This window comes from Lathyrus oleraceus, chromosome 6 (assembly GCF_024323335.1).
Source record: "Lathyrus oleraceus cultivar Zhongwan6 chromosome 6, CAAS_Psat_ZW6_1.0, whole genome shotgun sequence".
Lineage (NCBI taxonomy): Eukaryota > Viridiplantae > Streptophyta > Magnoliopsida > Fabales > Fabaceae > Lathyrus > Lathyrus oleraceus.
Genome location: NC_066584.1, coordinates 100,951,101 through 101,023,189, shown reverse-complemented (window position 1 = coordinate 101,023,189; position 72,089 = coordinate 100,951,101). Strand labels below are relative to the sequence as shown.

Here is a 72,089-nt window from a genome sequence, read left to right as displayed (position 1 = left end):
TTGAAGCTTGTATGATGAAGTAATTTTGAGGAGCAAAACTTTCCATTTTGGGCAGTTGAAATTACAGGTCACCTGCCATTTTAGGAAACTTTCTATCTGACCTCCAATTCTTCAATCTTGATCTTTGATATGTCAAATGAGACTTGTATGGACATGAATGAAGCCTTTCAAACCATCTCCCACCTTCCAATCCATAAAATCAGGCACAGTTGACCACAGTTGACTTTTTATGGTTTCAGCTGAAATTCAGCTTGACTGATGACTTCTGAGCATCCAATCTTTGGCCAAACCACTTCACAATGATCCTTAGACCATATGAACTTGATAAATCAACCCTAGGGCTTTGTCCCAATGGCAATGGCACATGCTTGCTTGTTTGACCTGATCTCCTGACCAGTTTGACCTAATTTGTCAGCTGAACTTGCACTTGGGCAAAAGGCAATGCAATGTTATGCAATGGACTATGTTATGCTAATGACCTAATCATGAAAATGTATGTACACAAGGAGGGTGCAAATTTGAGGTGCTACACCTACTAACGGAAATCTAGATAAGGATGAGCATGGTAAGTGTGTAGATGTCAAAAAGTTCAGAGGTATGATCGGATCTCTCTTATATCTTTCTGCTTCTAGACCTGACATCATGTTTAGTGTTTGTATGTGTGCACGCTATCAATCAAATCCTAAGGAATCGCACCTAAAAGCGGTGAAGCGCATATTTAGATATCTTCACGGAACACCTAAATATGGGTTTTGGTATTCCAAAGGAAGTGATTGTAGTTTAGTAGGGTACTCCGATTCTGATTTTGCTGGCTGCAAATCAGATAGGAAAAGCACAAGTGGTACATGTCACCTGTTTTCAAATTCCTTGGTAAGTTGGCATAGCAAAAAGCAAGTTTTTGTGGCTTTGTCAACTGCAGAGGCAGAATACGTTGCAGCCGGTAGTTGTTGCGCTCAGATTTTATGGCTGAAGCAGCAACTACAAGACTTCAACATTCAACTCAAATGTATTCCTATAAAATGTGACAACACTAGTGCCATAAACCTTACTAAAAACCCTGTTTTACACTCACGCACTAAACACATAGAGATTAGACATCACTTTCTTCGCGACCATGTTGAAAAAGAAGACGTTGTATTTGAGCACGTTGACTCCAAAAATCAGCTTGCTGATATTTTCACTAAACCTTTGGCAACGGAACCTTTCTTCAACATTCGTCGTGAATTAGGGATCTTAGATCTTTCTCATTTGATGTCTTAAGCATGTTGCCTCTTAATTATATTATGCCTCACCTTGGTTAATAAGATTCGTTTTAGATGACACTTATCCATCACAAGATTACAACAACAGAGGTAATATCAATCCTTTCTACAATTCTCTTACGGCTAAGTGGTTGTGTATGTTAGAATAGATGTTCTTACTCTTGTTGATATAAATTTGATTGCATATATTGTTTGCCTATATTGCTTGCACATTAAAAATCTGACTTATGCATCTTTCTTGGGCATAACCATCATGACATAGTGCATAATGCATATCCATACTGCATCAAATTCATTAAAATCTGGTTTAGCATCAGTATGCATCGACACAAAACATGTATGCATCGATCCCTATATTCTGGATTTCAATTTATTTTAACAAACTGGTTCAGGATGCATCGATGCATCCATCGCATGTATCGATACACAAGCCTGTTATAAACAAATGTGAATGATAGGCATCGATCCAGGGCCATTTGCATCGACACATACTGATGCTATTTGCTTTAAATACACTTTTTCTCTCTCATGCATCGACACATCAGCCAACCCTATCACTTCCTATCTCAAGACTTCATATCATCTGTCCTCAAAACCCCAAAACCAGTGGCTAACCCTAATCCTCCTCATCTTCACTCTCTCTAAAACCCTAAATCTCACATCACCATGCCTCCACGCACTATTCCAGCCAGAGCAAAAGGAAAAGGAAAGGGAAAGGAAACAGCCGGTACTTCTCAGCCACCACCAGATGTTCCTTCAAATGCCTTAAACTTACTTCATCCTGCTATTGCTGCTGAATTTGAGGAATCCTTCAAGACAAGGTTAGTCATGAAACCCCATGTCTTTGATAAAACAGATGCTATTCACCTGCACCTAAATGAGGTGGTTGAACTACTACATGCACAAAGACTCGGGTCATTTCTGTCTACGAAGGATGACTACCATGAGGATTTCATCCGGGCCTTTTATGCTGGCTTACAAACCGGTAGAGGCTATATGTTCCGGTGCTCTATCGGTGTCAGAACATATACCTTTGAAGCCTCTGATAGGGAACCAGTGTTTCAAATTCCGCTTCCGTCAATGAATGTCAAGTCCTGGCATGACCTGAATTTTGATCCTGAATTTGACATGAAGGACTTTACTCCATCTATCCTGAAGATAGACAGACCGCTGAGTGAGGATGAACACGTCACGTCAGGTATGATCAAGCAAACTCCGCGTATTCTTCACTGGATTATCACACACATTCTGCGTCCAACAAACAGTGAACATTCTCGGTTGGATAGGCCAAGCATACATCTTCTCTACGTTCTGCAAAATAAGGTTCTCTTAAATTGGGCAAACTACTTTGTAAAACGTCTATTTTTTGTGCGAGACAGCTCCAAGAATGTGGCTCTAGGGTATGCTTCTCAAATTATGAAAATTCTTAAGTTTTGGAAAGTTGCAATTCCTATTGTCCCTCTCCTATCTCCATCTGCTGCTCAAGAGTTTGACTCTTCCACTCTATCGCATATGGGATATCGGTGGGACAAGGACCGCAAATGTTTCTACTTCTTTGAAAGAAAATCCAAAACCAGAACCTACAACTTTGACGTGCCTTCGGAACGAATCCATGTTGCTGAAGAACAGCCTGATGAAGAAATGCAGGATGCGCCTGAAACAGATGTGCCTCAAGCTGAGGCCAATGCTGGTTGGGGCGATTGGGTGCCACGAAGGTGGTCTCCTACCAACTACGTACCTGAACCTACAGCCCCTCCATTCTCAGGTGGTACTTCATCCTCAATACCTACTGCGGACATCACTCATATGCTTCAACAGATGGAAATTGCTAACAAAGAACGCCATGAAGAAGCACGGTATTGGAATGTACAACAATCTGAGTGGCACAAGGAGCATCGTGACTGACACGATGAGCATACACGGATGTATCAGAATCAACACGCTTGGCACCAAGACTTGGTTAAATGGCATCAAGTTTTCTACAACGAAATGTCTGGCTTTATGGACGACTGCCGTGAAAATCCTGGTATTATGGACAGCTTTAGAAGCATTGAAGTTCAGAACCGATTTAGGCAATACTCCTTCATGGGCCAAAATCCAGACACAATGCCTCCTCCTCCGCCTCCACCAAGCTACAGAGATCCTACCAGAGATGATGAAGAGTCCTGTGGTGGCAACAATCCAAATTAACCCACCATCATTTCATATCACTACATTTCATCTCATATTGCTCAAGTTTATATTTTTGTTGCACAATATATGGTTTAGCTTTTGTAATTCTTAAACTCGTTTGAATACTTAAATGCTTTTCACTTTCTGTTTATCTCTATGGTTATTGCCCTTATTCATCATTCTTTGTGAATGATTCTTTACTTTGTGAATGATAGTCTTTTCATCAATATTTTTGCCATGCTACCTTGATAAACCTGTTTCTTCCTCTTTTTGATGTTGACAAAGGGGGAGAAAATGCAGATATGCACAAACTCAGGGGGAGTATCACACATCTTGCCAAGAATTTGCCATCATCAAAAAGGGGGAGTTTGTGAGAAAATTCTTTACTTTGAATTAATTTTGAATGATAGCAAATTGTGTGATCATCATCCAAATGTTAGCTGTGCATTACATTACATGATACATTTGTGTTTTTATTGTGGTTTTATCCCATTCTATTGTTGCATAACTGTACATAAAGACCTACATTGATACATCTCTTAAAATAACACATAAAGTCCATTTTGTATCAGTATGCATCAACACATAAGCCTATGCATCGATACATACAGCATGTGGTATATCATAAAACTCTTTTTGTTCAGTATGCATCGATGCATACGATCCCTGCATCAACACATGAAAGGCAAAAGGCTCTATGGATCGATCCATACGATCCCTGCATCGATACATGACCAATTGAAACAGCCTGTGTATTAATGCATACGCTTTAGGCATCGATACATGTTAGTAGAAAGGTCATATGCATCAATACATACGAAATATGCATCGATACATGATTAATCCATTTCACCATAAACTCACTTATCTTACAGTATGCATCGATGCATACTCTCATGTATCAATACATAAAGTTGTTTTGTGCTCTAACAGTTTCTGGTTTTTTGCTGCATATATAAGACATGTTATGACAGCAGTTGTAAAAACGAATTCTTTGAGGGAAAAACAATTGAACACAAGATCAAAAGCAGTGTTGTAGCAATTGTTTAAGAGCAAATAGAAACCTGAAAGAGACTTCATCTTCTTCATCTTCTCAATCACTTTTCTTCAAGAACATCAACAAATAACCATTCTTGTTCTATGAATTAAAGGATTATCGAGATAACGTTCAGTGGTACGATCAAGGATCTAGCTGTGGTTTTCAGTGGAACGATCAAGGATCTAGCTGAGTGGAAGATTGAAGGGGGTTTCGAAGAAAAACCTACTGGTTTATCCTTCAAGAACTGGAGTGTTCTTGAGGGTTTGTGAGTCATGTTTGCAGAACAGATTCAGCCGCAGCGTTGCGTTTGGAGATCGGGGGATTTCGCAAGCAGGTCGTGGAACCGGTGAATTGTTTGCATTTTCGTGCAGGAAATTCTTGATCTTGCTCAGATCAAGTGAAGGTTCATACAAGAAGAAGTTCTTGGAAGTTAGAATTCTGTCTTTGTATCATAACCTTGTATCAACGAATTCGGCAATAATTGATAATCAAAGTTCTCAATTTCATTTGAAATTGAGAGGGAGACGTACCCACACGCGAGGACGACGTGGGGAACTTCCTTACCAAATCTCTGCGTATCGTATTCTTACCTTACTCCTCTTTACGTTTAAAACAGTTTTCGCAATTTCAGTTAGTGTGTAGTGATTGTTCTTTTTGCAAGAAAGCAGGGGCAAGAAAACTTTTTAATTAAACCCTACTGCTGTTCATCATTGATCACATACACACCAACTGTTTGACAAAATTGTTAGCTAGGTTTTATTCATTGGAAATAGACTTTAATGATAAGTGCATTCAATTAGCTAAAATTCTGGTGTGGATTATTTATGTCATTCTTATTCAAATCCAGCATTAAACCCGTGTGTCCGGTTTTCTAGTAGCGGTTCAGAATAGACGGAAGTCGATTCGGGACTGAATTTTTCCGCCAACTTTAAAAACTCTGATAAAACTTTAAATCCGTTAAATTTCAAAGAGGTGATCTATTCACCCCCCCTCTCGATCACTAGCCACACCGTCTAACAAATAGATCCCAAATTAAAAAATTATTTGAAACTTTGATTTAGAAAATTTTATGGCGCGGAAGCAAGTTTAAAATATTTCCCATATCCAAAAACGTCTAACCGAACCTTCTATTGAAAAACTCGGATATGCGTATGAGTATCAATTATATGATAATAATTCACAAGTTGGTTTATCAATACTTCAAGCACTAAATTGATTACTCTACTATAGTAACTATCTATCTACAATGTCAACAACACACTAAAGACTAATTGATACAATTTATCAAATACTTTGCGTGCAATCAACAAAGTTTGGATATTTGTATAGTGTTTGTAGTTTTTAAAAGCCAATCACTATCAAATGGTAAGTGATTACTACAACAACATAATTTAACAAATAATTCAAAAGTTATTATCCAAACAATGTTAATCAAGAGATCAAAGTAATTAACAATTTGTGAACCAAAAAATAAACGAGATAGAGAGAGCAGGAGTACGCAAAGATTTGTTTAGGCATATCCCTAATCGACTTCGCTATGGGTACGTCTGCCCTCAATTCGAATTCGAATTGAGATATTAATATAATAAATCTTACTTTGCAAATGTATGAATACAAGAGATGAGAAATCAAATCCCATAAATCCTAAGTTTGTTCTTAACTCCAGCACCTCCAAAAACCTTGATCAAAGATTGATCAAGTCACCAACAATGCCGCTTCAACTCACCCGTTGTTGCTACTTACTTGCACGGCATCCTTGTCTCAAGGCTTTCACCCAGATGAATTAATCCCAAACGCACACTTGTTGAACTCAAGTTTTGTTAATGTGATCCACCATTTCACGCTATTCCCTTGCCGATACACCTAGTCTCAAGGTTTTTACTTGATTGGATCCGAATTGCATAATCTTGTCAAAAACCTTTAAACCTTAAAGATCTTGAAGGAAAACCCAAATTGATGTTCTGATTTGAATCCCTCAAAGATCGCAACCCAATATTCTTGATACAACAAACATAATTGGACGTTATCAATCCTAATCTAGATGACACCCAATCAAAAAATGATTATGTGTAGTTTTATTGTGTGTATGCATAGATTGAATTGAATATGATGAGATGATTTGAAATCCAAATAAACAAACCCTTGATCCAACGTCAAGTGACATTTTCATAATCAAATACAAAAAACAATAAGACTACGACTAGTATTGTGCGCCACGAGCCTTAAGTGGCGGAGAATGAGTAAGAATGAAGCTTTCTTACCTTTACTCTGATTATTTTGGACGCAAGACGCTTGGCTTGTTGTCTATAATTTTCACCTACATCCATAGACTTTAGTGCAATCTAATCACAAACTCTTTTCATAAACCCTTATTCAAGGTAAAAATGATACAACCCATTAAACCTTATTTTTATGCCTTAGGGCACCACTTCGAAAACCCTTTTCTCAAAGGTAAAATCAACCAACACACAAACATTTTCTACTATGAACTACGGAGCTCTGATTCCTCATCACCCGATGAGTGATACGTAGGCACAAGGGCCACAATCCTTGGCGAACACAATAACAAAAAACTCCATAGTCCTAACATTTTTACACTCTTTAGAAAATAAAACAAGAACAAACGAGATAAATACCCACATACGTACACAACCCAAATGGTTCCCATGGAGTACCATAGACGTGAGGGGTTCTAATACCTTCCCCTTGCGTAACCGACTTTCGAACCCAAGCCTCAATTGCGAGATTGATTCTTTATCCTCGCACTACCCATGTGCACCTTTTCTCCTTCGAGGGTTTTATCGACTATTTCCCCCACCTCTCCCATAGAGGTAATCCAAATAAAATTCGGTGGTGATTCTTCTATTTTTCCTTCTCTCATCTCTTTCGATCGAGGAGGAATCCTTTAGTTCAGTCCCCGGTTTCATTATCGCGTAACCCCGGTAGCGACACCTAGAAAAAGAGGAACAAATCTCGCTAAGTCATAAACCCGATAGGGCTACTTAGGCAAAAATTAGGGCGTCTCGGTGGATTGAAAACTCAAAAGAGCAATCTAGAGAAAAATTAGGGACTTGTATAAAAACAAAACCCAAAAGACTTAACTTAAAGTCTTGTTTGACGGTTTGATCGAAGTGCTACCCAAAAGACTCAATGCCTCACCTGGGAGACTTGAAGTCTCTTTAGACAGGCTGAACAATATACTTTTGCCTGAGGGACCGAGAGTCCCAACTAGCAGGCTTACCTAACGCTCTGCCTGAGTGACTTAGAGTTTCCTCAAACTGGATACAACCTAAAGTCTCACCCAAGGGATGCGAATAAAGTTTGGCCCAAGAGACTGAACTTAAAGTCTTGTCTGAGGGTTTGGTCGAGGTATCGCCCGACGCAGTAAATGTCCGAAATAGTAAAGTGTTTCAATTAAGGAAACATAAAGACAATAAAGAAAAAATATACACAGACTCACATGTTACTCACAAATTGTTTCTCACTTTGACTTGGATACTCCAGTTCTATAGAAAAAGTATATGAATTTTGCGACCTTAGCTACAATGTGTGAATCTACTATATATAGTAAACTAAAGATAACCGTCTCTGACAACTTATTCCTAGAAAATAGACATGTCTCCAAGAACATGAAACTTAGTCTTCTAACGCACTACCACATTGTCAACACTTGCAAACTGCTAAAAACCATCATCACACATTCGTAACTGCTCTTAGCGACTAATAACTGAGTGCTCGTCGAAGGTGATTGCTGAAAGCGCTAAGACACCTTCCAAGTCTTTGTTTTCCAAAATCTTCTAAGTCTTTGCAGTCCGTCAAACACTTCGACTTCGACATGGTGTCAGGAGATCAATTAAATTTGTTCCTAAGATTCATCCAAACCATATTTTAAGATCTTCTCTTGAGATTCTTCCAAACCATGTTTCAAGATGCTAGTCGAAACATTCCAGTCGATGTATTCGTTCATATCGACTTGTGTCAATCAATTCTAACACTTAACATTTTCCTAATGCAACATTCAATTGACTATTTCCCAAATATAAATTCCATGCTAATAGGGACATAACTGAAGTAGGGCCTAAAAGACTTAACTTAAAGTCTTGTTTGAGGGTTTGATCTAAGTCTTGCCCAATAGGCTCAGTATCTCGCCTTAGAGACTTGAAGTTTCTTCAGACAAGCTCAACAATATACTTTTGCTTGAGGGACTAAGATTCCCATTTAACAGGCTTACCTAATGCCCCATCTGAGTGACTTAGAGTTTCCTCGGGCGGGATCTAGCCTAAAGTATTGCCCAAGGGACGCGGCCGAAGTCTCTTCCAAGAAACTTAACTTAAAGTCTTATCTGAGGGTTTGATCGAAGTCTCGTCCGAGAGGTCCAACGCCTAGCTTTAGAGACTTGGGAGTCTCTTCAAATAGGCTTAACAATATACATTCGCTTGAGGGACTTAAAGTCCCATCTAACAAGCTCATATAAACGCCTCACCTGAGGAGCATGACATCACCTCAGACAAGGTCCAACATAAACTCTCGCCCGAGGGATGCGATTGAAGTCGAACCAAAGAAACTTAACTTGTAAGTCTTGTCTGAGGGATTTGACCTAAGTCTCATTTGAGAGACTTAACGCCTCACATAAGGGACTCAAATATCCTCAGATAGATACCTCTGATGCTCTATCATTTAAAGCATCTTTCCCTTTTATCAAAGTCATTGTGCTTGAGAGACTGTGTAATGATATATTCGTAAAAGACCTACAAAGGACGGGGGAATTACCAACTACGCGAGAGGGACGACTCTCATCTCTCGCACGCCATTAGGGACCACCTCGCCCTGAGTGCTCCCTACTCGCCCAGTCAGAGAGAAGTTGAGGACAACAGACTAATCCATGTATCCATAAGAAATAGGGATTCAACGATTCACCACCGAGGCACTAACTAAATGGGTGGTTATCATTCCCAAGGAAATCCTAAATCCAAGTGCCTCTATAAATACCTCGACCTTAACAAGTGAGAGGACAAAGCCACAAAGCTTCTCACCTCATGTGAGTTTGCTCTTTTATCACCGTAAATACCATCAAACAAGGCATCTTACCTCCCTTGACGAACACTAAACCACAAAAAATATCAAGGTCTCTAATCATCCATATTAACTTAAGGGTACCACACAACTCCATAATTATATATTTTTTTAAATGTACTAATGCATAATAATTTTTGGTATATTATTTTTAATGTTTAGATGACTTAACTTTTTTTTTTCTGTAAGTTGTATATACACCTGATAATTTTTTTAAAAAAATAACCACTATTTTCAAATTAAATACTAAAATAAACACATTATCAAATTATTTATCAAATTAATCACTTTTCAAACAAAAATATTATACGACAAGAGCATGTGCCACTACCTATGGCGCATGCATGCAAAAGGCTAATATTACATGCATGCGTCATCCTCATGACGTCACTATTTTTTTTTACAAATATTGCATGCATGCGTCACTCCTCCTGACGCATGCTCAATAGCCTTTTACATACATGTGTCACTCCTCATTACGTCTCCCTTTAATAAATAATTAAAAATAATAATAAAACAAAGCATATGCCACTGACATTAACATATATTTTTATTGTATTATGTGCGTGCATACACCACAATGGTTGGTGCCTTAATGCAAAAAAGTATGTATGCACTATAGACAATGGCGCATGCTCTTATCCTGTAAATTTTTTTGTTTGAAAAATTATTAGTTTAATAAATAATTTAAAAGTATGATTATTTGATATTTAATTTTAAAATAGTGATTATTTTAAAAACAAATTATATTTAAATCCAAAAATTAACTAAATTGACATATTCAAAGCACAACTTACACGTTAAACAAACGAAGTGATCAATCATTGCTTTGTTGGTCGGCGTGAGTCTCGTTCCTGCACAATCCCATGGCGGCCGTCACCCGCCTTTCTACGCGCGCGTCTTTCCTCTCTTCCATCGCGAACCGATATCTATCCTCCGAGCTCAACTCCCACGCGCCATTCCGTCTTGTTCCTACGCGCGGAGAAGATCAGAAGAACAGTCACGTACGGTGGGTCTTCCTCGGTTGTCCTGGCGTCGGGAAAGGGACCTACGCTAGCCGTCTGTCCAATCTCCTCGGCGTCCCTCACATCGCCACCGGTGATCTCGTTCGCGAAGAGCTCGCCTCCTCCGGTCCACTCTCTTCACGGGTTTTCTTCTTCTTATTATTCTCTTTGAGATTCTTTTTTGCTTTAAATTCTTACTTGTTCATTTCTAACCTAGAAATTAAAAAATAATTGTAATTCTTTCTAATAATTTGAATTTCCTTTCTGCTTTACTTTAATCTAAGCTCTCGGGAACTGCTAAATTAAATTTTGAGTGTACTTTCATGATTTAATTTATACTAATTATTACTGTTACTATTATAAAAAAATAATCTGAGGCTTGCTTTGAGGATCATTGTATATTTGATATAAGAACTTGTAGTTGCATGTGTTAGCTTAGTTAATTGGTGGGATACTTTAGATAATTTCATGTGTATCTATCTGTATCTAACTCTGCATAGCAACTACTGGTACTTCATCTACTAATATCATTGTGTTCTCTTGATTGATATTGGATTTGAGGCATAATTATGTAATTTTAGCTGCATGTGCAATATATTTCCTGAGTTATTGGGAAAATCTACATGTTCTTCAAGCTAGTAAGTATTTAAATACGGTGTCAAGGTCTCTAGAACGTTTAGTCCACTGAAACCAAATTAATGAAATGAAACTTTGATGCTTCGCTTTTTTATTTTTTTCCATCTGTGACTGATTAAGATATTAAATGTTTTACTATTCTTGGGAGCTTGAAAATGGTTGAGCTTTGAATTTTATTAACACGGATATGTTATATCAATATGTCATTGTGTTACCTATTCTATTAGTTTATATCTATTGCACTGACTCATACGCCCTCTGGTTTGTAATGTTTGGTGTCTTACAGCTATCAGAAATTGTAAATCAAGGTCAACTGGTGTCGGATGAAATCATTATAAATTTATTGTCAAAGAGACTTGTTGCCGGGGAAGCTAAAGGTGATCTGGGATTTATTCTTGATGGTTTTCCTCGAACAATTAAGCAAGCAGTGAGTAGATCTTCAACTTGGTAACGTATATGTCACTATAGGCAGGAATACAAGGAACAAAAACATTGATAGTGGATTTTGATACCTAAAACTGTAATATCCAATGAAAAATGAATGAATAAATTTTGCAGATTTGGATAATATGCTGATTTCATAGTACATGTCATCAATTTTTTTGAAATGCTTCCCTACCATCGAATTATAATGGTCTCGTCTGATGCTCTTTTTATATCAATGTGCATCTATTTTCTGCGGTTGTCTGTCCTGTGATGTTTTTTCTGAACCCAGTTACTCTTTAAACAAGCAACTTTATTTTCTCTCCTCCAATAATTGCCTTTATTTTTGTGCTCAGGAAATATTGGAAGGGGTAACTGATATTGACTTGGTTATCAATCTAAGGCTTCGAGAAGATGTACTGCTTGAGAAATGCCTTGGTAGGAGAATTTGTAATCAGTGCGGAGGAAATTTTAATGTTGCTTCCATTGACATCAAGGCTGAGAATGGGAGCCCTGGAATTGTCATGGCTCCGCTTCTTCCTCCTGTCAATTGTATGTCGAAGCTCAATACTCGGTCAGATGATACTGAAGTAGTTGTCAAAGAAAGGCTTCGGATATACAATGAATTGGTATTGCTGCTTTTGTCACTTCTTATTTGAAGTTTTATATTTATCATTATTATGAGAGACTCATGAAATATCAGAGTGAAGTTGCATAAAAAAAGTTTATGTTTCTAGTTACATGTTGCTTTTGAATTATAATTACTTTTCTGTGAATAACTTTCGCCATCTTTTCTAACTTGTTTAGGATTGGTTATCTATTATGATTGCAGAGTCGGCCTGTGGAAGAGTTTTACCGCAATAGAGGGAAATTATTAGAGTTTAACCTGCCTGGAGGAATCCCAGAATCTTGGCCAAAGTTGCTACATGCTCTTAATCTTGATGATTATGAGGATAAGCACTCTGCTGCAGCATAAAGATATAATAAGAATAAGAATAATGTATCATATTTCATTCTTTGCGTGCAATATATATATGCATGATTGACAATTTTGCAGGAAGGAGAACCAAAGAAAAGGGACTCTATTTTAGTATTATTTCAACCTGTAATGATATTGGAAGTGTTGTAATAATATTGACAAAACTGATAGGGTTGGGTTTTCTTTTCTTCTTGAATGGTTAAAAGGGTGGGATTCCAGTGATTTTGAAGTTATTTGTGTAGTGTGAGGTAATCACATTATTGCTACATAGATAGTTGCTTGTCAATAAGGTTCAATAGAATTGGTGCATATCACTGTATAGTTGTAAATTGAATGCAAATGTACTAATTTATTGCTTGATCACATGCTTGAGTTTATAGGGATGGCTTTTACTGAAGTAACATCAGGAAAACCTATTTCATGATATGAATTTCATGTTCCTTTGGTTAGAATTTTTTATTTTCTTTAAGATTAGTTGGTCGACAAAATGATAGCTCCTAAATGGTGTAATTGAGTTATTATTTTGGTTTTCACGGAATTCTCACTGTATTTTTTTTAAAATCTTTTTTGTGATAATAATGAATGAAATTTATATGAAAATATGATATATTTACGAAAAAAAGTATTTTTAGGTAGATTTTGTTTGTTGCAACAAGAGAATCACAAGGGTGGGGAATTTCTAATGTGGAGTGAGAGAGAGAATGAGAGATACAGATTACTTAGGGTGAGAATATGATAGATTATTCATAATAAAATTACATTGTATAAGAAAAAAAAATAACAAAAAAATAATTACTGTTGCTTTTATTTGATATTTACAAAGGGGTGTCATCGGTTACGTCTATATTTTTCATTTAACATACCACCTTAATTTATGTGCTCCATGTCTTTTATATCCATATGTTTCTTCAATCTCTTGAATACTTGAATCAACACTTCTTTGGTCAGTAAATTGGCCACATGGTCTTCACTTTTACAATACTCCAAAATCAATCTTTCTTTACTAACAAGTTCTCTCAAGTAGTGAAACATCATTTTAATATGTTTGCTTCTCTCACGTGTAATGAGATTTTTAGCAAGACTTATTGTGGAATCATTATCAATCATGAGCGTTACAATCTTACAATCTTCAGCTTCTTCAACAAATTCTTCAACCATATTGCTTGGCATGCACGCACACAACGAAGTTGCAATATATTCGGTGTCACAACAAGAGAACGCCACTACCAGTTCCTTCTTCGAACACCATGAGATTGGTGGTTCTCTGAACATAAAGATGTATCCAGCTGCGAATTTTATATCATCTTTATCTCCGCACCGGTTAGAATCCGTATATCTAAGTTAATTGCACTTTATGTGTTGTTCAGTTGTGGAAAACAAAATTCCGCAGCCAATAGAACCTTTGACGTATCTAAGAATTCCATGGACTGCTGCCAAGTGAGACACCTTCAGTTTTTCCATGAATCTGCTCACAATTCTGATACTAAAGGCCGAATCCGATCTCGTATTGCACAAGTAAGGATCCAATCAGCCTCTGATATTGAGTTGGATTAGTATCTCGTTCATGCTCATTCTTTGACAACTGCAACCTTGGTTCAACAAGAGTAATGGCAACGTTACAATGTTCTATTTCAAACTTCTTCAGAATTTCAAGCGCATACCTTCTTTGGTGCATGAGCAGTCCCTTCTTGAACTTATGAAACTCATTGCCAAGAAAGTATGTCATGAAACCTAGGTCAGTTATCTCAAATTCCTTCATAAGCCCACTCTTGAACTTAAAAATGCACCCTTCATCGCTACCTGTAATCCACAAATCATCCATGTAGAGACAAAGAATTATAAACCCTTCATTTACATTCTTCTTCATATACACTCCAGTTATTTTGAGAATTTTGATTTAGTATTTCTATGAGATTGTTAAGTGTAAGTACCTAGTTATGATGTCGGTGTTCTAATAACTTCGAATGAAGGGGTGAGTTCGACTCGCTTACTAGATGTTTTGGGAGTTAGGATTTAGTATATTTTTGAGTTCAAGGTTTATTTAACCCAAAAACACGTCAAGCTTGGTTTGGAAGAGTCTCAGGAACATATTCACAAAATTTGGACCACTTTCTCTTCAAAACATGTTCAGAATCTCAAAAAGGTTTTTGGTGATCTGGCATATTTGATAGAAGTAGAAGTGAGGTAAATTCACATACCAAGTGCAATTAGCTAAGCGTTTCGACGTTATGTTCTAAGGTTCGACAAAAGAAACTTTCAACAAAAGCAATTAGAAGATTTAAAAGACGGTTTGAAATAACAAGAGTAGTTCAGAGCGGTCCAAAAGTCGAAGACACGTGGAAGCGGACTAGAAGGCTGAGGCCCACGTAAGGGAGTACGTGTCGATTTCTGTGAAGATAATTGTTATTGATGGTTAACATTGTAATAGTATATAAAACGAGTTAAGTTGTGTATATAGGGGTCACAAAATTCATTAACCATTCTCTATAGAACTTGAGTATCCAAGTCATATAGAGAAAAGAGTTTGTGAGAAAATATATGAATATGCGTCCTTTTTCTTAATCTTTTAAATTCGAAGCATTTACTTGAATGGTTTTTATTTTGTTCTTTGTTGATTCTTTATTTTTGAAGTAATTCTGAATTTATTCCAGTTAGAGTTTATGTCTTAAGTTTTGACATTAATATTCAAAGCACAATCATATTTTTCTCAAATATTTTGTAAAAATATGTCCTAGGATTTTTTCGAGTTTAATCCTGTAAGTGGACGAAAAATTATGATTTTATTTACCAAAAACAACGGTAAACAAACTGACACGCTCAACGGGACCCTTTTGTGCAAGAAATTAAATTTTTACAGGACTTTTGATTAAAAATGATATCATAATCATTGTCACTAAGTTGACTAATAGACAGAAGGTTATGCATCAGACCATCAACTAAAAAAATATTGGTAATAGAAGGAAGTTTACCATTACCAATAGTTTCAGAGCCAATGATCTTTCCTTTCTGATTTCTTCCGAAAAGCAACGAAGCCTCCAGGCTTAAGTTCCAAATTTTGGAACATAAACCTTCTGTCTGTCATATGTCACGAGCATCCACTGTCCAGGTACCATGACTGATGTTTCAGCTGAACTACTAAGGATGTCTGCAACATAAATTATTTTATCCTTAGGTACCCACCTTTTGGGTCCCTTCTTGTTAGTTTTCCCATAGTTTCTTACAACTTTGGGTCTTTGAGAAGAAGGATAATCATAGGGAATTTGTGCATGATACTTAGGTTTCAGAATCGAGTTCTTACCCTTTGTATGTTTTTGTGTCTGTGTAGACATATCAAGCTCAGTGCCAGCAGGCACGAAATGCACATAGAAAGGTTTTGGTTTCACCTTCTAACTTTCGTCAGGTTTTATAGTTTTTTATAATCTAAATTTTCCTTTCCATTTCTTCTAACTCCATAGATCAGAGAAACCATTTTACTTATATCTATGCTTTTAGCTAGAAAGTACTGGAATGCTCTATCATATCTAATGACACAATCAGTATCAGAAGCTTCTGAGACTATTTCCTCCTTTAGTTTTGAAATTTTGCTTTTCAAAGCAGAGCTGTTACTTTCTAAAGAAAATACCTTCTAGAGGAAATATCTTTCTCAAGCTCACCGCGAGTTTCAGAAGTAACTACTTGGACTTCTTTAAGGTCTTTGTATTTACTCTGATGACTCTGATACTTTTCCAACATTTCAGAGAGACATGATTCAAGATCAGAACGAGATAGGTTAGAAAATAGCTCTTTAGAATCAAAGTCGGATTCTGATTCTGATAATATCTTGTCTTCTGGTTCTTCAGAACCTTTGGGATCATTTGTAGTTGCCATCAATGCAACATTGGCTTTTTCTTCGTCAGAATCTTCGGATTCGGATTCGGAGTCATCCCATATAGTCATCAGCCTCTTCTTGCCTTTAGAAAAATTCTTCTCAGGCCTTCTATCTTTTTTCAACTTAGGACAATCATTTTTGTAGTGGCCTGGCTCCTTGCACTCAAAGTAGATAACTTCTTTTCCGGAACCTTTCTTTTGATGTCCAAACGAAGAATCAAAACGACCAGCAGTCCTTCTAGCTCCTCTGAACTTCCCTTGACCATTGTGCTTGTGCTTCCATAGTCTGTCGACTCTCTTTGAAATTAGATACAACTCATCATCATCATCTGAGTCTTCATCAGATCCTTCTTATTCTTCCTCAGCTTGATAAGCTTTTGTCTTCTTAGGCTTAGACTTTAAGGCAACAAATTTACCTCGCTTATGAGGTTCATTTTCCTCGAGCTCAATCTCGTGGCTTCTTAAAGAACTAACAAGTTCTTCAAGACTGGTATTGTTTAGATCCTTTGCCAACTTCAAAGCAATTCCTATAGGTCTACATTTTTTAGGAAGACTTCTGATAATCTTCTTAACGTGGTTAGCTGTAGAGTATCCTTTGTCCAGAACTTTCAGTCCTGCAACAAGCATCTGAAACCTTGAGAACATAGTCTCAATTGTTTCATCATCTTTCATTTTGAATGCCTCATACTTCTGGATTAAGGCCAAGGCCTTTGTCTCCTTTAATTTATCATTCCCCTCATGAGTCATCCTTAGAGAGTCAAATATGGATTTTGTAGAATCTTTGTTTGTTATCTTCTCATACTCAGTATAAGAGATAGCATTTATCAATATAATATTGGTCTTATGATGATTTTTTTAAATCTTTCTTTTGTTGATCAGTCATAGGACTTCTTTCTATATTATTTCCTTCAACATTAATTAGGTGAACGTAACCATCAAATACAAGATCCCGGAGATCAACACCGTAACCAAGAAAGAAACTTTCTATTCTATCTTTCCAATAATAAAATTTCTCACCATCAAATATTGGTGGTTTACACTGTAGTGATCTCTTTCATTATTGTTAACAACGTTAGCTACGTTAACAGTGACCATTGTTTCTCACATAAACTGGATCGGTACTGAACATGGTGAAATGTTGATAAATATTTTATCATAATCAAAATTGGAGCTCTAATGCCAATTAAAGATGTGAAAAACACAAGAAAGGGGGGTTTGAATTAGGTTTTACAAAACAAAAGTTTTTTACCAACTCAAGAACACCATTTAAAAGTTCATAACAAAGAGATAAAAACACAAGTATTTTTATTCTGGTTCGCTTGAAACTCAAAGCTACTCCAGTCTACCCGCCATGGTGATTTTGCCTTATACGCAAGGACTTAATCCACTATAATCAATAGATTACAATAATCACAAAGAATAACCTTCTTTGTCTTCTCAAGGATCGTACTATACCCTAGTCTCCTTAAGGACTCACAAAGAATAACCTTCTTTGTCCTCTCAAGGATCTGACTATACCCTAGTCTCCTTAAGGAATCAAACAAACAGTTTGAATGATATTTTGTGTGTTACAAGTTGCTTCTATACAAGAAGATTTCACACAAATGATAAAAAAATACTTAAAGAAAAATGTGTACAAAAGTTGATAGCTTTTCAAAATGAAGTAGACTTGTCAAAATTGTTGTAACACTGACAACATTCAGCGTTCTTGTTTTCTTCAAGTCTCCAAGTCTTACTTATATAGCATAAGAAGAATATTGTTGGAGGGAAAATGGGGAAGCTTATAGAGCGGTTATCTACTGTTGGATGGTGAAAGGAATGATACTGCATATTGTCTTTCTCCCACAAAATCAGTGACAAGTGTAATGTATAGTACTGTCCTTTGCCTACAAAATCAGGTAGTGGAAAGGATATTTGATTTGTACTACATATTATTTGATCATGTACCCATTTGATCTTATGTTCAAGTTCATTGGCTTCTGATGAAAGTTGATGAAGCATGAATGAAGATATATAAAGCTAGATTCAGAAACTTCAGAATCTTTGGCCAGAACCTTGACAACGTCAATATTATGGCTTGAGATCTTCAGAGTCTTTAGAATCTATAGTCAGAACCTTCATAACCTCAATCATCTAACTTGAGATCTTCAAAATATTTAGCTACATAACAAAACTTCAGAAGCTTTCCATTCTTTAGAAGCTTGGTGATCATAGTCACGTCCAGAGAGAACGTTGCAGCAACAACATAATGTCTTCTCAGAAGCTTCTCAGGAGTGAATCAGCACATAAGCAGAAAGATCATTGTAGCAACAACATTGAACGTCTTTCAGAACTTCTTATAACTGATGCAGAAGCGGAATTGGAACTTATTGTTTAGAAACTGATGATGTTGCACATTATATACATAGAATCAGAACTGGTTGTTAAAGCTACACAATAACAAACCATTAGGGTACAAAAATTGTTCTCGCACAAATACAACAATGTTATCATCATAACTCAAGGTATAGATGCAGAACCAAAACTTGTTTTAATGCAAATGTTTTATTTTAATTTTATTTTGACTTATATTTATTACAAATGCGAGTGTGATTAAGTGATTCATTTGAAAGTTTTCGCTACCACCTCATATGATGTGGATGTTGATTACTTTGATTGGTACTATAAGGTATCACATCCTTGTTCGGTACCACCACCTCAGGGGGAGGTGAGACAGGTCTCGGTTTCTATCTATGACGAAGGACTGTCAGATATGAGGTTATCATATATTTCACATGAGTTTCGTCGTTATTTACATTGTCACGAGGCTGAAGAGGACGATGATGATTTTGCAGAGGTATTTCGAGCACTACTTGTAGCTCAGGGTGGACCAGTACCTTAGGCTGATGAGGAACGTGATGATTGATGTATTATTTACTATTTTGACTTATGTAGTATTTTCAGACTTATGTACTATTATGATACTTATATATTTTAATACTTCTATACTATTTTCAAACTTATGAAATATAATCCAAAATATAACATGAATTGAATATAACATGAAGTCAATTGTCAATATAAACCAAAATATAACAATCACATTACAATTATAATCTAACATATTACAACATTACAAGCATAAGGTGTTGTCAATGTTGTAATCGTCCAGCAAATCCTACCATCCAAAAAGTTTCATCTAGTGTAATACTTCTTCCAATCAAATGTGATCGGTGCTAACTGAAATCCTTCATTCATGTTTACCTGATTGATCCAAGCTCCAACAAATCTATACCCATGAGGAGTCAACCATGTGTCTTTCACATAATCAAAAAATGGTCTGAAATCCACACATGCATGCTCAAGCTATTGCAATATTTGATGTTACACCACCTCATCATTAGCCCTTACAAGTTCATACCATAGTTTTTCTATCGGCTCTCGCATATCATTCACAACATACTCCTTGCACTTTGCTTTCACATTTTTGTTGATGTGAAATCGACAAAGCAAATTAGCTATCCTTGGAAGTACTATTTCAATTGCTTTCGTCAAATCAAGATGTTTATTAGTCAAAATCCCTTGTGGCCATAACCTTTGCTTAATAATTGTTTCAACTTATCCAATACCCAACAAAAATTCTATGTTTGCTCAAATTCCATATAGGAAAATACAACAGCAAATGTTAACTCAGTTGATTCATACCAATTACTTCAAACAAAGGTTGTCTATACTTATTTGTCTTGTACGTATTATCCATAATCAACACATTAGAAAACATATTTAACAACTTCGCCGATTTTGGGCAGGCCCAGAAGATATCTCTCACAACTTCTGGCTCATCTTTTTTTCTACTCCAATAAACATAATCTGAATTATCTACCAGCTTAAACAAATGTTGCATTTCCGTTCTATGACCCCTGATCTCTTTCTGAATCTTACTCTTATGTTTATATATTTGTGTGATCTGAGTCACATTCTCCGAATCTCGTTTTTGCAATGACAATAGTATGTGTCTTGGTAGAACACAACATTTTGTCAAATCAACAATATGTTGTTGTTCGTCAGTATTAAGTCAACCTACAAACAAATGACCTTCAAATCTATTCGATAAACCATGGTTGTGAAGTCCACATTTTACATCAATCTTCCAACCCTAACCATCTTTTGACGGTGTTGACCTAATTTTGAATGGACAGCCACATTTCTCAGTAGCACTTTATGTTTCACTATCTCTTTCTTTGTATTTTCCACCTTTATCACAACCAAATATAACTTTGTCACTTCTCCTCTCTTGTCAGTTTTGGTATCCAAACGGGTTATTATAATTGTCACTCTATTCCTGATTCCAACCTCCATAATCCACCTTGTCGTCTCTTCTCGTGTATCAAATTTTTTTGTAGTTTAGAATATCTCAGTGGTATCTACACATATCTGGTTTTTATCGCACATCATCAAAGGAATATCCATACTTGATAAATATAAATGTAAACAAAATTAATAAACTTTAAAAAAATTAAATTAAAAAAAATGTGTTTTAAAACTCTTAGAAGTAAGAAATCCGGTTAGTAAACAATACATTATTGGAACTCTTACATATAAGATATCCTGTTAGTAAAAAAACATAAATCGGAAGACACATGGTGAAGTTATCTAGTTGGATTTTGGAAACCGGATAACTAGACAACATGTTATCCGGTTTGGTAACTATATAAACCGGGAATCATTGCTTTAAATTTGTTGGTTTGAAAAATAATCATATCGGGTGTCTTCAACTCAAGTTATCCGATTCGCATAGTAGGGAACTTGAAATATTTGCAAAATTGTTGGAACATGGGAATAAGTGCGGGGGTATAGAGTAAAGTTTTCAAGAGATGAAAGAAAAGTGTCATTGTAGACAAATTCTTATAATTTCATTAGGGTTGAAAGACTTTGATGTAAGCCCAACTCATAGAATGCAACTATGAAGAAACTCCTAAGTAATTTCATGACACCAACTACAAAGTTATAGAAGGGTAGGATGAACCCATATGAAAGAGTAGAAATCCATACAAATGCAACCCACACACGATTTACTTGATAATTAACTCCTTGTTAAGATTTTTTATACTACCAATCATTGACATTCATTAAATCTTTTAAAATATTTAATTTAACTATTTTAAAAATTTATTCATAAATAATTGCAATAGATATGCATGTTTTTAAAGAATTAATTTATGTAATGAACACACATTGGTTCTGATTAATCTGACGTTTAAAACAAATTTGTTCTATGATGCAAAGGAATATGAAAATAAATTTAGTATATAACTACAATCCACTAATTTTTCTATTTTTTTTTTGTTTATAACCAATACTGGATTGGTAAAAAAAAATCAATACTGATTTTTTTTTAAAATAACATGTTCTTTAGAAAAAAATCCTAAATAATCAATTTTCTAGAAAAAAAAAAGCAAAATAACTCCTTTTCAAACAAAAATAATTCGTCTTTAAGAGGATGCGTCATTGTTTGTAACGCATGCATTTATCGTTTAGTCTAGATGCCGTCTATGATGCATGCTTTTAGGAATAGTTAAATGATGTGACGCATGCATGCAACTTTTAGAAACATGCGTCATTATACAAGGCTACTATGTTATTTTGATAAGAGTAGAAACATGCGTCATTATATATATATATATATATATATATATATATATATATATATATATATATATATATATATATATATATATATATATATATATATATATATATATATATATATATATATATATATATATATATATATATATATATATATATATACTCACATTAGGCAAACTTGCATCAAATTATATGGCACTATCAATACACTCAAGACTCATGTGTATTATATATATAAAAGGATGTAATACAAATAAAAAAAATATAATACAAATAATATATGGCACTACTAATATATATACTTATATACAGTGCATTGATATATACTAAGACTCACATGCATATTTTATATATATATATATATATATATATATATATATATATATATATATATATATATATATATATATATATATATATATATATATATATATATATAAATATATATATATATATATATATTATTTTAATTAAATTTATTTTTAAATTGCTCCCACACTAATATTTATGGCTCCGTATTGCAGACAATAGTCACGGGCAATGACACATGCTTCTAAAATTGTATGCATGCGTTATATTCATTGACTATTTCTAAAGACATGTGTCATACGTAATGACGCCTTAGACCAAAAAAATAAATGTATGCGCCTGAGGCAGTGACGCATCTTCTTAGGGTGAATTTTTTTTATTTGAAAAATAGTTGCCTTAGTATTTAAAAAAATATATTATTTAAGGAATTTTTTGGAAAGACGTGGCTGTTTTAAAAAAAATCCAATACTATCATTAGACCAATATTGAATCAATGAATTTATGTAATTTTAAAATTTAAGTATTTGTTTTGTTTTTGTATAACTTTTAAATTGTAAAATTTTTATTGGAAATTATGTATTGTGAAATTTACTATATATGAATAGATTTTATTAAGTATTATATGACATATTTTTTTCGATGAGATTAATTGGTATGCACGTAAAAATTTACAATATTGATGTATAAGAATCATACGCAGGTGGTACTTTATATGCAATTAAAGAAAAACACAAATTAAAATTTAACAATTATGATTAACTGACAGTGTTAATATCTTTAGACGGTCGGTGTATTTTAATTAAGTTTTTTTTCATTTTAAATTATAAGTGTCTAATTTATATACATTGTCAGCCTAAAATAATTTTCACCATTAATACATCATAACTATTCAATTGTATTATTTTAAAAGAAGTTAAAATAAAGAGAAAATAAAAAATATACTGACGGTTTAAAATAATTTTCTATGAAGGACAACGTACATCTCGTTACATCATACTGATAATTTAAAATAACTTAAATGATTTGACATATTAATGTATTTTATTGGACAATTGTGTAAAATTTCTTTACATTGACGGTGAATGTTCATTAAATAAAAGTCAAACATTTCAAAATAATCAACAGTTGTGATTAACTGATAATGATAATGTAAAATATATTTACACTATCGATGTATTTTAATTAAATTTATTATTCAATTTAAATAATTGTAAAATGGTGTTATATTTTTTTTAAATTGAAAAAAAAAATTTATGCACAATCCTTGAATCAAACTCAACTAATAAATAACCATAATTATTTCATTTCAATTTTTAGATTTTTTTTAAAATAACCACTTTTTTCAAAATAATTTCTAAAATAACTAATATTTTAAAAAAAATATTGAAATAACCACATTTCAAAACAGATGCGTCAGATGAACTTGCGCATCCATTTAAAACCAAGAGGAGGCGCCAACACCATTGGCACATGCTTTAAAAGCAATGCATGGAGGCGCCAAGGTTGCTGACGCATGCATGTGCTTGCGCCCATGCTTCTGGCGCATACATGTGTTGACATGTGTGGCGCCTAACCCTTTGACGTATGCATTTTCATACTTCTTCTATAAATAGGCCGCCCTTCAGTCATATTTTTCACACAACTTTTACCCTACAACCACATTTTCTTTCATTCACCTTCAATCTCCTTCAAGTTTTTTAGTTTTAACCATGTCTGAATATATTCACAAGCGAAATGTCGATTTAATCTTTTACGCCATTGCGTCTCCAATAAAGATTCGACTTTGGAATATGGACTAATTTGAACGTCTTAATCGGATGTTGAACGGTTGGTTAGATGGAGAGATTGGAGATGGTGAAAGGATTAGAAGAATCCAATGGCTTGTGTCCATATTCAACCAAAATGGAGAAGTGCGTGAATGGGTGGATATTTAGACTGACAGAGACGTTCATAGGATGATACATTATATGTTCAAAATTGTTTGGATGGTTGTAATCGCTTAGTTATCGTAATGGTATTTTAATTGTTTTAGTTGTTTGTGTTGTTGTTTATGTAATGGTATTTCCTCACAAACTTATAATATGAAATAAATTTAGTTTTTTATATATTGTAATAGAGGTACATGTGAATTTATCTTATTGTGCTCGTTCCAACACTAGGACAGTTAGTACGATTGTGACCTAGTTGTCGGCATGAACTACATAATCTAACCATTTTGTTCGCAGTATCCATTTCGGTTAGAATACGGGTGTTGTTTGGGCGACCATTTTTCTTCCTTCGCATAACTTCGTTGTGCTAGACAATGTCCCTTTGATATTCTGGCCAGTAATCCTCTTTTGCCACTATGGAAAAACTAATTTTGTAAACATTTGATAGGATAGTGACTTTGTAAACGTCAGATAATAAATAGGATGGATCCCTTCAAACCTTTAAACATGTCACAATGACATAGGAGCAGGGCGTACGAAAGGCTTGGAACTTTCCGCAGTCGCACCAACCTCTATCTAATTCGACTCTGTATTGTCCCATCGGCATGCCCTCATTGTGATCCATGGACTCGACAACACTATACCAACCTTTAGTACGGCCAAACACCGTGACCACGTGTGTGTTTTCTTTGGCAACTTCGTGTCTAATGAATTTCATTAAGCATCACTGAACAAGTACCCAGATTGCAACACTGAACTCCCTTTGGAACGTTTGGTCTCAAACAACGCCCCTAGCCTGAAATATGTTGTCTACACCAAAGCGGTTGTAGGTGGGTTTCTGATGCCTTTGAAGACAAAGTTCATTGATTCCATAATATTTGTTGTCATGTGGCCCCAACGTTGACCGTTTTTGTATGCCCTAGTCCACTTCTCTAAGGAATACTGTCAATCCACCATATTGCATCTGCGTCTGACAATCTTATTTCTCTGAGGTAGTGTTTGAAAGAAGGTTCTGATAATGCGTAACCTGCATTGACAACATTCTCCTACAACGTTTTGTCTTTGATCTCCCGCATAAAATTATGAGCAATATGTCTAATACATAAGACATGCATCGAAGGAGGATCCTGCCATCCATTATCAATGTTATTATATGCACTGATGATTGAAGGGTGTATGTCGGAGATCAAACATAAGTTAGGTTGAGGTGCAACGTGCAATCAGAGATTTCTTAGGAAAAAACTTTATCCCTCATCAATCTCCCCTTCAACAAGGGCAAACGCGATTGGAAAAATTGTCAATCAAATATATTCTCAATCATCTCATATGTAATAATGATATAAATTATTACATTTATAAAAAATAAAATAAAATAAAAAAATCTAAATTAAATTACTATAAATTATAGAGAAAAAGGAATATATATTGTCAGTATAAAATATTTTTACACTGCCAACCAATGAGACACGTGTATCCCACCACATCACATTTTTATTTTTAAAATACTGTTATGATTTGACAATATAAAATATTTTGTTTAGATGTTAGTGTAATACTTTTTTATACTGACAGTGCACTACCTTTAACCTCTAAATTTTAATATTTTAATTAGTTATAATTTATATAAAAAAAAATTGTAGTATTGGGGGATTGAACCCTATCTTAACTAAAGAAAATAATGGGTCATGTCTACTATACAAAATCTTTCATAATATTTTTAGGGAATATAATAGTTTATTGTCGCCATATATGCTCCTAATGTCATTGCTTTAATGACCCATTTTCCTTTTTCCTGGCTCACTAATTGAAACAACATAATAAAACAAGAACTCTATCATCAATCTCTTCTCCTCTATCATCACCATTCTTTCTTAACACAACTCCAATCCCTTCAAAACACAAACCAATTCCACAACTTCTAAAAAAACCAAGACAAACCAATCTATCATTCTCCCTAAATTTCTTAACTCTAATCAAGACATCACTCACAACCATAACTCCATCATCTTCCACCAAAACAATTATCTCAATAACCACCTAGTTATGTTATTTTCATTCTGAAGTATTCTCCAAAACTAAAATGTCATATGCAAATTTCATGGAGAGTATTAATCTCTATTTACATTATTACCCTTCAACTAATTATTCTATTTACTTCACCGACAACCTCTCATTACTCTTCTCCATCATTTCCATCTACACCATTCTTCGAATCTCCTGACGAACCTACCTTTTCTTTCATTGTTGAATGGCTCTTTGCCTACTCCACATACTCCTCCTCCTTCGATGATATCAAAGACACAATGGTCGACGCATGCGGCTACAACGACCCTCTCAGAGACTGTTTTTAATCCGAGTCAACAGAAGACAAAACATGTTAAAAATTAAAAACGATTGAATACGAAGATGAAATTGATTGAAGACGAAATTAATACAGAATAAGAAGAAAAAGATTGAAGGCAAATGCAAATGTTGATGGACAACGATGGACTCCGGTTAAAATCAAGTTAGGATTAGATGATAACGATTGAAAACGAAAGCGATTCATCTGTTAGAGTTTGGCATAACACGTTTTGGGGGAGAACGAAGAACATGTTTTGAAGGTTTATAAAGTTGACAATTTTTAATAACTTAAAACTAATTTGATTAATTATTTAAGTTATTATTAATAAATATGAAATAAACTTAACAGGGATGAAATTTTATAAAAAAATTGGAATAACTTCATAGTAATTTATCAATGACAAGGCATTTAGATCATTAAAAATTTGCCCCAAATTTGCAAGAGATTAAAATTCTGATTATTTTTATAAAAAAAATAGACCAAAAAGTCAAATTTTTAAATGGAGGGATTAAAATTGAAAAAAATTAAAAATAAAGATCAAAGTTTCTATTAAACCAATAATATATTAGATCTAAAATAATGCAATAATTCTTTTTACGTACATATTACTATTAAATCCTTTTATATTCTATGAATAATGCAATACGAGAGATATAGCGAGATAAGAGAGATTGATTTCCATAAATCATGTCGCTCATTTAACTAAGGTTCTAACACACACACACACACATGCACACACACACACACACGCTTACACACACACGCACACGCATGCACACACACACACACACGCAAACACATATACACACCCAAACGCACACGCGCGCATGCACACCATAGCCTTATACATATTGGAATCCGATTATGAGCCATTTAGATACATAGTAAGAATGTCGGAGTTGATCTTGTGATAACACTGACGGATGATAAGTCGGATCAGACCTTGGTACTAGAACACAATACGGACAGTCACAAGGGATGGTTACGAAACTTCCCAATGATTGCATGAGAGTTATAAACATTGATAGAAAAAAACATTATCTGATAATTATAGAGAGCAGCGGACGTTATCTGATATCTCCTTAAAGAGGGATGCAAAGAGGCATGCCTTAAAGGGTCATTGATAAAACAGACAGTACAAAAGGAACCTCCTCCATGAAGGAAATGGACAACTATTAAAAAAGCATCCTAATCATATAGGGAAATTATGGTCTCTCTTGACTGGCTTCAGGGAGATTTCTCCAAATAGTGTTTAGCAAGAACATTTGGCGCCTACTGTGGGGCCTCGGTAAAACTTTCTCAGGCCTCATACAAAAAAAATACACTATATCACCATCAATGCTATGTCTGGATCATCTCTGAGCGATGATCACCATCCTCTAGACATAGCTCAACTCCTAGCAATTGTTGAGAACCTGCGCCAGCAAAATGAATCTCTACAAGAAAGTGTTCATACTTTGCAGCAATCACAAAGTACGATGGAAATGGAGGATGAGGAAGAACTACTTGATCCTTAACCTTTGTTAGAAATGATTTGGGATGATCAAGTCCCATAGAATTTCAAACCACCACATTTGTCATCTTTTGATGGAAAAAGTGATCCTCAGGAACACATAATATCACTTAATAATCGGATGTCAATAGTCGGTGCCTCAGACTCCTTGAAGTGCAAACTCATGGCAGGAACCTTCAAAGATGTGGCACTATGCTGGTATATGAATCTGTCGAGACTGTCGATTACTAGCTACCAAGACCTAACTAAAAGAATGGTAAAATATTTCTCCGTTAGCAAACATAGAAAGGTGACTACCACCAGACTATTCAATGTCTGACAAGTGCCCTCTGAATCTCTCCGTGAATACATACCGAGGTTCAATAAAGAAACCATCAAAGTCTCCCACCCAAATCAGGAGATGTTAGTGGGAGATTTTCAAAACGGTCTGAAGGTTGATCACTTCAACGAGTCATTGGCACAAAAGCCAGCCACCAACATGGAGGAGGTCATGAGCAGAGAAGAATTTTATGTTAAAGAGGAGGAAAGAAACATGGAAAAGAGATCTCGGGACGCTAAATGAAAAACACAATCCAAACATGAAAGATCTAGGTCCATAAGAGAACACCACAAGCACATCTCAAGAGATAGGTCAATAATCAGACCTTCTCGAAGACCCTATGACAACTTCGCCAAGAATTACACTTCTCTTAATACAAAGAGGGCCTACATTTTGAATGAATTGTATAATCTCAAATTGTTACAAAAGTAGTATCAACCCAGGAGACTAAGTGTTATACTTGGGAATAATATAAGGGTGTGGTGTGCTTACCTCCGAATAAAAGGTCATCATACAAAATAATGTCATCACTTAAAGATAGAAATATAGAATTTAATCCAAAGAGGTCGGCTGCTAGCATATGTGAAGGATCTAGAAGGATCGGCAGGAAAAAGAAGTTCATCTAGAAGAGAATCTGATTTAGAGAATACTTCACCAAATAGGGGAAGAACATTGAGGAAGTACATGAAACTAGGGTAGCACATGACACACTAAATACCATTTCTAGAGGCTTCGTATGTGGAGGCGAGACAAGCTCGACTCGAAAAAGATATGTTCGATCAGTGATGCATGTATCACAAGACACGTCATCTGTAAGATAAGAGAAGTCAGTTATCATTGGGTTCTCAAGACAAGACTCTGAAGGAGTGTTGGCACGTGAAAATGATCACATGGTCATAAAAGTACAAATTAATGACTGGAGTATCAAAAGGGTGTTGATCGACTTGAGCAACTCAACCGGCATACTATATTTGGAGGCTTTCAAAGGAATAAACATGGACACATTTGAGATGTTACCTTTCAAGAGTACTCTAGTCGGATTATCCGGGGAGAAAGTCCAGGTGTTGGGTCATGTGACTATCATGACTATCTTTGGAAGTGGGAGCAATGCAGGAAAAGCATCAATGTGAGGTATTTGATAGTGAATGCATCATTACCCTACAACATCATCATTGGGAGACCAAATTTCAATGCTCTAGAGGCGGTGTTGTCCACCATTTATTTAACCATGAAATATCCCTTGGAAGGCGGACATGTAGAAACAGTTAAAGGAGATCCAGGATTATCCAGGAAGTGTTATAAGGATAATTTGAATTTGAAAAATAAGAATTTTCAGGAGCATCCGGTCATGGAGAACACCCTGAAGGTAAATTTGGTGGACCTCGACCATCTGGTAGACCTCGACCCTCGGGGTGACCCAACAGGTGATAGTTTAAATCCAATTGGATAAGTGAAAAAGGTATAGATATGTATTGAAAGTTTTCAGGTCACACAAATAGGCTAGGGGCTATCCAAAGAGGGTGAGAGAGAGAGAGATCATCAAGACGTTAAGAGACAACGTCGACCTCTTTGCATGAAAGCCATATGACATGCCCGACATTGACCCAAAGGTAGTATACCATCAACTTTCACTCGATCCATCGTCAAAGATTGTCACTCAAAAAAAGAAAAATAATGGAGAACAAAAAAGGAATTCAATTACCGAAGATGTCAGAAAGCTGTTGAAAGTTGAGTTTATACAAGAAATCAAGTATCCAACATGGTTGTCCAATGTGGTCATGGTAAAGAAGAAGACAGGAAAATGAAATATGTGCTTAGATTTCACCGATCTCAACAAGGCTTTTCCAAATGACCCCTATATGTTACCACAAATTGATGGATTGATCAAAGTTGCGTCAGGTTTTCGTTTGCTAAGCTTTATAGACGCCTACTCGGGTTACAATCAAATACAAATGAATCTGATCGACGCCCCCAAAACGACTTTCATGATGGATATGAGCAGTTATTACTACGAAGTCATGTCGTTTGGGCTCAAAAATGCTGGGGGGCTATGTACCGGAGGTTAATGTACATGGTTTTTTCATCGCAAATATGAAGAAACCTTGAAGTATATGTGGATGACATGCTAGTCAAGACACAAAAGGAAAGAAGACATATGGATGATATGAGGGAGACTTTTCAATCTTTAAGAAATTTTGATATGAGACTTAACCCCAATAAATGTAATTTTGGGGTACAGGCCAACAAGTTCCCCAACTTCATGCTGGCGCACAGGGGAATATAAGCCAACCTGAACAAGTGTCAAACCATCATTGACATGAGAAGTCCAACATCAATAAAAGAAGTCCAACAACTAACAGGGAGGCTATATGCCTTATCCCAATTTTTATCTTGTGCAGGTGATAAATCAATACGTTTCTTTGTAGCTATCAAAAAGTCATATGAATTCGTGTGGACAGAAGAATGCGAAAATGCATTTGTGGAATTAAAGCAATTCTTGTCTTCCCCGCCGATTTTGGTAAGCACAAGGAGAATTAAACTTTCATCTTATATTTGGTAGTATCCGAGAAAGCAATAATCTCGGTGTTGGTACAATATGACGATGGAGAAGAAAGGTCGGTCTAATTTGTTAGCAAGGCTCTCAAAGGAGCTGAGATTCGATATCAGAAGACTGAACGATTAGCTCTAGAAGTGGTAGTAACTGTTGTGAAACTTAGGCAATACTTCCAAGGACACCCAGAAATAGTCAAGACAAACTATCCAATAAAAAGAATCCTGAAAAAGCCATATCTAGCAGGCAGAATGGTGGCATGGGCGGTAGAGTTATCCGAATACGATATCACGTACTTACCTAGAACAAGCATCAAGTTGCAATAATTGGCATATTTCTTGATGGAATTAAGTGCACCCATCCAGGAGGAAGCATCAAAGTAGTGGTTTTTATCAGTGGACGAATCATCTAATCTCAAGGGCAGTAGAGCAGGGATAATATTGGAAGGACTAAGATAATTGGTACTTGAACAACCTCTTTATTTCAACTTTCAAGCCAGCAACAACCAAGCAGAATATGAATCAATAATAGTCGGTTTAAAGCTAGCCAGAGAAGTTGGAGTATCTCATTTAATGGTCAAAACCGACTCTCAGTTGATAGTTAGTCAAATCAATAGAGACTTTCAGATGAAAGATGCATTGTTGCTTAAGTATCTACAATGAGTCATGCAGTTAGCCAAAGGTTTTACAAAGTTTAAGGTGATACATATTCCACAAGAGGAAAACACAATAGCCGACCTGCTAACCTGATTAGCCACCACCAAGGACCCAATTTTAAATAGAACAATAATTCAAGAAACCTTAGAGGTGCCAAGCACGGGGGCCAAAGAAGTGGCGGTTTTGGAAAATGGTAAGAGTTGGATGACATTTATAATTCAATACTTATCGTGGGATAAGTTACTAGTGCAAGATACTAGAGCACAACGTATCAAGATAGTATATTCTCAATACCTCATGGTAGTCGATCAGTTGTACAAGATGGGTTGATCCTCTCCAATGCTGAGATGTGTCACTGAAGAAGAGGTCAGACTCATAATGAAGGAAGTGCATGATGAGGGTATGCAGAAGACATATTAGAGGAAGAGCTTTGTACAGAAAGATACTCCGAGTTGGGTACTATTGGTCGAGTATGCTATAAGATTGCACACGATTCATGAATTATTGTGTAAAGTGTCAGGTATGTGTTGCTTTCATACATTCTCCAGCAGAGTTGTCACATTCAATGATATCTCCCTGAATTTTCTATCAATGGGGGGTATACATCCTTGGACCTTTTCCTATAGAGGCAAAACAATTAAAATTTCTCATAGTAGCAAACGACTATTTCACCAAATGGGTTGAGGCAGAAGCCGTATCTCAAATCACAACGGAAAGAGTAAAGAGTTTTTACTGGAGAAATATTATGTTGCTTTGACTTACCCGAGATCATTGTATCTGATAATGGTACACAATTTGCAAGCTCTACTATTATAGAATTTTGCAGGCACCTTGGTATTCATAACAGGTTTCTGTCGGTCGGGCATCCCCAATCCAATGGTTAAGCAAAAGCAGCTTATAAGATCATCTTATCTGGAGTGAAGAATAAGTTGGATGAAGTCAGGGAGATTTGCGTTGAGTATTTGCATGGAATCTATAAGACCCCAATTTTGACCCAAAGACCCCTCATGATATCTCATCATATGCATTGGCATTGGGATTATACCTTGGCATCCTCCTCACCCCTCCTTCATTGGGTTTGTATTGGGAGAGATCACCAAGCACCATGTGATTGTATCATACTTTTTATTTTATTATTTACTAACCAAAATACCAAAAATATGTCTTTGCATTTGTCTAACTCTTTTGTAGGTAGGGCATGATCACCATTGATCTATCAAATTCATATCTAAGGTTTAAGACCCTCATAGCTAAGAGTACAACCAAGGAATGATCCATAATGGTTCTAGGCATCATATATGAGTCCCCATGATCTCTACATGTTATTTTTGATCAAGCATTCTTCAAGAGTTTGGAGTTAGTTTGCCTTGGAAACCCAAGTTCATTTGGGTATCTAGAGTAACATCTTCAACAAGCTTCTTCACTAATTGATCAAATACTTCAAGGGACGCTTCAAATTTCACCATCTTATGAATATATGATCACCCATGAGTCCAAAAAGTCAAGAAAATTGCAAGTTAGCAAGGTGGTTGATGGTGGTTGACCAGAGGAATTCATCTGATCAAAACTGGGTCCCCCTAGACCCTATCTCCTACAATTTTCATCATATGGAAATGATTCCAAGATAAACTTTACTCTAAATGACACTCCAAACAACTTTCAAGTTGAGGTCTAGAGTTATTTTTGCTTGGAAAGTCATTTTTTATGTTGAAACATTATAGGTCATTTTGTCTAAACCCTAATTTGAAAGTCAACTTCCCAAGGCCATAACTTGCTCAAATTTCATGATATGATAGATTTCCAAGTTGTAAAATCAAATTCAAGGTGTCTATTTCAACTTTTATGTTTAGAGGAAGAGTTAAATCAACTTTTATGAGCATGTGATATGAGGATACATTATAGGTCATTTTGGACCAATACCATTGAACAAGTGATTTTCCTCAACTTCAAAAATGCATAACTCATTCATCCCAAATCCAAATGATGTCAAATTGGTTACCATTTTGAAGGCTTTTGAAAGGGATATAACTTTTAAGAAGACATTTTTCTCATTTGGAGCTCACATAAAACGTTAGCCAAGGTGGAATAATTGAACATATGGCTTGACACTTAGAAAATATTTTGACATGTTGAAATTTCCAAACTTCCACCTCAAAATTCAGCATGATACAAGTTCCAAATGGAAAATTGTTCAACATAAGAGTTGTTCCTCTTGATCTAACCTTTCCAAAGAGTCCAAATTTATTCATTTTGGACAAGGTTTGAGGGGTCTGTGCATGGCTTGAACATGGTTGTATCAGTTGGCAAGAATCATCCTTAAAACATCCAAACATCTTTGCCTTGCATCGCAATTCTCATTTTGACTTCATTTCATTTGCATTTGGACCTAATTGAGTTGCTTCATGGGTCTGTACATGCCCATGCAAGCGTGCACTTCACATTGCCAATTTTGCAAGCATTTTCAAGTGTGCAAATATGACTTACATTTGCTATAAATAGAGGTCCCTTGCATCAGATTTGAAGAACCTTGCGCACCAGCTTTGCCTCCAACCATTGAAACCCTCACAATTCAAAGGAAAACCTGATAAATTTCACTTGAAATTTGAGATTGAATCTCACTGTTTGGAGATTCAAGAACTCCAACATCCAAAGCCTTGTACCATTCCTAATCTACTTCTGCAAGCCCCATAAGTAAGATCAAGCACGAATTGAAGCAAGAGAGATCTAGTTCTGCACAATATTGAAGGTATTTTTCCAGATTTTTCTTCTCTTTGATTCTCTCTCAATTCTCATCAATTCTCTTGGATCTTTGGTTGTATGAAGTCCTACCAATGTAGGGAAGAAAATTGAGTTGCTTTGAGGTCAAATCGAAGCAACTCAGTTCATACACCTCAAAATTCAACTCCACGTATCTCTCAATATACTTGGAGTTAGTTTAAATTGAGGTCAGGTTCGTGATCTACACCATTTTTTCTTTAAGATCATGTCATCCTTTTTCATTTATGTGATGGTGATGAGAGAACCAGTCCGGCCAGGGTCATCGGAGAAGATGACTGGCACTTGGCTCCGGCGATGCGTTGGATGTGTTCTGAACCATTGGATCAATTCAAAATGTTTTAATCATGAACGTTGCTTGTAATGACCAATTGTGTAGCGCGCTGACTAGCATGTACCATGGAACGCACGTTCTCCACCACTTGATTTGCCACCTCAATTAATGAGGGAGATCAACTGGTCCATGTTTTTCTGATTTAATTGATTTTCATTTTATTCCTTTTATTTTCATTAATTCATATTAAATTTAATATTGATCCAAAAAATATGAGAGTTGCACCAAATTATTTTAAATAAAATCTTCTTTCATTTTCTGAATTAAAATTATTTTTTGGATCATTATTAATATTTTTCATGATTTAATTGATTTTGTGAATATTTTTAATTGTTTAAATATACTTTTAAGTTTCCAAAAATTCTGAAAAAATTTCTCCAAGGTCCTTTGACCTTGTTTGACCTATGATATCCCTATATCATAAGGCTAGTTGATTGCAAAATCAACATAAGTATGGATGAGATTAGGTTCCCCACTTTGCACATTCTTTTTGTGTGTGGTACGTTTCATGAGCATAGTTCATCATACTATGTCTCTAACATGCATTAACACCAAAATTCTATTGTCCGGTCTCAAATAGTTATGACTTCTACATAAGTCCAATTACGATTGCTTAACATATCGCTAAATTTTAACACAAAAGGCACATCATTCTAGTTAGTGAGATTGTAAGTCTCCCCTCTTTCATGGTATTGTGTGGAAACCTTACCTTTTTTCCTTCCTTTGGAAGATGTCTTGGTTCAAGGATCCATGCTTGTGATAAGTGGGTTGAGTGTTCTCCAAAGAATGACTTAAACAAAACAAAAGCAAAAGCAATACTAACCTCTAACTCATTAATAACTAACATTTAATTTCAAGTCATTTACATTTAATACACTTTAATATTTAAGCTTTATTCATTTGCCATTATTCATACCATTCAAGTTGTTTATGTTAATGTCACTTTTACTTTGTCCACTTGGACTATATTTTTGGTGATATATTGTATTTGCATATACTTGTTTGTTTGTGTGGTCTTTTGACCTTAATGTATATAATAAGAACAAAAACCCTAAAAAAAATTGTGTGGACTGTTGGTTTGATATAAGATTATTGGACTTAGAATTTAGGCAACACTCCCTATGCAAAGGACTTGGCCAATGCCAACTTTCATAAAACCAAGTGCTTGTGATTTGAGACTTCATCTGATACATAATTGAAGGCCCATTTGAGTTCATATGCAACATAATCATTGTGAAGCTGTTATTTTGAACCTGTGACTTATGTCATCCTTTGAAGTCATCTGCTACATGGGCAAAACTTGAAGAAGATCATGGAGTTGCTAAGTTTGGATGTGGCTACCTTTATTTGATGCCTTGCTCTTCACCTTGCTATTTGTGTATTGATATTGCTTGATTCTAAAGTCCAAGGGGAATTTGGGTTTCTATATGACATTCTTGTCTATTGGATTGCAGCCCATTGGTCAGATCTTTTCAACTCTCAACTTTTAAATTTGTGCTTAGGATTAGTCTCTTCATCTCCTCCCCACTTCTTTAATTTCAAAATATCTCCCTCTTTTTAAAAATATTCTTTTCTTGTGTTTGTTGATTTCTAAACTTTGATCATTTTGCAAACTAGAAACTTTGGCCTTTTGCCATTGCACTTTTAAACTCATTTTCTTAATCAAACTTTGTAAATGAACTTAACTATACTTGACTTAAAATTTCAAAAGCCAAAAAGAGATAACACCCATTCAAACCATTTTTAGGCCCCTTTGTGCCTTTCAAACTTAAAATTTTGTTAAAAGCAACGCACTCACTTTTAAATTGATACCACGAACTATGAGGTTTTGATCCCTCATTTTTATGTTGGTACGTAGGCACAAGTCTGAAGGTCTTGTCAAACACAAAAATATAATTAATGAATTATTTTCTCATCCCCCCATTCTATTTGTTTGCAAACATCATTTATACAGAAACGCATATGCACACAAAAAAGGGCTCCCTAGGAGTACTTAGGACACTTTGGGTGCTAACACCTTCCCTCTGTATAACCAACCTCCTTACCTGTAATCTCTGACATTTTATTTGTTTTGATTTGAAAACTTCTTATTTTTGGATTATGTTCGTACTTTTCCCTTTTCCCTTGGAAACAATAAAAGCACGGTGGCGACTCTGGTTTTATTGACGTCTAGCTTATCCATAGGTTGATGGTCATGAATTTACCGCTACAGAAATTAAGTGGCGGCTCTGTTGGGGAGTAGTCTCCAGTGGGTTTAGCCTACTTTTTTTTGTGTATATAATTGTATATTTGATGCATGTATATTTGTTTGTATGATATGATCTGCTTGTTATGCTTGGTGATCTCTGAGTGGTGAGATAAGTTCTAACCCAAACTTGAGTGCAATTAAGATAAGAGGATGGTATAGTCATGTCCGACTTGTGTGGAGTAGTCCTTAACAAGTTGGCTTGAGACCCATCTACTCAGTGGAGACCCTTTTGGAGTTAGGAATGTCACACAAGTATTTATGGTTAGGCATTACTATCTCTGATTTGGGGTCTGAGAAGCTGGGGACCATAGAACATTTAACCCCCCTTGGCCTATTTAGGACGTAGTGCGGAGACTGTTCAAGTGTAGACTTGATAACAGTTGTTACACGATACTACACTCAGACGAGTTTCTCTTGAGAATATTATGGGTTGATGAGTCATTCATCCTAACCTTTAATATCTGATAGATGGAATTAAGACTCTGGGAACTTTTAAGAACATGATCTACAGGTTTTTATCCTTAGTTCACTCCCTTGGGATGGTTCTTACCCAGACTCCATGCTCGTGACTCACAACAAACCCTTGATTCTTGGTTGATCCAATCAAGTTTTGTCAATATCAATGGAACTTGGATGTTGATAAGGTGTAAACCATAATCCACCAAAATGGATGATTGATCTTGACAACGACTTGATTCATCCTTTGACCTTTATTTGTTTACCTTGTGTGTGATCCCTTATTTGTGATTGTTGCATTCATGCATTAATGTGCATCATAACATTCATCAGATGAAAATTTCAAGGAACCGAGGTATTATTTGCAAATATTTTTAGACCATGGATTATGGACGAAGGAACACTAAGAAGTACAGTTTCAGATGTCCCGACTTGAAAGAGTTAAGGAAGCTAGCATCTTTTGTATTAGATCTCTTGGACTTCAAACAACGTCATGGGAAGCTTTTGTCTATTTTGTCTGTTGATATAGTTGAAGGACTTCTGAGTGTGTTGGTTCAGTTTTATGACCCTCTCTATCATTGCTTCACTTTTCCTGATTATCAGCTTGTGCCTACATTGGAGGAGTATGCCCATCTCTTGGGAATACCTGTTTCTAGCAAAATCCCTTTTAGTGGATTGGAGGAGATTCCTAGATCTCATCTTATTATTGAAGCTCTTCACTTGAAGAAGTCGGAGATAGAGGCTTATTGGGTGAAGAAAGGAGGATTATTTGGGTTGACTTCTGAATTTCTCATCAAGGAAGCTACTGCCTTTGCTCAAGACGGTAGTGTGGATGCTTTTGAAGCTATCTTTGTGTTGCTCATCTATGGATTAACTTTATTCCCTAACATTGACGATTTTGTTGATGTTAACACCATTAGGATTTTCTTGATTGGGAATCTTGTGCCTACTTTGTTGGGTGATATGTACTTCTCTTTGCATCTAAGGAATTCTAAAGGTGGTGGAACGATTGTTTGTTGCATTCCTCTTCTGTACAAGTGGTTTATTTTGCACTTGCCTCAGACACCTACTTTTGTGGAGAACAAACAATGTCTATGGTGGTCTTAGAGACTTATGTCTCTTACTAATGATGATATAGTTTGGTATGATTCTTCATTGAGCAGTTTGGAGATTATTGATTATTGTGGTGAATTCTCTAATGTGTCTCTCATTGGTACACAAGGAGAAATTAACTACAACCATGCTTTGGCTCGTCGTCAGCTTGGGTTCCCCTTGAGATAAAAACCTAATAACACTTTGTTAGAAGGTATTTTCTATCAAGAGGGTAAAGATCCCCAACATTCGAAGCAGAAGATTGTGCATGCTTGGCATAATGTGCATAGGAAAGGAAGATCTGAGTTTGGTCCGTGCAATTGTGTAGCTTTGGAAGCTTACACTCTTTGGGTGAAGAAGAGAGCTTTGGAGTTGAAGATGTCTTATCCTTGTGAGAGACCTATGTCTATGGTTGTGGTTGAGCCATTAACTCTTCCTAAACAAGATGTAGAGGAGTTGAAAGACGCACTCGCCAAGATGAAGCAAGAAAAGGATATGTGGGAGGAGTGTTTCCATGCTTTGAGCCGAAAGCATGAGGAGTTGCAGCTTGAGTCCAAGGACAAAGATGCACTTATTAATCTACTTGAAGATCGAGTGACAAAGAGACAGAGGGACCCATAGGTTTCATCTTCATCTAGTATGCCTCAGCCTTCTGTCGCTTGGAAGAAGATTGTTGATCAGCTTGTTCTCGAGAAGACTCAGATGAAGGCTTCTTTTGAGACCGAGATCTGACACATTCGAAGGAAGTACATGCCTATAGCCAGATCTTCTGACATCGTTGTTAGGGATCCTTATAATGACTAGTCTCTTTTTCTCTTGTATTTTTCATTTGGTTTCTAAAATTGTACTCAGTGTAATTCTTCCAATTATATAAATAAAAGAGTTTTTTTATGGTCATACCAAATTGTTGCAATTATTGTTATATATATATATATATATATATATATATATATATATATATATATATATATATATATATATATATATATATATATATATATATATATATATATATATATATATATATATATATATATATATATATATATATATATATATATATATATATTTGCAAATAATATAGTAAGTTCCCTGAAAATAAAAATAAATAAGCATTGCATTTCTTGCATCATTTGCATAGCAGGTTTCTCTTTCGCCAGATGTCTCATTTGTGTTTCTTCTGTGCTTCAGCCAAGCTGACTCATCGATACAATACCCGTGCCAATCACTCAAAGATTATGGACCATCTAGAGCAAGAGAATAGAGACCTGAAGCATGAGATTGCCCGTCTGACTGCCATGATGAAGTCAGTCTTAGCTGCTCAGAGCCAGTCTTCTCCAACACCCGCAACTCCTCCTTCTCAGAGGACTATCATTTCAGAGGTGGCTACCTCTACCATTCCTGCAACTGCTTCTCACTTCGCACCCAATATTCCTGCCGGATTCCCATGGGGAATGCCGCCAAATTTTGTGCCTGAAGGCTTTGCGCCTACATTTGCTTCCATGCTGGCATCTAGCCAGGTCATGTATGTGTCGCCGTCTGTTAAGCATACCCTGCCTCGTGTAGAAGACACCATCTATCATTATGAGCCGTCCGAGGGCCCTGATGTGTGTGAGAAGATGGATGAGATGAAGGACCAATTCCTTGAGCTTCGTAAGGAGTTGAAAACTTTGAGGGGTAATGACTTGTTTGGGAAGAGTGATATGAAACTTTGTTTGGTTACGAATGTCAAGATTCTGGTGAAATTCAAAGTGCCTGACTTTGAGAAATACAAAGGGAATACCTGTCCACTCAGTTATTTGGTGATGTACGCCAGGAAAATGTCTACTCAAATCGATAATGATTAGCTTTTGATCCATTATTTTCAAGACAGTTTGACCGGTGCCGCTTTGAGGTGGTACATGGGATTGGATAGTGCGCGCATCTGCACGTTCAACGATTTGGGCAAAGCATTTGTGAAACAGTATAAATATAATGTTGATATGGCTCCTGATAGAGACCAGTTAAGGTCATTGTCTCAGAAGGATAAAGAGACATTCAAGGAGTATGCGCAAATATGGAGAGAGCTTGTTGCTCAGATTACCCCTCCTTTAGAGGAAAAGGAGATGACTAATATTTTTCTTAAGACCCTAGGCTCATTTTACTATGAGCGGATGATTGCCAGTGCCCCCAGTGACTTTACCGAAATGGTAAACATGGGGATGAGGCTCGAAGAATGTGTCAGAGAAGGACGGTTGTCTAGAGAGGAGGTGTCATCTAACAAGAGATATGGTAATAGTTTCAGCAAGAAGAAGGAGAGTGAAGCTAATGCAGTGTCTGAGGGGAGTGAGAGGAGGCCTCAGGTAAGAAGAAATCCATCACCCCGTCAACATCATCATCAAGTCTCATCAGTAATTCCGGTATTTTCAGCAAATCAGTCAACAGCAATTCAACAACAACAACGTCAATAAAAACAACCACCGCAATGAACAAGCACCTACAACAACAATAATATCAACAATCATCAACAAAGTTTTGAGAGGAAGAAGGTCTCTTTTAACCCGATTCCGATGACATATGCAGAACTATATCCGTCTTTGGTTCTCAAGAACCTGTTACAACCAAGAAATCCTCCGCAAATTCCCGAACCACTTCCATGGTGGTAGAAACCAGAACTCCACTGTGATTTTCATCAAGTATGAAGTCCATAAGTTGGTAAAGAATGGAATGGTGTCCTTTGAGGACCGAGCGCCGAATGTCAAAGCCAACCCACTGCCTGTCCATGAAAATTCATCTGTTAATATGGTGGACGATTGTCCAGGAGAGTTCAAGGTATTCGATGTATGCTTAACTAGGAGGTCCTTGGTGAGGATGCACAAGAATATTTTCTTGGTTAGCGATTATGAGCATGACCATGATGGTTGTGCTATCTGCAATGTCAATCCTAAAGATTGTATGATTGTAAAGAGGGACATCCAACGGTTGGTGGAGGAAGGCTTGGTTCAGATTGTTCAATCCCATCATATAGATGACGATGTCAATGTAATAGTACCAGTTTTCAAAACTCCTGAGAGAGTGGTTATTCAGTATAACAACAACAGTAGTAACAATGTCAGCAATCGATCGGTATCGCCGTTAGTAATACGGTTGGCGGGTCCAGTCCCGTATGCATCCGATAAAGTTGTCCCATATCACTATAATGCAACTATGTTGAAAGAGGGTCAAGAGGTTCCGTTACCTACGACCAGTTCTGTCATAAGCATTGCCAATGTTACTAAGGTGACCCGCAATGATCGTGTGTTTGGGCCAGTGTTCCCAAAGAATATGGAAGATTTGTCTGTCAGTAAAAAGGTGGATGTGCCTGTAGTAGAATTCATTAGTGCTCCAAGGTGTCAGTCTGCTGAATCCAGCGGCTTGAAGCCTAATGATGATGATGAAGTACTCAGGATAATTAATAAAAGTGAGTTCAACATGGTGGAGCAGCTACTCCAAACCCCCTTAAAGATCTCAGTATTGTCTCTGCTGGTGAATTTAGAAGCGCACAAAGAAGCACTGTAAAAAGCTCTTGAGCAAGCCTATGTGGAACAGGATGTTACGGTGGATCAATTCGATCATATTATAGCTAACATCACTTCTTGCAATAATCTCAGTTTTTGTGATGAAGAACTCCCCGAGGAGGGTAGGAATCCTAACTTGGCTTTGCATATCTCCATGATCTGCAAAGATGACGCTTTGTCAAATGTGTTGGTAGACACCAGATCTTCTTTAAATGTATTTCCGAAGTCGACTCTTTCCAAGTTGTCATGCCAAGGAGCGCCTATGGGATATAGTGGCGTGATCGTCAAAGCTTTCGACGGCTCGCGCAAGACTGTGATTGGAGAAGTGGACCTTCCAGTGAAGATAGGTCCGAGTGACTTCCAAATTACTTTTCAAGTAATGGATATCCACCCAGCCTACAGTTGTCTATTGTGAAGGCCATGGATTCACGAGGCGGGAGCTGTTATATCCATGTTACATCAGAAGCTCAAGTTTGTTAAGAATGGGAAGCTAGTTATTATTAGCGGGGAAAAGGCGTTGTTGGTCACCCACCTATCATCTTTCTCTTATGTTGAAGCTGAGGATGAGGTTGGAACTCCGTTCCAAGCCTTATTTATTGCTTTTGAAAAGAGAGTTGGGGAACCTATGTCCTAATTCAAAGATGCAAGGAAGATTATTGAAGATGGTCAGCCTGATCAGTGGAGCTAGATGGTAGAGGTCTCCGATAATAAGATCAGAGCCAGATTTGGGTTCCAACAAGGTTCATCCACAGTCAGATCTAAAGATGTAAAACTCAGTTTCTGTAGAGGAGGGTTCATTCATGGTAATGAACAACACTTAGCTGCCGTGCTAGAGGATGACGAAGAGGAAGACTACACTAATTTTGTGACGCAAGAAAAAGCTTGCAACAACTACACTACTGTTGATATTCCTGTTATTATGCACGGATCTAAGTAATTGCTTTTATTCGGTTTTGAAAATCCTTCTCCTATGCCTAAGGGAGAAGTGAACATTGTTTTGGCATTTCAATTTGATCATCAATAAAATATAATTCTATTCATCCACATCTATGATGTTTTGCTTTTACTTTTTGTTTTATTCTGAAAATGGTAATCACAAAAAACATAAATAAATAATATAATTGTCCATCTGCATAATATTTGGTCACAAATTCACTTCTCTAAAATCAAAATATCAAATCATTATGCATGTTGGTTTCTAATCCCATTGAATACAATGATCCTTCTCCTTCTCTAAATTTTGAATTCCCTGTGTTTGAGGTTGAGAAGGAAAGTGATGAATAAGTGAGTGATGAATTGTCTCGTCTTCTTTAGCATGAAGGAAAAGCCATTCAGCCATTCGAAGAACATATTGAGTTAGTCAACTTGGGTTCTGAAGATGATGTGAAGGAAGTCAAGATTGGGTCTCGACTGTGTCCATATGTTAAGAAGGGGTTGATTGATCTTCTCTGAGAATATTCAAATGTGTTTGCTTGGTCCTATCAAGACATGTCTGGTTTGGATTCTGAGATAGTGGAGCATAGATTGTCGTTGAAGCCAGAATGCCCGTCAGTCAAGCAGAAGTTGAGAAGGACTCATCCTGATATGGCAGTAAAGATTAAAGAAGAAGTGCAAAAGCAGATTGATATCAGTTTCCTTGTGACTACTGAGTATCCGCAATGGGTGGCCAATAATGTGCTTGTTTCGATGAAAGATAGAAAAGTACGTATGTGCATCGATTACAGAGATTTGAATAAAGTCAGTCCGAAAGATGATTTCCCTCTACCACACATTGATATGTTGGTGGACAATATAGCTAAATTAAAAGTCTTTTTGTTTATGGATGGATTTTCCGGATATAATCAAATCAAGATGGCGCCCGAAGATATGGAACAGACCACATTCATTACGCCTTGGGGAACATTCTGTTATAGAGTTATGCCTTTCGGTTTAAAGAATGCTGGTGCAACTTACCAAAGAGCAATGACTACTCTTTTTCATGATATGATGCATAAAGAGATTGAAGTCTATGTTGATGATATGATTTCTAAATCCATTGATGAAGAAGAGCATGTCGAGCATTTGTTGAAGCTATTCCAGTGTTTGAGGAAATACAAACTCCGCTTGAATCCCAATAAGTGTACATTTGGTGTTCGTTCTGGTAAATTGTTGGGCTTTATTGTCAGCGAGAAGGGTATTAAAGTTGATCCTGTCAAGGTCAGATCAATACAAGAGATGCATGTGCCCAAAACTGAGAAGTAAGTTAGAGGTTTTCTCGGCCGCTTGAATTATATCTCAAGATTCATTTCACACATGACTGCCATGTGTGCGCCTATATTCAAGCTTCTCTGGAAAGATAAGTCTTGTGATTGGATTGAGGGTTGCCAGAAAGCTTTTGATAGTATCAAAGAATATTTACTTGAACCTCCAATTCTGTCTCCGTCTGTTGAAGAAAGACCTTTGATCATGTATTTGACTGTGCTTGAAGAGAGTATGGGTTGTGTTCTTGGTCAGCAAGATGAAACTGGAAAGAAAGAATTTGCAATTTACTACCTCAATAAGAAATTCGCCAACTGTGAGACTCGGTATTCTATGCTAGAGAAGACTTGTTGCGCATTTGCTTGGGCTGCTAAGCGTCTGCGTCAGTATATGTTGAATCATCTCACTTGGTCGATATTCAAAATGGATCCGATCAAGTATATATTTGAGAAGTCTGCTTTAACTGGGAGGATTGCCCGTTGACATATGTTGTTATCAGAATATGATATTGAATACCGATCTCAAAAAGCGATCAAAGGTTGTATCTTGGCTGACCATTTGGATCACCAACCGATCGAAGATTACCAGTCAATGGACTATGATTTTCCTGATGAAGAGATCTTGTAATTGAAAATGAAAGATTATGATGAACTGTTGCTTGAGGGAGAGCTAGAACCTGGTTCCTTTTGGGGCATCGTATTTGATGGAGCTGTTAATCAGTATGGAAATGGCATTGGAGCAGTGATCATTACTCCTCAAGGCACGCATTTTCCATTTACAGCTAGATTGACTTTCATGTGTACAAATAATATGGTTAAATATGAAGCTTGCATTATGGGGCTCGAAGAGGCCATTGATCTCAGAATCAAGTATTTGGACGTCTATGGAGATTCAGTTTTGGTTGTGAATCAAATCAAAGGTGAATGGGAGATGAATCAACCTGGCTTGATACCATATAGAGACTATGCGATGAGGATTTCAACTTTCTTTACAAAGGTTGAGTTTCATCATATCCCTCGAGATGAAAACTGGATGGCAGATGCTCTTGCAACATTGGCTTCCATGATTGTAGTGAAATATTGGAATGAGGTTCCCAATTTGACTGTGATGCATCTTGATAGGCTAACTCATGTGTTTGCTGTTGAAGAAGTCAGAGATGAAAAGTCGTGGTATTATGATATCAAGTGTTTTCTCCAAAGTCAGATTTACCCGTCTGGGGCATCTGTGAAAGATAAGAAGACTTTGAGAAGACTAACCGACAATAGAATAGGGGGATAAGAAAAAAATTTATTAATTATATTTTTGTGTTTGACAAGACCTTCGGACTTGTGCCTACGTACCAACATAAAAATGAGGGATCAAAACCTTGTAGTTCGTGGTATTAATTTCAAAGTGGGTGCATTGCTTTTAACAAAATTTTAAGTTTGAAAGGTACAAAGGGCCTAAAAATGGTTTGAATGGGTGTTATCTCTTTTTGGCTTTTGAAATTTTAAGTCAAGTATAGTTAAGTTCATTTACAAAGTTTGATTAAGAAAATGAGTTTAAAAATGCAATGACATAAGGCCAAAGTTTCTAGTTTGCAAAATGGTCAAAGTTTAGAAATCAACAAACACAAGCAAAGAAGATTTTTAAAACGAGGGAGATATTTTGAAATTAAAGAAGTGGGGAGGAGATGAAGAGACTAATCGTAAGCACAAATTTAAAAGTTGAGAGTTGAAAAGATCTGACCAATGGGCTGTAATCCAATAGAATGTCATATAGAAACCCAAATTCCCCTTGGACTTTAGAATAAAGCAATATCAATACACAAATATCAAGGTGAAGAGCAAGACATCAAATAAAGATAGCCACATCCAAGCTTAGCAACTCCATAATCTTCTTCAAGTTTTGCCCATGTAGCATATGACTTCAAAGGATGACATAAGTCACAGGTTCAAAATAACAGCTTCACAATGATCATATTGCAGATGAACTCAAATGGGTCTTCAATGATGTATCAGATGAAGTCTCAAATCACAAGCACTTGGTTTCATGAAAGTTGGCATTGGCCAAGTCCTTTGCATAGGGAGTGTTGCCTAAATTCTAAGTCCAATAGTCTTAGATCAAACCAACAGTCCACACAAAATGTTTTTTAGGGTTTTTGTTCTTATTATATACATCAAGGTCAAAAGACCACGCAAACAAACAAGTATATGCAAACACAATAGATCACAAAAATATGGTCCAAGTGGACAAAGTGAAAGTGACATTAACATAAACAACTTGAATGGTATGAATAATGGCAAATGAATAAAGCTTAAAAATTAAAGTGCATTAAAAGTAAATGACTTGAAATTAAATGTTAGTTGTTAATGAGTTATAGATTAGTATTGCTTTTGCTTTTGTTTTTTTTAAGTCATTCTTTGGAGAACACTTAACCCACTTATCACAAGCATGTATCCTTGAACCAAGACATCTTCCAAAGGAAGGAAAAAAGGTCAAGTTTCCACACAATACCATGAAAGAGGGGAGACTTACAATCTTACTAACTAGAATGTTGTGCCTTTTGTGTCAAAATTTAGCGCTATATTAAGCAATCGTAATTGGACATATGTAGAAGTCACAACTATTTGAGGTCGGGAAATAGAGCTTTGGTGTTAATGCATGTTAGAGACATAGTATGATGAACTATGCTCATGAAACATACCACACACAAAAAGAATATGCAAAGTGGGGAACCTAATCTCATCCACACTTATGTTGTTTTTGCAATCAACTAGCCTTAGGATATAGGGATATCATAGGTCAAACAAGGTCAAAGGATCTTGGAGAAAAAATTTCAGAATTTTTGGAAACTTAAAAGTATTTTTAAACAATTAAAAATATTCACAAAATCAATTAAATCATGAAAATATTAATAATAATCCAAAAAATAATTTTAATTCAGAAAATGAAAGAGGATTTTATTTTTAAAAAATTTGGTGCAACTCTCATATTTTTTGGATCAATATTAAATTTAATATGAATTAATGAAAATAAAAGGAATAAAATGAAAATCAATTAAATCAGAAAAACATGGACCACTTGATCTCCCTCATTAATTGAGGCGGCAGGTCAAGTGGTGGAGAACACGCGTTCCATGGTATACGCTAGTCAACACGCTACACAACTGGTCATCATAAGCAACTTTCATGATTAAAACATTTTGAATTGATCCAATGGTTCAGAACACATCCAACGCATCGTCGGAGCCAAGTGTCGGTCATCTTCTCCGATGACCCTGGCCGGACTGGTTCTCTCATCACCATCACATAAATGAAAAAGGAGGAGATGATCTTAAAGAAAAAATGGCGTAGATTACGAATCTGACCTTAATTTAAACTAACTCTAAGTATATTGAGAGATACGTGGAGTTGAATTTTGAGGTGTATGAACTAAGTTGCTTCGATTTGACCTCAAAGAAACTCAATCTTCTTGCCTACATTGGTAGGACTTCAGACAACCAAAGATCCAAGAGAATTGATGAGAATTGAGAGAGAATCAAAGAGAAGAAAAATCTGGAAAAATACCTTCAATGCTGTGCAGAACTGGATCTCTCTTGCTTCAATTCGTGATTGATCTTTCTTATGGAGCTTGCAGAAGTATATTAGGAATGGTACAAGGCTTTGGATCCTGGAGTTCTTGAATCTCCAAACAGTGAAATTCAAGCTCAAATTTCAAGTGAAATTTATCAAGTTTTCCTTTGAATTGTGAGGGTTTCAACGGTTGGAGGCAAAGTTGGCGCGCAAGGTCCATCAAATCTGATGCAAGGGACCCCTATTTATAGCAAATGTAAGTGATATTTACACACTTGAAAATGCTTCCAAAATTGGCAATGTAAAGTGCACGCTTGCATTTACAGGCCGATGAAGCAACTCAATTAGGTCCAAATGCAAATGAAATGAAGTCTGAATGAGAATTGTGATGCAAGGCAAAGATGTTTGGATGTTTGAAGGATGATTCTTGCCAATTGATACAACCTTGTCCAAAATTCATGCTGAATTTTGAGGTGGAAGTTTGGAAATTTCAACATGTCAAAATATTTTCTAAGTGTCAAGCCATATGTTCAATTATTCCATATTGGCAAACATTTTATGTGAGCTCCAAATGAGAAACGTGTCTTCAACAAAGTTGTATCCATTTCAAAAACCTTAAAAATGGTAACCAATTTAACATCATTTGGATTTGGGATGAATGAGTTATGCATTTTTGAAGTTGAGGAAAATCACTTGTTCAATGGTATTGGTCCAAAATGACCTATAATGTATCCTCATATCACATGCTCATAAAAGTTGATTTAGCTCTTCCTCCAAACATCAAAGTTGAATTAGACACCTTGAATTTGATTGTGTAACTTGTAAATCTTTCATCTCATGAAAATTGAGCAAGTTATGGCCTTGGGAAGTTGACTTTCAAATTAGGGTTCTGACAAAATGGCCTATAATGTTTCAACATAAAAAATGACTTTCCAAGCAAAAATAACTCTAGACCTCAACATGAAAGTTGTTTGAAATGTCATTTAGAGTAACTTTGCTCTTGTAATCATTTTCATATGATAAAAATTGTAGGAGATAGGGTCTAGGGGGACCCAGTTTTTATCAGATGAATTCCTTTGGTCAACCACCATCAACCACCTTGCTAACTTGCAATTTTCTCGACTTTTTGGACTCATGAGAGATCATATATGTATAAGATGATGAAATTTTAAGTTTCCCTTGAAGTATTTGATCAATTAGTGAAGAAGCTTGTTGAAGAAGTTACTCAAGATACCCAAATGAACTAGGGTTTCCAAGGCAAACCAACTCCAAACTCTTGAAGAATGCATGATCAAAGAGAATATTCGTCACCGGTTAGGATGAACATATCAAGGATAGACTCCAAGGGGAGAAATAGGGATTACATCTATCAGTTACTGGATAGAATACCATCAGAGAGAATATCTGTCACCGGTTAGAATGAACATATCAAGGATAAACTCTGTAAAGGGAGAAAAGGCAGGATTTACAACTATTGGTTATTAGGCAGAAGACCGCAAAGAGGAGGAAACCCGTCATCGGTTAGGATGAACATATAAAGGATTAACCCTCTGGGGAATAAAATAGGGATTACAACTACCTTTTTACTGGTTAGAATACCAAAGATGAGAATATCCGTCACCGGTTAGAGTGAACATATCAAGGATAAACTCAAACCAAGGGAAGAAAATATTTGTCACTGATTAAGATGAACATATTAAGGATAGACTTCCTGGGGAAACGTGAAAACAAATTCGCCAGGGAGAAAAAGGTTATTTTTGTTGGGTATTAGACAAGAAGTAACAAACTACAAACTAAGAGGAATATTACCAGTTACTAGGTAATAAACTCTTAGGGGACCCAAAGCATCTATCTATGTAAGATCTAGAAATAAACGGTCAATCAAGACTCGACCCAATAAAGGCATAACTTAAGGGGAGCGGTTTCATCTAGACAATCAACTGGGGAGGAAACTGAAATAATCACCATCCACGAGGTAATAACTCAGTGGGGAAAGGAGAAAGGTTAAAGTCTTTCTGCTTATGGGGCTGACACTCTACAATTGAAAAGAGGACAGACTCACCAAACCTGTATGGGGATAAAGTACCACCATAACAGAGAATAAGAGTCACAAAACGACTCAACAGGTGCAATGATGCAATAATGAAATTACATGAGTGTATATGTATATGTATATGTATATGTATATGTATATGTATATGTATATATGATGATTATGCTGACAAAATAATCACGAAGGATACAAAATGTCACAAATTTGAATCATCGATACAATTCTCAGCCAATCCACAAAATAGGGAAACAACTGTTGGAGAAAGAAGAAATCAACATCCCAAGGCTCAAACTTAGCTGGGGAAAGAAGATCTGTTGAGGGAAACTGTTACCAACTTTGCAGGGAATTTTAGGTCAACACCATATCAAATGGGAGACAACCCTACAAGGGATAACCACGAATAACTGCTCAGAAATCAGGAGGAAACTCTGACTGGGAGCGGATCTAATGGTGACAGGTGAGGAAATCGGAGTCCTACCGGAACCATGCAAACTGCTACAATGAAATGTTTTCACTCTGTTGGAGACCAAATGCAAATTTGGCTGGGAAATAATCAACCAACTCAGCTGGGGACGACGAAGAAATAACCATCTGGAGGAATCAACAATCACTAAGTGCTGAACAAATGTTGTCGGGAATGAAAGAGAAATTGCGCCTACTGCTTGGGGAGAACCACTAATGCTTCATATTTAGGGCTTACTACTTTCAAACCGTTGTTGATACTCCTCTTAAATGAAATCAATTGCTTAAAATTAATGCTTTTATATGTTTAAGAAAATATGATTTTGATTAAAAAAATTAATTTTCAAAAATGATCACAATAAAATTTAAAACTATTTAGCTGAATTAAATAAGAATAGAAACAATTGGATAAAAGCTCAACTTTATTTAATGGAATGGTAGTCTGTAAATGACAAGACTCCAAATATCTTTACAATGTTGAAAATGGTAAATTACATAGAAAAAGGGTTACATTGAATACAATGATCTCTAATCCTTCCACCAACTCTTGATATCCATTGTGCTCTTGGCTGCTACTGGGGATCAGAACCAACTGTTGTGTTCAAGAACGTCTTCAAATCTAAAGACTAGTAAGATGCAGTTACTTGCCATAATCCCTAATTTTTTCATAAATTGCCCCAATATGGGGTACTCAATTTATCGGGATAATTCTCTATTTTATGTCTCTAACTTTTGCCTGGATCGCCCTTTTGGGTTTTCAATCCACCGAGACGCTCATTTTTGCCTAAGCCGCCCTTTCGGGTTTTCAACTTAGCGAGTTGTTCTTTTCCTTTTTTAGGTGAAGTATTTCTTGACTGCATCAACATTCACAGGACGAGTGAACTCTTAACGATCCATAGTTGTAAGGATCAAAACACCGCCTAAAAAGGCTATCTTAACAACATATGAGCCTTCATAATTAGGAGTCAATTTGCCCCTAGAATCTGGTTTGAAAGATAAAATCTTCTTGAGCACAAGGTCACCTTCTCTGAAAACACGAGGTCTGACCTTCTTATCAAAAGCTTTCTTCATTCTTTGCTGGTATAACCGACAATAACACATGGCAATTAACCTTTTCTCTTCAATCAAATCCAGCTGATCATACCTGGTCTAACACCATTAAGCCTCAGTCAACTTGGCTTCCATGAGCACACGCAATGAATGGATCTCAACCTCTACTGGGAGCACAACTTCCATACTATATACAAGAGAGAAAGGGGATGCCCCTGTTGAAGTGAGGATGGATGTACGATACCTGTGCAAAGCAAACGGGAGCATCTCATGCCAATCCTTATACGTTACAACCATCTTCTGAATAATCTTCTTGATGTTCTTGTTTGCAGCTTCAACAACCCCATTCATCTCAGGTTTGTAGGGAGAAGAATTATGATGTGTTATTTTGAAGTCTTTATAAAGAGCTTCCACCATATTATTATTCAAGTTCGATCCATTATCAGTAATGCTCTTACTTGGCACACCATAACAGCATATGATCTGATTCTTGATAAACCTTACAACAACTTGCTTGGTTACATTTGCATACGATGTCGCTTCAACCCACTTTGTGAAGTAGTCAATTGCCACCAAAATGAAATGATGTTCATTCGAAGCTTTAGGTTCAATCACGCCAATCATATCGATTCCCCACGTGGAGAAGGGCCATGGGGAGGAAATGACGTTCAATAGTGTCGGAGGAAGATGAATCTTATCCACATATATTTGACACTTGTGGCACTTCTTCACAAACTTGCAACAGTCAGATTCCATTGTCAGCCAATAGTAACCTGCTTTCAACATCTTCTTTGCCATTGCATGTCCATTGGAATGAGCACCAAAGGAACCTTCATGAACTTCAGTCATCAACAGGTATGCTTCGTGTCTATCCACGCATCTGAAGAAAACCATATCGAAGTTTCTCTTGTACAAAACACACCATTCAATTAGCTATTGCCGGTTAGTCTTCTCAAAGTCTTCTTATCTTTCACTTATGCACACAAAAAAGAGCTCCCTAGGAGTACCTAGGACACTCTGGGTGCTAACACCTTCCCTCTGTGTAACCAACCCCCTTACCTGTAATCTCTGACATTTTATTAGTTTTGATTTGAAAACTTCTTATGTTTGGGTTTTGTTCGTACTTTTCCCTTTTCCCTTGGAAACAATAAAAGCGCGGTGGAGACTCTGGTTTTATTTACGTCTAGCTTATCCATAACTTGATGGTCATGAATTTACCGCTACAGAATCCTATAGTTTTATCTCATACTCCCCATTTGACTACTAAGGAAACACCTTTTATAATGGTTTATGGGGCGAAAGCGATTATACCAATGGAAATCAATTCTCCTACCTGGAGGCGATTAAAACTTAATAACGATATTAATAACAAAAGTCTTCATAACTCGACTAACTTCATATAAGAAATTAGAGGGATGACTCATCTATGAGAATGCTCCGCAAAATAGAGGATGCCCATAAGGTTCAACACCAGAGTTCGGCCAAAAAGTTTTCAAGAAGGGGACATGGTTCTAAAATGATTATAGACACACATAAGAAGGGAGAGCTTTCTCCAAACTAGGAAGGACCTTATCGGATCAAGCAAAGATTGAACAATGGAGCTTACAAGCTCGAGAACTTAAAAGGAGTAGAGATGCCGAGGGCTTGGAATGTTTCCAATCTTAGATTTTATTGTATTTAAACATTATGTAATTTTATTATTTAAATATAAATTGAAGGTATCACTATTTTTCCTTGAAAGGGCAAGGGTTTTTAATGAGGCACATTCAATTCATCTTTTTGTGTGTCACTTTGGCAGAAAAGATTAAGCTTATCCCAGTAGTCGAGATCGTCGCAAGGATCATTGGCGACCTAATAAAACCAGCTATGTAAACAATAAACCTCTGTCCAGGTTATGAAATCGGTTATGTAAACAATAAACCTCTAGTCGGATTATGAAATCGGCTATGTAAACAATAAATCTCTGGCCAGGTTATAAAACCGGCTATGTAAACAATAAACCTCTGGTTGGGTTATGAAATCGACTAAGTAAATAATAAACCTCTGGCAAGGTTATGAAATCAGTTATGTAAATAATAAACCTCTGTCTGATTATGTTTAATAAAACCTCTAACCTAATGAAACCGACTATGTAAACAATAAACCTCTGATCGGGTAATATGATACCATTACTAAAAAAGGCCCCTTAAAAGGTAATACATAACAATTTTCACATAGTGTTATTCTCTGGTTGTCTATTGATAACAACCGCATTTTTCTTCTTTCAGTTTTAGAGTTTCCATGTTATGTTCTTGTGTTCCTCTTTTTTCTCTATGCTTTATTTGTTTTTTTTCTAACAACTGGTATACGATATTTTGGTTTGATTCGAGGATATCTGTTCTTAGTATACTATGTGATTGCAGTTTTGTCTGATATTCCACATCAAAAAAGAAGGGTGGTATTGTGAAAGAGAGTTGCAATCACCAATTTTGTTGTGCAGTTTGGGCTACAAAAAATTGATGGAAGAATTTTATTGACTTGTCGAACGTTCAAGTCAAAGACGTGGTGACACAATCAAGATTATACAAGGTGTGAGATGATGTCGATGGTTGAAAAGCTTTTGACCAACATGAAAGTTGCACCATAAAGTTTCAACCTGATTTTCGGCATGTGAAAATTCTTGAAGTAGTTTAGCTTCAAGTGAAATATATTATTCTTTAGGTGGAGTATGGTAGTTTTTTTAAAACTATGATTTTTGGTGAAGACAATGTTAAAATTCTTGGAGTGTTGTAGCTTCAAGTGACTATACTTTTTATGATGGAGTATGATTGTCGATGAAGACAATGAAATTTAATGTATTATTTTCAATCAATATGGAGATTGTTGGGGTTGGTTGAAAATATACATGTTGAAGAAGTCCCACGTCGCTTAGTTTTGTAAGTGAAGAGAGAGGCCAAAGCTATATATAGGATACACATTCTTACAAGTCCCATATCGCTTGGTTTTGTAAATGAAGAGGGAGTCCAGGGCTATATATAAGATTTAACATCTTCATTCCAAGATGCAATAGTCAAAAACACTTTAAGTTTGTATTTGACTTTCTTTGTTCTCTTATACTCTTGTATTAGAGTGTTGTGAGATGCAGTTAAATATTTATTTTGGAAGGTGTGAGTGTACTTAGGGGCCTGAGTTTGTTGAGTGTATATTATGCGTTGTTATAATTTTTATATAGTGTTATTGTCTAGTTGTCTATTGACAACATCCGTGGTTTCTTCTCCAGTTTTGGAGTTTCAACGTTATGTTTTTGTGTTCCTCTTTTAATTTTTGAAATACTATAACAAAAAAACTATTTGAGCAATTTGTCCAAGCCCTCAAAAACTCTCAAAATCCTCATCCAATACAAATTTTGAGTTTAAAAAATTAGGGATTTTTTGGTATTACGAATAAATATAAACCCTAAAAAACTATCTCAATAAAAATCCTTCTATTCATTTCATAAAATTCTTCACTTTTTTCAAAGTCCTCTCTTCCCATCAAGAAAAAAAATTCAGATTTAAAAAAAAACATAGTATAATCTGGGCAAGGTTAAGAAAAAAATCAGATTTAGAAAAGCACATTCTTTCAAAATTCATCCATCTTTATCAATCTTATTAAAAACCCATATTTGAAAAGATGAAAAATCCAAAATTCAAAATATTCATCATTTTTTTTCTTAAAAATTCTGATTTGAAAAATTCACATAAAATCAACGTGGATTTAAAATAAATAATAAAAAATTTAAATTATATGACACGTAGACAAGTCACGTCAACAAATAGTGCACCCATGAATCATAGATAGAGAACCTTCACATTACAAAGAGGAATAAAAAAAATTATTTTCCAGGAGTGTAAATCAAATATCGCATATATTACAGAGGTGTCATATATTTAACTTTAATTTTTCATTTTTTAATATAAGTATTTTACATATTATTATTTTTGAAAATTATACATTTTATGTTCATCTTCATCAATGACTTCATCTTCATCAATGGATTCATCTTTATCAATGACTTCATCTTAAAAATCCAGATTTGAAAAAAACACAACAAAAAAAATTCAAATTTAAAAAATCATTTTATTTCAATATTCATTCATCTTCATCAATGTTCTTCTTAAAACACATATTTCAAAAATCCCATCAAGAAAAATAACTTAGATTTAAAAAAAAATACCCATTACAATAGTAGTATAATTTGTGCAAGGTTAAGAAAAAAAAATCAAATTTAGAAAAATATGTTTTTTAAATATTCATTCATCTTTATCCATCTCCTTAAAAACCCAACTCTGAGAATAAAAAAAACCCAAAATTCAAAATATTATCATCATTTTTTTTAATTCGGACTTAAAAAATCACATTTCTTCTATGATTATCTATGTTCATCAAACTTTCTCTTAAAAATCCAAATATAAAAAAAACACACCAAAAAGAAAAAGAAAATATATAGATCTAGACAATCACCATAGGAATCAAATTCTAACTTTTTTACTCCATACATGCAATTTTAGCCAATAACAAGAGTTTAGTAAAGATTTCAATATGTATTGTTCTTAAACAACAATAACAATTCATGATTCAGTTTTGATTAAACGATAACAATTTAGAATTCAATTTTGATTAAACAACGAGCATGAGCACATCCAATTAATTACTCACAAAAATAAACAGATACAAACGCAAGTACGAGTAATCCAGTTTTTTTTTATAGTTAGTATTGTCATTCTATATCATTATATCAATAAAACTTTTTGCTTAAAAAAAAAACAAAATACCACCTTAAATTGAAAAACCTAAAAGAAATTATATTTCTAAAAATGGGTTACTAAAAAAATATCAACTTGATGTTCCATCAAAACCACAAAACATTTGCCAAGGGAAACAACGCCACGTGCTCCGTTCTAAATCTTCAAGATCTTCTATATTGCTATATATATCCGCCCTCGAGCAACATGCTTTTGATCGTATCCACATCAGCAAACCAATGCCAACCTGGAAATATCTACTCCACGTGGCACTTCTCGAACATTCTGCACCTCCACTTCATCCACGTCAGCAACCACAGTTCATAGACGGCACCTACTCAATATCTTTCTTCCTAACATCGCCACAATCTGCTTCTTTACCGTACATTCAGATTGGTGAAGCTACACTTTTTTTTTTCTTTCTATTTTCCTTTTAATTTTTTCAAAGTAGTTTCTTTATTTTGTTTATCAAAGTTCAATTAGCGATGATTAATATGATCTAATACCTATAACTGTTTTTATAATGACTTGATAATGGCGATTAGTGATTCCTCTGAGCTGGTCATCCTCATCTAATTCCTTTTTAATTTTGCTGAAATTTTGACTTCATAGTGAAGAAATTAGATAGCGTTTCTATTATGATATTATCTATTTTTTTTTTCTCGAGCGTGAACGATTTAGCATAAAGAAAGCGATGCCACTTTTCTGGTTCTTGTTCATGTTCAAGGAAAGATCTCTCGCGCGTTCATGGTTTCATCTCTAACGGATCTTCTTGTGCATAACCGTTTTGGATTTTCTGTAAGTTAAGTCTCTGAGGTCTTAAATTAAGTTCTTCAGCTTAGTTAGGGTTTGATAGTTACTTCAAGTTGGGATTATATTGGTCTTTCCATAAGATCAGTATTTAGTTTGTATGTTTTTTAATTTTTGATTTGGATGAGTAAGGGACACTCCTATATCATGCCTCTGTAGCACCGACACCTCAGTGTCAGTATTTGTGTCCGAATCTGAAACCGTCACTGACATTTGTATTTATGTTTAACTAATTTATTTTTTAAAATTATTACCGGTGTCAAAATGTTAGTGTCGGTATCATGTTTCCAGTGTCCGTGTTTTATAGTTAGAGGCTGAGAAATGAGAAATGAAGTAAGGGTTTTGTAATCTTGTTTGAGGTTGATAATTGCTATGTGTATTTGGTTGGGTTGTGTGGGCGAAAAGTTTGGTGAAACTTGTATTTGGCTTAGTTGTATAGATTTTTATTAATGTTATAATTTTCTGAAGTGCATATCTAGTGATCTGCAGTTGTATTTTGGGGTTCTCTGAAGATTGTGGCATGTGCTGTTTTACTTTGGATGAGGACGGACTATAATTATCGTGAGCTTGGGCATTTTGAATGACAAGGGGTAACCAGATATGTGTTGATGGTGACAGTAAAGAACTTACTCAGAGTTTGCGGGATGGGAAGAACAACTTAAAAACAGGAGTTGTTGGCGAGGATGATGAAGTGAAATGTAATGGAGTAGCGGAAGAAGTTAAGGTTGGAGAGGGAGGGAATGGGGAATCCTCTTCTGTCCAGCAGCAAGTACCGCAGTATCAGTCTCAAGGGGCAATTATTTGCTGGGAGAGGTTTCTACATATTAGATCCCTTAAAGTCTTGCTTGTGGAGTATGATGACTGTACCCGCCATATTGTTACTGCATTGCTTCGCAATTGTAGTTATGAAGGTTAGTTATTATCTGTTGTTTTATTTCATTGTTCCTGGATATTGTAAGAAGTACTCTTACGTCATTTATGGAAATGCTTAAAGTTTGTTTTGCATTATCATATCAAATTTGTGGTCTTAAATGTATTTCTAAGCTGTGAATATTGTATCTTTTGGGAAGTTACATACATTAGAATCATAATATAGACTTTTAGAATTCCTAGTTCTGAGAAAATGAGAGAAAATTGAAGATAAAACTGTGTAATACTACTCCAATTCCGAATATAAGTAACAAAAGATCTCAAGTTTGATTGTCTAAATATATCTAAAACTCAATTAATTCTTCTGATTAATGATATCATTCCTAAAATACACTTCAATTAATTTATATTGCATTTTCGAATAACCACTTTTATAAGTTTTCATGAATGGCAATTTGATAAGTACAATTTTTTTTCTTATCACAAAAATTAAATGAGACATACTATTCTTAATAACTGAGAATTATTTTTTTGTTTCTTAAATTCGAAACCGGAGAGGATATTTATTTTGACATAAGAGAGTACATAGGGAGATATTTGTACAATATGCTATGCAGCATATAGTTGCAACTACCTAACTGTTTACAACTGTCACTAACTGAATACAACTGTCAGTGTCAGAGAGAGAGACAGAATTGGTTACTGAAGAAGTAGAGCCACCCTTAAAGGGCTTACAACATGAGGCTCAAAAGTCCAAATAAAACACTTTGAATAAATTGCATCTATACTCCTAATATTCCCCTTTAATCTGGAGGAGTGCTGGCCAATGACAACTTGTTAAACACTCTGAGTTGATAGCTGTAAATCTTTTAAATAGGACAGTGGCTCTGTGAGACATCAGCCGACTGCTCTTGAGCAGGAATGTGGAAAACAAAGAGGCTTTTATATGCATGATTTTTTCTGGAATTAGATTAGAGTTTTGAATATTGGCCATGATTCTCTTGGAATCAATGGTAAAACTGAATTGTGATTTTATTGAATGTTACACCGGATTGGATCTGTTAAGAGTCCCACATCGGACAATATATGACCTGAACATGTGTTTATAAGTGGGGGCAGTCCTCACTCTACCAACAGGTTTCGTAGGGTTGAGTTAGGCCCAACCACATTTCTAAACATGGTATTGTACACTTTGTGGTTCCTTGAATAACTAAGGATGTGTTATAGGGTTTAAGATGAGGAAAGCACCCATAACTGGGGTTTAAAACTCTCATTAAGGGAGGTGGATGGTCTTCTTTAAGAAGGCATGGTCCTATCATTGGTATGATAAATTGGCTTGAACAAGTGAGGTAAGGTCGATTTCAACTGCATAGTTATGCTTTCTTTAAATCTAACCATTTTGATGATGGATATGTGGATAAATTAGCCCATGAGGGTTACTTGTGAGTTCCCTAGCCTTCTAAGTCCCTACATCGAGTTTTATTGGGCCACCCACATCTATCTACCCTCTTCATGTCAAATGTTAGGTTTTTTTAGGGCATTGAGATCATACATAGACTAAAGACATGGTCAAAGTAGCTCGTTCAAGACTTGGGCAATCTTCAATCCCTTGAGGTGGATTTTGGGTTTGAGCTAGGCGTAACTTCAATTCTAATGTAATGATTAGTTTTCATGGCCATAGTTGTGAAACTCACGAGTTGACTGACAAGGTCGTTTGAGTTTACATTTCTAGGTAGGGAAACAAGTTAAATTGCATAAAGAGCTGTTTTTGTTTCAAACTAAGTTGCACCCATCAATCTCTTGTGAGTTAGAGACTAAGTTAGTGTCAAATGCTAATAAGGCCAAAACGCATGGAAGAATGTCATTTCTTTTATTTATTTAAGCACTTTTGTTTCATATATGGTGTCTTTCTTTCTATCTCATTCGTGTTTGGACATCTTAGAAGTGGGAAGCCATTTCTATATCTCACTCGCGTTTGGACATCTTAGAAGTGGGAAGCCATTTCTAGCTCTGCGATTCTTCAAAGTTGAAGAAGAGGATATGAAATAAGATACAACAACAACTAAGCCTTATCCTATAAAGTGGGATCGACTACATGAATTTCATTCTGCTCTACTGTTCTATCCAAGACCATGTTTCTATCCAATTCGTTAATCTTGAGATTTTTCTTAATAATTTCTTTTAATGTTTTTCTAGGTCTTACTCTACCTCTAGTTGTTTGACTCCTCTCCGTCATATCTACTCTTTTTACAACCGAATCTGTAGATATTCTCTCTACATGCCCGAACCACCTAAGCTTATTTTCCACCATGATTTCTACTATAGGTGCTACCCCAACATTTTCTCTAAAAGTATCATTTCTAATCTTATCCCATATAGTCTCATCACATATCCAACATGACATTCTCATCTTTGCTACACTTACTTCATTCTCGTGTTGATTCTTAACCTCCCAATATTGTGTTTCTCTTACAAAATTTCAGGTCTTACCGCTGTCCGATAAAATTTTTCCTTCTACTTGTGCGGTACTTTTGTGTCACATCAAACCCTTGAGGTCCTCCTCCATTTTAGCTACTAAACTTGAATCCAATGGTTTACATCCTTTCTATTTCTCCATGGTTTTGTATTATGGACTCACAATATTTATACTGCATGACTTGTAGGATGATATGGTACCTAACTTTCACCTATAGGTTAGAAACACTTCTCCTTTTGCTGAATTTATGTTTCATATTCCGTCTTACTTATACATAGGTGAAAGCCATGCTTTTCTAAAACTTGTCTCAAAGTCTCCAACCTTTCATTTAAATCCTCTTTTGACTATCCAAGTAGGATCATATCATCTGTCAAAAAACATATATCTCAGTGCTAATTTTTGGATGTGTTCTGTTAGTTCATTCAAAATTAAAGTAAAAAAAGTAGGGGTTTAAGGTTCTCTTGGATAGGTACGTGTGTTTATTGGATGTGTTCTGTGAATACATTCAAAATCAAAGTACACTAACTAACTGATATTAAGTTCTTAGTGATTTTAGATACTAAGAGAACATTACTTGATCTGAACCAGAAATAGGAATGTTGTTTGAGAAGTTGTCAGCATTATGAGTAATATGATGAGTGAATCATGGGTAATATGATGAGTGACTCCTGGATCAGGATACCACTGTGAAGTATCCAATGGAGAACTGCTGGTTTAAGTACCAGCCAAGTAGGCTTGAGGTTGTTTGCTTTGAAACTGAGGCTGAGAATGAGGTAATGAAGCGGGTCTAGTATTCGGTGGTACTAACCATTGATTACTAAAATTGTGTCGACGTGTAGTGTTGCTCTAAGTATTCATGAATGAAGGTTGAAAAAAGGTGTGTTTGGCTGGATTTCTCCACTAATTGGATGAGGAGGATCGCACACAAAGACGATGAGAGCAAATTCTTGCATTATGTCCTATCTTTAAGCAAATTTGACACTGAACACGAATCCTGCCTCCATTTCTACCATCACTACCTCCACGAACGAACACACGAGATCCATCAAATTGCTGCAAAGACTCTTGACTAGTCACTTGTGACTGAGCATCTTGAAATACTATCAGGTTAGAGTTGGAAACTGATGTCGCGCTACTTGGAGTGAGATTCCCCCAATCAAGCCTTGCTTAATGAGACAGAAGCATCGTTTCAACGACAATCATTGGACATGGATCATCACGATACTGAATTATAGAAGTTAGGGCTTGATACTGAGTAGGAAGTCCATCAAAAATCGTATCGATCGCAGTGCGAAATTTGATCTCCAATCAATTAAAAAATGTTTGCAATTTGCCGAATACGACTAGGTATTGGCCAATGGTGCGATCTTCCTTTTCGATACACTCGAGATCATAGCGAAGCTGACGCGACTTCACATAGGTCTGTGTTCTTTGACCAGATTTCATGTGCGGGGAATGCATCTGACAACTCTGAAGAAATGAATTGTGAGGAGCCATGTGAAAAGTAGAAAATCCTCTTGTTTGCCATGATAAATACATTGGATTTTCAGTGCCTGAAGCACGATCTTCAACTGTGAGGTGTCTAGGAGAAATATTTTGATTCGCAAGGTGACAATGAAGTTTGTGAATGCATGATTCCTTCAACCTGCTGTTTCTAGAAAAGAAAATTCGTGTCATCAAGCTTGATGCTGATATGCTGAGCAAACGTTTTGAAGATGTTTTTCGAAGTAAATCCATCTTTCAATGGAGAAAGTTGTTCAATTTCGATGGAAACCATTGATCTGGATCATAGGCTCATGATACCATAATAGAAAAGAGAAGATGATGAAAGAGAGTTCATGTTGAGACGGTTAGAAATATGAGAATTGAAAATCTGTTATTGAATTGAGAGTTCATGTTGATAGGCTCATGATACCATAATAGAAAAGAGAAGATGATGAAAGAGAGTTCATGCTGAGACGGTTAGAAATATGAGAATTGAAAATCTGTTATTGAATTGAACATAAAATATGAAATTTAGTTACAATGAAATAACTTGATTGCTATTTATAGGATGCTAGAGTTGCACCGAGTGTAACTAACTCAGTGACAGCTCAGCATAAGGTTGTTATAACAACCTTCTAACTAACTCCTTATTGTAATTCTGTTTTATTAATTTCATACAAAACAATTGCAGCTACTATACTCTAATAGTCTGACCCAACTGCATTACCTGTTACTCATTGTTTTCAATATTTCTTTTACTTTTTGTTTTTGAATCCGACATTAGTAAATGGCATGAGTGGTTGTCTTGCGTTCCTTGGTACAGTGCATAACTGATGTGAATAGTTCACTTGAATAATGAATCCTCGTGAAATTTTATTTGCCAATGACAGCACAACACTTTCATATTTTTTAAGATTATTATTATCCAGGGAATGTATATAATAATATGAAATGAAAAGACTGGGGTTTCTGTTCGCAACAAAAAAGTAGAGTGGAAGTGGGGGAAATAAAATCACTAACCCATTCTCTCCTTTTCAAATTTTTAGCATCAAAAAGTAAAAACAAGTTAAACGAGTTGGATTGAAATATGATCTTTGATAGAATATTATGGCGTAATTTGATTAATGTGGCCGACCCCACTTAATGGGATAAGTGTCGGTTATTTTTTTTTTTTGTTGAATGCATTCCACTTCTTTTATTTACCTTCATATTTTAATAAAAAATATTTATACAAAATGTTTACAAAAAGAAATAATTATAAATTAATTTTGACTTGCTAATATTTTTTAGATTTTTAAATATTTTTTTCATTAAAAGTTGTTGATTTATTAATATCAACAATTTTACATTAATATATAAATAAATGTTGTCGCTAGAGATTGAATCCTACATCAGCAGTTTACACACATTTAACTGAACTAAGACATACTCGTTGAGATACCCCACCTTATTATGATTGAGCATTGGTAGTATGCAGCTAAAATGTGATGTATACAACATTTATGTATTAACTGTAGGAGCTAGTATTTTGTTGGTGAATATGATTATTTTAGGTGAAAAGTATAATACTGTTTATGTTTGTGCACTGCACATGTTCAGTGTTAATCTAGCATGGCTTGTTGGTTTCAGTTTGTGGATTGGAAAAGAATTTGTTACTATTAACTGTATAAATATTCTAAGCTATTCAGATAAAATCAGAATAGAAAATCACTTGGTGAAATAATCGGTTCCTCCCATTTCTCTCCCTATTTTCTTCAATTTTCTTCCATTTTTTCTTCTAACAGATTTAGATACGATCTTGTTTTTGTTTGTATCAGTTATTGAAGCAGCAAATGGATTGCAAGCTTGGAAGATTTTGGAGGATTTAACCAATCATATTGATATTGTTTTAACTGAGGTGGCAATGCCTGGCTTATCAGGCATTGCTCTTCTATACAAGATTATGGACCACACAACACGGAAAAATATTCCAGTAATTAGTAAGTTTTTCCAAGTGCCTATACATGTTTGGATTGAAGCATTTTTTTCTTTCTAATTACATACTGTGGAAGTGCCACTCTTTTCTATGGCTTCTAATGGGATTGGTCTGCAGTGATGTCATCTCATGACTCTATGGGTTTAGTCTTTAAGTGTTTGTCAAAGGGTGCTGTCGATTTTCTAGTTAAACCCATACGGAAGAATGAGCTTAAAAACCTGTGGCAGCATGTTTGGAGGAGATGTCATAGTGTAAGCTGACTGAAATTTCCTTTCCTTTCCTAACATTACAGTTTTATTTTTCTAACCAATACATTGCTAAAGATTAATAAATGTGATGATCAGTGTTATCGAATATTCGCCATGACGGCACAATGGTGGATATACATGGCGGTTTTTAGGCTCGCTGCAATGCTAAATGTTGGCTAATATTGCGGGTTTTTCCGCCATAAACCGCTATACAGGGCCACAAAGCGGCCGGTATGGCAGGCTTTTGGCTCTCCTCCATGGACCGCCATCCGCCATCGACAACACTAGTGATGATGTTAGTAAACTGTAGCCTTTGCCACATTTTTGTTTGGTTAGACTTATTTGTGTCTGTTAGAACTTGAGAGAGTGAGAGAGATCCATAACAGAATCTGTTATTAAATGATTGAATGCATTGGATGATTGGATGATTCTGATTATTACATGATAGAGTAAATATAGAGTAACCCTCTCAACTAACACTCTTAGACTTGAGTGCAAGCTGTTGTAAACAACTTGCAACTAACTCTAACTATAATGAAATAAATTGTAACTAATCCTAACAAATTGTAGCAGAATCATAACAGCAAACTGTATGCCTAAAAATAAAGACTATTAGTGAACAATAGTTATTCCTAACAGTGTCCAATGCCAATGACAGTTTTTGTTTGAAATGACAGGGGTCTCCAATTACTTTGTTAATTATGACTATTATTTTGTTTCTTTCTCTTCAGTCTAGTGGGAGTGGCAGTGAAAGTGGCACACAAACCCAGAAATCTGTGAAATCAAAGAGTCTTGAGAAGTTTGATAATAATTCAGGAAGCAATGACGAGCAAGATAATGGAAGTTTAGGCTTAAATAATGGGGATGGAAGTGACAATGGTAGTGGCACTCAGGTATAACTTATAGGGTAATGCTAACTTGTGCCCTAGGGGCACAAGTTAAGAAATCCATTTATAGAAAGTTTGCATTGAAAAACTCAATAAGAAACTTAACTATATATTTTTATTAATATAAGTTCACAATTTCCAAGATACTATTTTTATGTTTTTAACATTACCCTAACTTATATGTAATATTTTGTTGGAAAATCCCATGCATGGACTATGTTAGAAAGAAGTAAATATGTTAACTGTTGATTGTATATTATCATTTCATCACGATGTTTGCATCCTTTTCATTTTCCTCTATGTAAATTCACCTCTGTTGTGTAATTTAAGTTCAGAGATCAGAATCACATGTCACATGTTTTCCTCTTACCTAAAACGGTATCTAGAGTTTGGCGAAAGACAACCCTATCTGGGAAAGATTGGATCCTCTACATACATGTTAAAACTTTTTGATGGAAACCATAATTACTCTCCTGATGCCGTTTCATTTTTGGTTTCCAACTCCATTGCATTTTCTTATTTTGGTCCTTTTGGACATTTTACGGCTACTTTTGCCATCATTTAGAGAGATTTAGGTTGCCTCCTCCAGTCTAGCTCAACCTTGGGGCCTTGTGTTTTTCAGTCCCAAAAGCCTTTTATTCCTGCCATTTTTGGCTAAATTCACCATGCGTTTGATGCACCATCAGCAATGCTACTGGTGGTTCTTCAGCTGTTTTCCTAGTGTACAATTCTCAATCATTCATCACTCCAAATCTTCATTCCTTGCCTTGAACAAGACTTTGCGGTGTTACCGTTTATCTTCAAGACCCTCCATAACTATATTTATAGTATTTCTATGACTCCCTCTATTTCTAACTATTAGGCTATCCCCCTCACTTTGTATGATGGAGCCAAAGTATTTTGAACGCGAGGTTTGTGGTTGTTGAAGTTATGGGTTCTAGATCGGAGAGAAATAATAAGAAGTTTGAATAGTATTGATAATCATTTGATAGTAGCTTGATACAATAGACTTAACTCTAACTCCCTATTTATAGGAATCCAAGACTCCTAATCCTAAATAAAAAGGAAATCAGGAAGCAAATCATAATGATTACTAAGTAATATGGAAACTAGTTTTCAAAGATGATCTAAGATTAGAAATTGATCCTACGAGACAAACTAAGATACTTTAACCTAGTATACAGATATAAGATTTTTCTTGTGTATTCAGGGGTTGTCTCATGTCTGTAGCCGCCCTTTCTTTTGTTCAAGTATGTGCGACATTCGTGTGTAATAGGAGAAGTAGGTTTCAATCCGATGTGTATGACCGAGAAATGAACTATACCAATATTATGTTGTGTTGAAAACTTGCAATTGTGTAACTTTCTGGATTTATCTTTTTTACATCATGTGAAAATGAATAATTTTAATATTATTACATCATACATTTTGCATTTGAAGAACCTAAATCTATAAAGGTGGAAGTTTTTAATGGGTCACGAGGGAGCAACCATATAGGGTCAAGAACAACTACATAAGTGAGAGAAAGACACTACATATTCACCAAAAATCTTAAGGCATTAGGTTTAGGAGTCCTTTCACTTAAATATTGTTCAACCTCCACTTTTCCAAGCAATGTGAGACTTTTAACTCACCCTTGTATCATTACAATTTTGTAGTATTAAAATCGACACATTCCCAAACAGCTTGCGTGGAATTAATAACAAGCGTGGAACATCGTGTTGGGATTAGTTTAAGACAAAGGTGGTCCATGTAGTTGCATCTGTCTGACTAACATGAAAGGAAGTTATTACTTGCTAGTATTTGATAAAATAAAGAACTAAAAGCTTTCACGGTGTAATAGTCATCCATTAATACATCAAACATTTGATAAAAGGAAGCAATCAGTTAACCAGCAAACACCACAACAGGTCATCTATGTACCGGTTAAGCTAACTGGCCAGTTATGTCATATAGAGGTCGCAATCTAATTCTTTTAACCAAAAGCTGATTGTCATTTATTATTTTCTCCTTTTGCAGAGCTCCTGGACCAAACGAGCTGTAGAGGTTGACAGTCCTAAATCTGGCTCTCAGTGGGATCAGATAGCTGAGTGTCCCGACAGCACTTGTGCTCAAGTTGTTCATTCCAATGCTGAAATATGCAGGGGCAAGGTGGTTCCTCCGGTCATAAAGGAGTGTCCAGAGCAAAAGGAACAAATAGGTAAGGTCAAGTTGCCTTGATCTTCCTGTCACTGCATCAACTCTTTCTTTTACTCAGTCACCCAAATCGTATGTGTTATGCTTGTTGTGGTATTTTTATTACTGTGCTAGTTCAAGATTTTCCTTTTGACTATATCGACCTCAACATATAGTGAATGTGATTCTTGTTATGTTTTGTGGAAGAAATTTTTTAAACAATTGCTTCCATGACACTGACTTTAACACTCATCATTATGTTACCCTGCTTTTTTGGGTTTTATTTTTGGAACTTCGTTTAGCGGCAAGTGACACATTAAAAGATATTTAGATTTTGAATGTATTTGGGATGTGCTATTAGTTTTTCGATTCATTGAGTCAATCCTTAATGCAAAATCGTGAGTTTCATTTCTGAATCCATCATGTGTACAATATTTTAATTTTGCACTTTCCTTTTCCTATGTTAAATTCCTTATCTAATAATGCATTTGATAGGATATTGGGTTGGGCCTTAGGCCAAGTATTGGGCAGAATAAAGAATTAGTTTTAATTGCTGATGCGGCCAGTTAGTTAGAGGAGGCAATGGGTACATGTAACCCCTGCACCAAGGGCTGGAGGAAATAAATCTTTCTTTTTATTCTTACAATTCATGTTCTATCTTAAACTGTTACTTAGTCAATGGATATGAGTATCCCCTTCCCCATGAGCTGGACGTCAGCAATTTGTATATGCATTCGTGTAACTAAGTGCTTGTGCATGTACAAGCACACACCTTGTTTTGTGGATTATGTATTAAATGTTTGAATGCTATTTTTCCCTATAAGAAATGAAAGTTGAGCCAGTAGATGTACTGACCTGATGATTGACCGTATAAATGTGGCCAGTCATAATTGCATGTTCAAAACTTATTAACACACTTGATGTAGGCCCCTCTAAATTCAATGATCAAATTAATAGAGGACAGCAGGAGCTTAATTGTGAGAATCAATCGGGCAAGCTAAGATGCAAAGGGCTTTCATTATCGGATGGTGTTACTAGCACTTCTGGTTCTCAAATGCGAAGTGGAGAAACTGAAGCTTTAAATAGAATACCCAAGTCCTCAGATATTTACAACAAAGGTACTAATAATGATGAGGAGTTGCCATCTCTTGAGCTCAGTTTAAAGAGGCCTAGAGAAGTTAAAGAAGCTGGTACTACAAGTCAGGATGAACGGAATGTTTTAAGACGTTCTGATTTGTCTGCTTTCTCAAAGTATGATGATTTGGTGTTATTGTTTTGTATTCTTAATTATTTTGGAGATGGGTAACTGTATTTGTTAAAAGTATTTTTCTACAGGTACAATGCAGCTCTTAATGCTAAGAAGTCTCCTACCGGATGTGTTGGAAGCAACTCCTCTCCACATAATAACAGCTTAGAAGTTACAAAGAAAGATTCGTCTCTTGATGTTCAATCTCATTCTAGTGGCAATCCTCCTAACCAGAACTCAAATGGCGGTAGCAATAACATTGATATGGGTTCCACAACTAATAATGCTTTTACCAAGTCTGCAGTTATAAGTGAGCCAGCAGTGGCATCAACAACCAAATTTGTGTACAAAACATCTGCTTTCCAGCCCATAAAAAGCAGCCTCATGCGTACCTCTCAACAGGTCGTCTTGCATAATAATGAATATACGACAATAGCAATGCTGGCACCACCTAAAATTGACACTAATAAGGGTTCTGCTACTCAGGATTTCCATTACCATTATGAAAACCACAACAATGTTACTAACATGCAGCATCAGTTGCCGCCTGAGAATGATGCTGAATCTTTAAAAAAAATGACTGCTGTTGCTCCACACTGCGGCGGGTCATCAAATGTGGTTGAAGTGCTAGTTGAAGGTAATATGGGAAATTACAGTATCAATAGAAGTGCTTCAGGCAGCAACATTGAAAGTAATGGACAAAATGGGAGCAGCACTGCAATAAATGCTGGAGGGACAAACATAGAAAGCAACAATGGACTCGCTGGGAATAGTGGTAGTGGTGATGCTAGTGGGAATGGAAGTGCCAACAGAGTAGATCAAAACAAGAATTCTCAAAGGGAAGCAGCCCTAACTAAATTTCGCCAAAAAAGAAAAGAGAGAAAAGAGAAGTGCTTTCATAAACAGGTAAATTGAGGACTGAATACAAACAGAAGCGATTTATTGTCATCCATTAAGCTTAAATAAGCTTTTGATCCTTGAAAAATATGACATTTTTTGAATTAATACTATTTATTTCTTTTTTCCTTTTAGTCCATATAACCGACAAAAACATACTTTAGTCCTTAAATGTGTAGTCCCTGCATGAGTACTAAAGACATATTTTTTGTTAACACGGACTAAAAGTATTAACAGAAACCAATTCAAAATACACTTGTGGACCAAAAACCTGTTTAAACTATCTGTTGCTATGGTTAATATTAATAGGAGCAAGAAATTATACGAAAATATAGTGGAGATTATCTCCTCTCAGAACAACTTCAGTAAATACAGATTTCTAAGGAAAACCCAAGAAAAATATATTGAAAAGTTGCAATGGAATCCTGCTATGCCTTGGGAATCCTGGCACATCCCTCTCCTCTAAAATCTCTCAATTCTTTCTCTACTCTTTTTCATCTCTCATCATTTGCATTTATTCCACCTTCTGGTGGTGATACTGAAATATTCCCTCCCCAATCATGCTCATCAAGCCAGCTTTCTTGGCTGTTAACTTTCTCTTGGTAATCTTTCCCCTGGTCATAACATAGGAGGCTGAATTTTCTTAGGTTTTGTTACTGTCATATGTAAAAACTATGTCTTAGTATATGAGCTTTTATAAGAGTTGGAGATTAACAGAATCTAAATTTGATGTTGAATTGAACTAGGGTTTCTTTGGATATTCGTGAAACCCAGTAGAATAAGGTTTATTATGTAATTACCCTATTGAAGTAGAATTAGAATGATGTAGTATGCTTAGATGAAATGAAATACTTGATATGATATGTTGGATTATATACCATTTTGGTGTCATTGTTTCACCCCCACTTTGTATCCATTTTTTTGTTTCTTTTCTGGATTTGGTTCCAAAATGCAAACAAAATTATGTGCAATGCTCATTTGATATTCAATAGTAAGGAACCTTATTCAAGAACTTTCACTAGAGATTATCACTAACTATAGTGACATAGTATGATACGGACGAGGAAATTATGTATCCATCCTAAGGGTTCTTGGTTATGTTTCATTTCATGTCTTGAAATATGCTCAAGTTCATAAGAAACTTTGGTTAAATTTCGTTAACTGAGAATGGGAAGGGCTGTGCTGGATGATACCATATGAAGGCAAAATATAAAAACTGATATTTGATATGCAGCAGATGATTATTAAAACGAGGAGTGTGAGCTTGAGATCATTTATAGAACTGGCATTACTGTTTTTCAAATTTTAAACAAACTTCGGTCAGGTTTGCTTTTGGGTCACCAAAAAAATTGAGATTCACCTATCAATGAGGATAAATGTCCGTTGATAGATAGCAAGTTTGTCATTTCTATAAAACAGGATCACAATGTGTATATTTGAATTCAGAAAGGGATGCATGTTTCCATCATTCTGTCGGTGGTGCACTGCTCTACAAACTGAAGTGAATTTCTCCTGTTATAATCTGTATTTTGGGGCTAACTCAATATGGTTTGAATTTCAGGTTCGATATCAGAGCAGGAAGAAGTTAGCCGAACAACGACCGCGGTACCGTGGACAATTTGTGCGACAGTCTTCAAACAATAATGCAAGTGAGGCAACAGATAGTTAATTCACAGAGCATTTGGCACAATGGCGTAATGCTGGGACATACGGCCGGAAAAGATCCAGAAGCCTATGTGATATTTGGGAATTGTTCTCTCTTAGTGTATTGTGCTAACGTGTAATTATCTCTAGTTATTCCAACTGCTAATGGCTCAGTTATTCCAACTTGTTCATTTGGTGTTTGAATCCATTTCTATTGTGACAAGTATTATTATGTTGATTTTGTGCTTGCAAAATTTACATTTAGCTACTCCGTAATTTCTACTACATTATCATTGACTGTGCTTGACTGCTGCAATTATTTAGTGTAGTTTATCAACCAACTGGCTACTTTTTGTGTGCAGGGCTAGAACGATCAAGAAATTTCATCACCTAAAACAAGGGGTGTTCAAGACCTACGTGTTGCCGTGACTTAACCCAGTTCGAGCTTATTTAGGGAGTAGAATTTGACCCATTGTGTAACAAAATAGAGACGGATTAAGATCACATTTTCTAACCTAGGAGTATTATATTTGGGATGAGTTGGGGTTTGTCTTTGGGTTATCTGGTCCCTTTTCTATTTTTAGTGAGGGGTTATCTGGTCCCTTTGATATATCTTTTATTAAAAAAAAGAACATCACGCTCAACATATTAAGTTTAGAAGGTGAAGAGCTGGCTTCTAGGGCCAGACATCAATTAATTCCCTCACCATATTCATTAGAATGAGACAAATCTACATGATCTTCGTTGATATTCGATAATATTTGTATATAGAAAAGTTCTACGTCGATTGTCGATTTTAGCGTTTAATTAGTTATAAATTTATCTATATATAAAATAGTCTATGTAGTATTATTTAAACACATGGTTTATTTAAATATTTTTTATTCTTTCTTATTTTAACATAATATCTAGAATTTATCGAGAGACAACCTTTCATTGTATATTATTTAAACTTATTCTTTCTTATTTTAACATAATATCTAGAATTTATCGAGAGACAACCTTTCATTATATATTAATCCACTGTCTTTTGATGATAAATATTTTACGGCAAACTGCGTCCCAACTCTGGTTTGCCTTCCTTTCAATGTCTTGACTCTTTGAAATCGATT

The 72,089-nt window shown here is 35.7% G+C and overlaps 2 protein-coding genes across 9 annotated transcripts; both read left to right on the top strand.

The window, feature by feature from the left end:
* The first annotated feature begins 10,316 nt into the window (after positions 1 to 10,316).
* On the top strand, positions 10,317 to 12,951 carry LOC127092373 (adenylate kinase 1, chloroplastic). The gene is made up of 4 exons (XM_051031232.1): positions 10,317 to 10,694; positions 11,473 to 11,613; positions 11,966 to 12,238; positions 12,442 to 12,951. Exons 1-4 carry the CDS (start codon positions 10,413 to 10,415, stop codon positions 12,583 to 12,585), a joined length of 840 nt encoding a protein of 279 aa, XP_050887189.1. The 5' UTR covers positions 10,317 to 10,412; the 3' UTR covers positions 12,586 to 12,951.
* Positions 12,952 to 56,489: 43,538 nt separating this feature from the next.
* On the top strand, positions 56,490 to 71,764 carry LOC127097781 (two-component response regulator-like APRR7). Of its 8 annotated transcripts, none has more exons than XR_007793162.1 (10): positions 56,492 to 57,062; positions 57,564 to 57,985; positions 63,723 to 63,884; positions 63,998 to 64,131; positions 64,860 to 65,021; positions 67,035 to 67,215; positions 68,117 to 68,441; positions 68,526 to 69,342; positions 70,895 to 71,113; positions 71,340 to 71,764. XR_007793162.1 is itself a non-coding variant. In XM_051036272.1 (10 exons), exons 2-10 carry the CDS (start codon positions 57,655 to 57,657, stop codon positions 71,000 to 71,002), a joined length of 2,136 nt encoding a protein of 711 aa, XP_050892229.1. In that variant the 5' UTR covers positions 56,492 to 57,062; positions 57,564 to 57,654; the 3' UTR covers positions 71,003 to 71,215. The 8 variants fall into 8 exon arrangements, 7 of the variants coding, with proteins under 7 accessions (XP_050892230.1, XP_050892229.1, XP_050892228.1 ...); XM_051036272.1 differs by lacking the exon at positions 71,340 to 71,764 and having other exon boundaries at positions 68,526 to 68,838; positions 68,923 to 69,342; positions 70,895 to 71,215; XM_051036271.1 differs by lacking the exon at positions 71,340 to 71,764 and having other exon boundaries at positions 57,587 to 57,985; positions 70,895 to 71,215.
* Positions 71,765 to 72,089: the final 325 nt, after the last annotated feature.

Coding starts and splice junctions, on each gene's coding strand:
- LOC127092373 (XM_051031232.1), top strand. CDS start 10,413: ATGGCGGCCGTCACCCGCCTTTCTACGCGCGCGTCTTTCCTCTCTTCC. Junction 10,695..11,472: donor CCGGTCCACTCTCTTCACGG/GTTTTCTTCTTC, acceptor GGTGTCTTACAG/CTATCAGAAATTGTAAATCA. Junction 12,239..12,441: donor TTCGGATATACAATGAATTG/GTATTGCTGCTT, acceptor TTATGATTGCAG/AGTCGGCCTGTGGAAGAGTT.
- LOC127097781 (XM_051036271.1), top strand. CDS start 57,655: ATGACAAGGGGTAACCAGATATGTGTTGATGGTGACAGTAAAGAACTT. Junction 63,885..63,997: donor GAAAAATATTCCAGTAATTA/GTAAGTTTTTCC, acceptor ATTGGTCTGCAG/TGATGTCATCTCATGACTCT. Junction 68,442..68,525: donor GATTTGTCTGCTTTCTCAAA/GTATGATGATTT, acceptor ATTTTTCTACAG/GTACAATGCAGCTCTTAATG.